General features: G+C 36.2%; 8 protein-coding genes across 10 annotated transcripts; 4 read left to right on the top strand and 4 right to left on the bottom strand.

Moving 5' to 3' along the window:
* The first annotated feature begins 9196 nt into the window (after window positions 1-9196).
* On the top strand, window positions 9197-10303 carry LOC133862638 (uncharacterized). Its single transcript, XM_062298488.1, has 3 exons — window positions 9197-9316; window positions 9411-9516; window positions 9966-10303. The coding sequence occupies exons 1-3, from the start codon at window positions 9284-9286 to the stop codon at window positions 10115-10117; spliced, it is 291 nt and encodes a 96-aa protein (XP_062154472.1). The 5' UTR covers window positions 9197-9283; the 3' UTR covers window positions 10118-10303.
* A 3612-nt stretch (window positions 10304-13915) lies between these two features.
* Window positions 13916-17024, bottom strand: LOC133864710 (glutathione S-transferase DHAR2-like). Its single transcript, XM_062301118.1, has 6 exons — window positions 16868-17024; window positions 16681-16771; window positions 16404-16547; window positions 15763-15880; window positions 15521-15661; window positions 13916-14172 (listed from the first exon to the last, which is right to left on the bottom strand). The coding sequence occupies exons 1-6, from the start codon at window positions 17007-17009 to the stop codon at window positions 14086-14088; spliced, it is 723 nt and encodes a 240-aa protein (XP_062157102.1). The 5' UTR covers window positions 17010-17024; the 3' UTR covers window positions 13916-14085.
* Window positions 17025-21565: 4541 nt separating this feature from the next.
* Window positions 21566-26674, top strand: LOC133862906 (uncharacterized). Of its 3 annotated transcripts, none has more exons than XM_062298820.1 (5): window positions 21566-22012; window positions 22797-22899; window positions 23116-25040; window positions 25515-25701; window positions 25821-26674. In XM_062298820.1, the coding sequence occupies exons 3-5, from the start codon at window positions 23118-23120 to the stop codon at window positions 26429-26431; spliced, it is 2721 nt and encodes a 906-aa protein (XP_062154804.1). In that variant the 5' UTR covers window positions 21566-22012; window positions 22797-22899; window positions 23116-23117; the 3' UTR covers window positions 26432-26674. The 3 variants fall into 3 exon arrangements, with proteins under 3 accessions (XP_062154804.1, XP_062154802.1, XP_062154803.1); XM_062298818.1 differs by having other exon boundaries at window positions 23039-25040; XM_062298819.1 differs by lacking the exon at window positions 22797-22899 and having other exon boundaries at window positions 23039-25040.
* Window positions 26675-27932: 1258 nt separating this feature from the next.
* LOC133862908 (dirigent protein 25-like) lies at window positions 27933-28937 on the top strand. The gene has a single exon (XM_062298823.1). The coding sequence runs from the start codon at window positions 27996-27998 to the stop codon at window positions 28815-28817; it is 822 nt and encodes a 273-aa protein (XP_062154807.1). The 5' UTR covers window positions 27933-27995; the 3' UTR covers window positions 28818-28937.
* Window positions 28938-31975: 3038 nt separating this feature from the next.
* On the bottom strand, window positions 31976-33417 carry LOC133862907 (dirigent protein 24-like). Its single transcript, XM_062298822.1, has one exon. The coding sequence runs from the start codon at window positions 33349-33351 to the stop codon at window positions 32149-32151; it is 1203 nt and encodes a 400-aa protein (XP_062154806.1). The 5' UTR covers window positions 33352-33417; the 3' UTR covers window positions 31976-32148.
* Window positions 33418-37017: 3600 nt separating this feature from the next.
* Window positions 37018-37767, bottom strand: LOC133863390 (dirigent protein 25-like). The gene has a single exon (XM_062299332.1). It carries the CDS (start codon window positions 37765-37767, stop codon window positions 37018-37020), a length of 750 nt encoding a protein of 249 aa, XP_062155316.1.
* A 3096-nt stretch (window positions 37768-40863) lies between these two features.
* LOC133862561 (spliceosome-associated protein 130 A) lies at window positions 40864-49210 on the top strand. The gene is made up of 4 exons (XM_062298392.1): window positions 40864-44112; window positions 45965-46456; window positions 47364-47519; window positions 48751-49210. The coding sequence occupies exons 1-3, from the start codon at window positions 41107-41109 to the stop codon at window positions 47499-47501; spliced, it is 3636 nt and encodes a 1211-aa protein (XP_062154376.1). The 5' UTR covers window positions 40864-41106; the 3' UTR covers window positions 47502-47519; window positions 48751-49210.
* Window positions 49211-50160: 950 nt separating this feature from the next.
* Window positions 50161-53988, bottom strand: LOC133864356 (caffeoylshikimate esterase-like). Its single transcript, XM_062300656.1, has 8 exons — window positions 53834-53988; window positions 53707-53748; window positions 53474-53600; window positions 53164-53310; window positions 52915-53045; window positions 51621-51758; window positions 50789-50887; window positions 50161-50662 (listed from the first exon to the last, which is right to left on the bottom strand). Exons 1-8 carry the CDS (start codon window positions 53834-53836, stop codon window positions 50363-50365), a joined length of 987 nt encoding a protein of 328 aa, XP_062156640.1. The 5' UTR covers window positions 53837-53988; the 3' UTR covers window positions 50161-50362.
* Window positions 53989-60054: the final 6066 nt, after the last annotated feature.

Below are 60054 nucleotides of genomic sequence, written 5' to 3'. Positions count from 1 at the left end.
TTTTTCAATTTTCCTCGTATTCTTCACATGTTTGAGAATCATACAAACAAGTATGTAATGCACTCTTAATGCCATCGAAATTAGCATGTGCTACAAACTTTTCAGGGAGTTTTCTCATAATGTACCATAGACAATATCTATGTCGAGTTTCAAGGAACACTATTGCGATTGTATTTTTCATAGCCCTATCTTAATCTGTTATAATTGTTCTTGGGCCTCGGCCGTTCATGCACCCTAATCAAGATTTAAACAACCACACAAATGTGTCTGTATTCTTCCTTGATATTAGTCTTATCCCTAAAAGTATAGACTAACCATGATGATTCACTCCTACAAAATGAGCAAATGACATGTCATGTCTATTGGTCAGGTACGTCGTGTTTAATGTAATAACATCACCGAAGAATTCATATGCTGCCCTACTTCGTGTATCAGCCCAAAAAATATTTCGCAACCTACAATCATCATCCATCTCAATCACATAATAGAAGTTATCATTCTGCTTTTGCATTCTACTAAAATAATTACAAAGTACCTAAGCATCTCCTTTACCAAGCCGGAGCTCTCTTGCCTTGCTAATAAAATTTCGGCAATCTCTCTCTCTATAGGAAAGACTCTCAAACCCCTCATTTTCAACAAATAAAGAATTAAAATTCTTACTCGTATGTATTCATGTTCTATCATTTAGTTCAAGCCTTCTTTTCACAGCATCATTTATATTCTTATTGCATCTAAAAAATCTTGCTTTGCTCGGGCTTAACGAATGATTATGTTGCAACTCAACTTTACACAAACCCCACGTTCTATCATCACATAACCTCGCACAAATCCTAGGACCACACCCTGTTCTATTAGTTACTCAAGTTGGCTTCAACTTCGCAGCGTCACTTGTGTTGGGTCATTCTGGGCCTCCACGAGTACATATAAAGATTGCGTATGTTTTTTTACCAGCAATCTTTCTCGAGGATCTTTTTATCACGCCAAAACCAACTTGCTTAGCATACTTCCTATAATATGAGCAAACTTCTTCTAGTGAACTAAACATCATGAATTCCTCCGGTTCTTCAACTTTTTCATCATCCTTTACCATATGTAGTACCGCATTTTCTTCCTTATCAATCAACTCTTTGTCCAAATTAAACGTCATTGAGTCCTTCAGTTCTTCAATTTTTTCACACACATCTATCCAAAAAATGATACAAAGTGTTTTTTTTAAAGAAATAAGAGAGAGAGAGAGAGAGAGAGAGAGAGCCATCTTGGCGGGTCAAAATAAAATTATAACTCAAAACAAAAGTGAAAAAGTCTAACCATTTTGATGGACATCTTAGTGGACTCAACACCCAAGTTTGCAACATCCAGACTTCTCAACCTAAGGCATAAGATTGCAAAGCCAATAATTCATGAACAAGCTTGCACGACAATTACATAACCCACCATCATCAATACTCCAACAAAATTAGAAACATGCACAACACTACAAATTTAGAAACATGCAGAAAAAAGATTCTAACTCAAGTATCCTAAACATTAAAAAAATCTGAAAAGTAGCTACCGCATAACATATCACAGCTTTACAAAAGATAACAAATATTAGTAATACACCCTAGTCATAATTTCCCAAATTAATAACATTGACCAACAAAAACTTAATATAGTAAACCAAAGTGTTTAGCAATATGCACTCATGCAAACAACTTTAAAAACATTCAAGTTTGGAACATGACGGTTTCTACATTGTTTAGCAAAGATCATTCTCCATATCTTTATTAAGCCTTATGAGGGTGCTCTATGCAACACTCACTAAACTAGCCTATATTCATTCTCATTCATATACATTCTCAAATAAAATCCAACCCCTACTTAAATCAATTACATGGATCTCCAAATTTACAAAACCAAGAAACAGCAGTCGGTGAGGAGAAACCAAAACATGCAAGAATTTTCAGATTTCCTACACCCAATTCCGAAATCCATAAATTGGGTGGGTGTACCCAAAAAAAAAAAAAAACCTTGGTTCCGTCTATGGGTGTACTAAGAGAGAAGCCTAACCTTGGTTCCGTCGGATCTTGTTGAAGAATCAGAGATATGCGACTGAGTTGGGGGGAAAGGACCTCGCTGGTAGAGACCGCACCAATGAAGAAGAACGGCTAGCTAGAGAGAGAGCGCGTTGAGAAATTTCCCCTCCCAAGGCGTTTTAGGATTCAAAATAAAATAAAATAAAGCCATGTTGGCTTGGATGGAAAGGAAATGTAAACTGAATGTAGAAATAACATATCTCCTTTGGAGATGAACAAAGTGCTTAAAGTTCTCTCTCTCTAAAAGCCAGAGCCTCTCTCTCTAAAAAGAAAAGACTCTCTTTACCATTGGCCTTTCTTGCCGAAGCCTCCCTCTCGGTTTTTAGCCTCCCCTCGGTTTTTGTTTCTTCCCCTTAGCCTTGTAGGGCTGAGGGGTTTTGTTTCCTCCCTAGTTTTCCAGTGGAGGTTAGAGTCCCCCAACCATTAGGGTTGTGTGGTGTTTTGTCTCCCCGGTTTAGATCTGGAGGTTGTAGTGTCCCTTTTAGTCCTTTTGGACTATGAGGGTTTAGTTTTGTTATTTTTTTTCTTTGGTTTATGGCAGGAAAACACCCAGTGAGGTGCCAGAGGAGTGGTGCTCCGCTTGTGTCGTCAGTAGCAGCCTTGGCCATTCCTCAACATTTTAAGCATGTCGTGAGGCTAGATCTATGAAATTCCGCTGCTTTCTGCTCGACACGTATCTCTTAGCTTTGGTAGCCGGGGTCTTCTGGTTTAGCTGCCAGTTGCTACGGCCGGAAAGATAGTTCGTGTTCGGCGCATAGCCCTCACGCGCCAGGGTTTCTTATCATTCTGGAAGCGAGTGAGGCCCACGCTCTGTTCCTTTTGCCGTGGTTCGATGGTGCCCAGTGGCTTTGGTGGCTGATTTGTTGATGGGGTGTCTTCTCTGTTTGTAGCTCCGTTTGGGTGGTTTTCTTGTTTTGTTGATGTATTGGTCTGAGTTTTCTGGCTCAGCTTGGGGTACACACCTTAATGGTGTTGTTCTGTGTACACCTTTGGTGGTGATTTGTACCTGTTTCTGGAAGATTAATGAAAATTTCACTTTCGTCTCAAAAAAAAAAAAACATATCTCCTTTGGCTTTTCTCTATCAACACAGCACCTTCTCTTCCTTTTTTCCCCTCAAGTCAACGCAGTCGCTACTTCTTCCCAACAGCATATCACAATTCCAACTTAGAACAAAGAGGTCAAAATTACATTTCTATTTAGTGGTGGCAATGAAAATTAAGAACCCACTCCACAAATTCAAAGAAAAACCAAGTCAAACCCACGCCCAGTTGACAAATTCAATCAAACACCAAATCTGCCACACACACCCAGCTGACATAATGAATTTTAAACCAAAATTTAATACAAACCCAGATCATAATTCAATCAAAACCACGCGCAAACAACGGGAAAGACAAGTGAAAAAAAAAAAACGCTCACTCAATCATCAACTACTGGTTGATAAGAAATTCACAAAATGCAGGGGATTTTCGGTTTTCACCCTCAGATCCCCAAATCAACCGATTATTAGCCATAATAGCCAATGGGTATGCCAAAGGGAGCTATAATTTCATAGGTATCGTAGAGATTTTGGAGTTCAACGTTGACCCATACCCACACACTAATTTCGGTTTTGCAGCAAACGAGAGAAGAGAAAAAGATGACATTGAGAGAGAGAGAGAGAGACAGTGACGGGAGGGAGGAGAGTGAGAAGAAGTACCTCAAATTTCATCTTCCATCCTCTGTGTCTCATTTGAATTTCCTGAGAGATGTTACGGAGAAAAAAAGGCGGTTTCTTCCCCCTTTTTCTTCTTGTCGACAGAGTGGGATCTCTCTTACACCCCACTCGTTTGTTTTTCATTGCGCCTCCTAGCGCGGCCGATGGGGAATGACAAGCCCAGGCGTGAGGTGTCAGGGCTGGGCTTCAATCTTCATGCGCGTAGCGCGTTTTTCTTATATAAACACTAAATTAGATTTTATTTTTTTCTTTTTTTCTTTTTTCTTTTTCTACTGCATGTAAAGATGTAAATAAACCAATCTGTTTGACAATTCACTCGATACTCGCTCGGTTTAACTGATCTGAATTCGAGCTTGATGCTGTAAGAGCTCGCTCGTTATTGTAAAAACTCACTTGATTAGTAAATGATACATATCCGACTTACTCGATAAAATTCGATAGGGACTTGCCAGCTCAACTTGTTTAAAAGACGTTCAGCTTGTTAGTCTAACTCGTTAGCTCGTTCATATCTATTATATATTATTAAAAATGAGTTATATAAATTTAAGCATGTATATTAGTAATTAAGTAATATATGTTATATATGTTACTTAATATTTATATGTGTATTAGTTAACATACTAGCTAGTTAGTTCATAAACTAACATATTATCTAAATTATTAACATAAACTAAGTAAATGCAATTAACTATATGTTACTCGATTTTTTTTGTATATTATATATATATATATATATATATATATATATATATATATATATATATATATATATATATATATATAGAGAGAGAGAGAGAGAGAGAGAGAGAGAGAGAGAGAGAGAGAGAGAGAGAGAGAGAGAGAGAGAGAGTAAATAAACATATAATATACTAGCTAAGTAAATATTGTATTACATATTAATTATAATACTTTGATAGTAGTATTTAGTATGTTAAATTAACATATTAAGTTATTAATAGTTAGTATGGAGGTTGTTCACAAACTAGAGCTTGAAAAATTTAAGAGCCTGCCTCGAGTTCTAATTCAACCGAGCTTGTCGAGTAACCCGGCTCGGCTCAGCTCAGCTCACAAGTCATTCTCAACGAGCTCGAGCTTGAGCTCTAGCTTGCCCAAGTTTTAAACGAGCCAAGCTGAAACACGCATTTTATAGCTTGACTCAAATTCGAGTTCAACTATTTAAACTCGACTCATAAATGAGCCAGTCTTGAAATCTTAAAAATTGACTCGGCTTGGTTCGATTACATCCCTAAGTCTGCATCAAGTTGATATATGTTTATTGTAAAATTTCTGATACTTTGTTAAACATTTATGCACTACTCCATTTGAAAATCCCGTAGAGGTGTAATGTGTTACGTGCCTAATTTCTCAAGCGTGTAATGGATAAATTAGAATAGTTCGAGTAACTTTAAACCTCTCAAAATATTATTAGAGTTGATAATTAACTTCTTTAATTCGTTATTAATCAAGCAACATGTTATATAGACTTATAAGGCCAAATAGAAATATAATTGAAAGATAACTCTTAGACATATGTACGTATGGCATCTCCTAATCTCTTACAGACTTCTAATACTATTCCAACACTTGGGATAAACAATATCCGTTATTTGCTCCTTAACTATAGACTCCAATAGATAGATAATAATTAAAGGAAAATATTATTTACATATCATGGGCACAACAGCCCTTCACATGGGGGTGAGTTCCAATGTGTGGGGCTCACCCTCATTTGAGGGGCTATTGTGTGCTCCTGATATGTAAGTAACAAGCCCCATAACTAAATAATAAGTGAGTGTACTCTTATTCTCATCCTTTACTCGAATATCTGTACAATATCTGTACGTAACATAATGTGAAATTTGGATTGTGGTAAACTGGAGTTAATTGTAATCCTGTTTTATGTGTACGTTAACTTCTTCATTTGCTACTTATATGTATGTACTCCTGTTTTGGTTTATTATTGTGGGTTTAATGTCTGCTGAGATTGTGCTTAATATAATTTAATTAATTTTTAAAATCACCCCATAAGTTAAAAAAACTACAAAATTCAAAATATAAATAATATAAACACACCAAACAGTTTTCTATTTTCTTTTGAAACTGTTTTTATATCAATTGTCCAGCCTCAATGGCACTGTTTTTCTGTTTTTAGATCAATATCCGAGGGAAGCCAGACAATTCATTTTCTCATGCATCGCACATGTCCGTCGTGGCACAAGAGCTTAATTGGGATAAGCAAAAAATTAATATTTAATTTTCAGGCTCAAGTAGCACATATTAGAATCCTTTCAAATTATTTATTTGAATTTAAAAAAATTCGAGTAGATAATCATCGTTAAAGGTTCAACTGTAATAGTCTTCAACTACACATTTATCTGTCAAAATTAAGATATGTATATGTACATCACTATCTTCTTCAATTCCCTTTTATGCCATGTGTTAAAAATCAAATTTATGCCATGCTTAGTAACGTACTCTACTGCATAAGAATATGTTGCCATGAGCCCAAATTAATTCTATTTAGATGCAAAAGAGGTTTTTATTTATTTATTTATTTTTCATTTCATTGTACTAAATTTTTTAAAATATATTTTAAATCTCTTTTATTTTTTCACCCGGAACCGGAAGGGTACCGGAATCACTCAACTGATCATAGAAACACTCGACTCTTGTGGAGAACATAAGACGTGTCACGTCCGTGTAACTAGTGCTTGTGATATATACTCCATAGTGGCTGATAGAAAACAGTCAAAAGACTCAAAACACATCATATATATTACTTGCATAATTCTCTGCGGTCGTAGTAGGGACAAAAAGAGCCGTATAATATTTAAGCAAAATAGGAAAAACTATTATGTAAAAAGAAAATAGGCATAATGTAAAATTATAATGTAATATACAACAATTCCTTCCAGAAGGTAAAGCAATGATTTTCGAGTCGGCAATGAAGCTCTTATAAAACTAGGGAGGAGTACTTGTCATAAAACCACTGGTCTCGGAGGACCGGGGCACTTCGACACCCAAGTTATTAATGGCTATTTTCGAAGGAAAACTTGGTAGAAAAAGTAAATCGAGAAAATTATATGTGTACTTGTTGAGGGGAACCCCTCCTAATATAGATGTATTGCTCTTGCCTGGAATTTGACGTGCCTTGGAAATATTCCCCAATAATATCGAGGAAGGTCATTTGGCTTGGGCAGAGGGTTACGTGACATGACAAGAAATGCGGGTTGAATGTGGGGCGTCTTGTAGTAGTATCATAGTATTGCCTCCGCATACTTTCATTCTTAGTTTAATTTTCAGCTGCCATGCTTTGTATTGTTTGTTAGATTCTCCACTTCTTTTTCTTTTTAGATCAGAAGTGATAAGGATCCTCCTCTGTAACCCTTTTTCCTCAATCAATTAAAAATAAAAAAATAAAAGTATGGGTGTACTCAAGTCCAGGAATTGAGTTGGTTATTGGGCTAGGCCGGAGAATTTCTCTTTAGCCTACTAGTCTTGGTGTTCTTTGGTAAGTAGGATCTGAGGCCCTTCACCTTTGGTAGGTGGGCCTCGAGAGCCCATCAATATATTGGCATACTTGTAGTACCCTAATTTCCTTTGGTGAAGTTGATCCATGAGAATTTAGGTGAGCGAGCCCTAGGGTCCCTTTCCGGCTTTCCGCGAGAACCAATTAATACTTGCTTTCTGTGACTTTTCTTTAAAAAAATAATTTAAGTGTTGAGTCTTAGTTCCTAGTTTGAGACTTTGAGCCCTGAGGGGTCTGTTACTGGGCTCGCTTTGACTGTTGGGGCCCGTCCGCTACGTACTTTTCGCATTAGTTTGGTCCAAGGGATCTGCTGCCTTAAGTTTCCTAAATTCTGAGTACTTTGTTATAGCTGGTGTAAGCAGGATTCCCCTTAGTCGAGACTTGAAGTCCTTTGGTCGGGGGACAAGGCCTGAAGTCCTTTGGCCGGAGGTCGAGGCTCATGTTCTTTGGAGAAGGGTCTTCGAAATCCTTCGGCCAGAGGCTGAGGCAAGCTAGGTAGTAGGTACCCTTCGGAGCAAGATCTTTGAAGTCCTTTGGCCAGAGGCTGAGGCAAGGTGCCCTTCAGAGAAGGGTCTTTGAATTCCTTTAGCCAGAGGCTAAGGCTAGTTAATTCCCTTCCAACAGTGAGTCTGGTTTGAAGGAATTTTTCTAACCCATGCAGTTCGAATGAAAACTCTGTCCCCTCTAATTAAGAGTGCTTTGAGCCTTACTTCAGTCATTAGTAAGACAAATAATATAATTGCTGAACTAAAGTTGGCAAGCTGACATGATCCAAGATAAGATAGAGCTTTCAAAAGTAGCAAGTTGAGATCCTAGAATGGGCACAAAGGTCTGACCCTCTTCGTCCGTAAGTAAAGCTAGACAAGACAGCGAGTTGATAAAATTGGTTCAACGTATGCATTGAGGTGCTCTTTGGAGAAACTGAGAGAAGCCGATCAGCTCCAAATAGCGTATTGGCAGGAGGTGTTAGTGTAACAATCTCGACCAATCGCTGCGTCCCATCAATCCATCATGGTATTGGCTAATTTTGTATACTTGCAAACTGACAAAGCTAAGCATAGGAATTGATCATCGAACTACCAAAATATCCCTTCATTTTCAAATTTCAATGGAAAGATGTTGCAAAGAAGGAAAGCTGCCTCTGAAAAGGAAAGTTGCCTAATTTAATTACTCGATCTCTCCCGTGCATGGTCAATGACTGCCATATGTATATACGTCAATGTTGCTATTTTGCTGGAATTAAATCTCCTCCGATCTCCGCCCAGCCAATTATCTATTGGAAACTAAATAAATCAAAACGTAAGAAAGTTTTAAAGCTTATAAAGTTTCTTTAATAAATAATAATCTTTGGTTTACTAAACTCATCCAATCTCTGCCCAACTAATTATTTGTTGGAAACTAAACAAATCAAAACGTAAGAAGGTTTTAAAGCTCATAAAGTTTCTTTAATAAATAATAACCTTTGGTTTATTAAACTCATGTTTTTTGGTTTCTTAAACTGAAGTATTAATTTAGTGGAGTTATTGGTGTTTATTGTAATAAAGAGGTAGAAGAAAAGATTTGATGTTTGTTTTTTTTGTATGCCTATATATATGGGCTTTGTAAAGTGTTTTGAAATATAAGTAAAGTGAAAGAAGAATTCTTCTACTCTTCTCTAGTTTTTCTACTCTTCTCTTCGTCATATTTTAATAATAAAAGTAAGAAAGATAGAAAGGTAACTAGTTAGTAAACTAGTTTGTCTTTCATTATCATCGATCTATCTCCTAGCTATGTGGGTCTCTGGCCCCGCTTCACCACCCCTTCTACTGTTAGTATGTTATATATAGTTTACATCTCCAATATGGTATGCTGCTTCATATATATAGCACCTATTCTCTCATTCTCAAATCATAATAAACTTTTCCTATATTTCTTTAATTTGGTTACATATCGTCTTGCTGAAGATCAGAGATTATAGAATCATGGGAGACTCTTCTGCTTCATACATACACTTGGTAACTGAGATATATACCTTTTTTGTTAATTCATGACGAACTTTTGTTTTTGTTATTGTTGTTGACGATGGTCGGACTGGACCTACTTGTATAGGTGCACCACCTGATTGAGAAGTGTCTGATCTTCCACATGACTAAAGAAGAGTGCGTTGAAGCACTTTCAAAATATGGAAACGTCGAACCTGTCATCACCTCCACTGGTTTGTTTCTTTTAACTCGATCTCTCGATCTTATTGGTTTCCTGCCCCTCCAGTCCTCACAAGCTCACAACCAACACACGCAGACTCTCTCACACACATGCACACACGCACGCGTAAGAGAAAGAGAGAGAGAGAAGGCTGCAAAAAGAACAAGCTTAGTTGAGTTGTAAATGCTTGTTCTTATTTCAAAATTTGGCAAGCATGAAAACTTGTTTTAGCAGTGAACCAGATAGCTCGCGCTTTGCTCCGGCCTGTTTTTGGTTCGTAAAAACTTGTTTGGATCGAGCACGAACAACTAACGTACGTACGTAGCTCGGTTTGTGCTGGAAAAATGGTAACGTTAATAACTTACACACACGCACACTGACACACACACACAGAGATCATAGGATTAATGTAGTGGGAAAATGATAACGTTACAGACAACACATGCATCAATATATATGCAGTGTGGAATGAACTGGAGAAAGAAAACAAGCAATTCTTTGAGACCTATGCTCAATCTCAAGAGAGCAAAGCAGACGATCGGATTGTCGGAGGAAGGATAAGTCAAACGGTCAAGAAGATGATTCCGGATTCGTCCAAAGATTCCAACGGCTGACATGCATATATGAAAGCGATCTTACCTTTGGGTTATGGTTGTTTGCTAGCTACAGTTTAGTACCTTAAAATTCTACGATCCCGACTCCCTACACAAAATGACAGAACCATGCATATAATGTCAAATTATACGGGAGATCACGGATAAATCGCATCCAGTAGTAACCAATCAGGACAGGCCACGTTACTGCATGTATTATGTATCTATTATATTCGTCGGTGTATATCACCACGTCTTTCTATGTAAATTATTAAATTCTACAAAATAAAATTATATTCCTATAAAATCAGTTTTAGAAAGTGGATATTACCTTCTAACCCTTTTTATTGGGATTATGGATTCCATTATAATTTGATGCAATCTATAATTCGACAGAGACAATGAAAATTTGATATTAGTTTGAGGGATGTAAAGGGGGGGGGGGGGGGGGGGAGGGGGCGGCCAAGGCCACCTTTTCAATGTCTTAAAAAATAAAAATTATAAGGTAAAAAATAAAAATTTAGTTTATTGGCCTCTATTAAAAAAAATTTAATTATTGGTTCCTGCTCATAAGAACTTTTAACTCCGTCCCTATGGATGTACTTGTAATTTTTCAAAAAAAAAAAGTATATATATATATATATATATATTAATGTTGGATGCCTCTTACTATTTGTTTAATTTCTATAAAAAGAAAGAAAAGGGCACACCAAAAGTAAACAGTTTTGGACGAGTCACGAGTGTGCACTGTGCAGCACAATTTTAAAAAAAATAATAATAATTATTATTATTATTTGTTATAATCTTTCAAAGTCCAAGCTTGGGAGGCGTCAGGTGGGGCTGACCCAATTAATTGCAGACCCCACCAAATTATTGTAACAGAAATGGACAACCTTTTATCTTGGGAATCCTCGTGGATTAGGAGGTCCAATTACTTATATTTTCAAATATAAGTTCAAATAATTATAAAAAAATTCTGATCGAATCATGTGGGCATGTCGCCAGAGACGGAGGGAGGGTTGGGGCAGTAGGGCCATGGCCCCCCTCAACTCTTAAGAAGAAGAAAATTTTAAGGTAAAACAAAATAACTATTGGCCCTTACCCTCTATAGAATTTTTTCAGATTCCCTAGATGCCTACCCTCGACCACGAGAGGGAAAATATTTTCCAAGGGGCAAGAGAATCAGGATTCATGGCGTGTGATTTTTTTTTTCACTGTTTCAGGGGTTTTGGTAATTAGGTTAGAGAAGGTTGAAGATGACAAAGGTTGAAGACGATGATGCAGTCTTTTATTTCTTTTCAAAACGCACAGTTTAATCTTTGCCTTTTGTTTACAAAACGAGCGTTTAAATAACGCAAAACGCGTCGTTTAACTAAAAGCCTAAAATGAGTAACACTGCTACACCGTTTGTTGAGAAACCTGAGAGGCCATTTTGACATAAAACACGGTTTGACTTAACGCGGCAATGTCTGTAGAGAAGCCATTTTGACAAAAAGTTAAAAACTATGAAAACCTTAAAACAGTTGCAAGGCTTAAATAAAATAATACTCTGAAAGCCTAACAGCCAAACCTAGCTATATATTTAAAACTCTAATAGTAAATAAGTCAGTAAAATAAGTCTTGTCAAATTGTCATTGAAAATCAGAAACTGTTCACAATTTGCGAATTTTCTTAAATCAATTAGTTAGCTTTTCTTTTTCTTTTTCTTTTTCTCTATTTTTTTTTTTTTTTTTTTTTAAGACATGTAATCACACTTTTACATTGATTAAGCTTTTATATTTAGATTTTTATTCTAAATTAATGTTATATATATATATATATATATATATATATATATATATATATATATATATATATATATATATATATATATATACTTTAACTCCTATTAAAAAAATATATATATTTGGCCCCCTCTTATTAAAATATCTGGCTCCGTCCCTGTGTGGCGATGTCATTTCCCTTTTACCTATGTCAATCATGATGTCTTAAAAGCACTTACAGTAGATCATGTAAAATTTATTTTTAACTAAAATAGATAATGAAAATGTAAAAAAAGTCTTTAATTGGTTTATCTATTCAAAAGTTATAATAAATTTAGCCTCCATTTGTGAACAGTACAATAAACATAACAACTCTACATGGAGTTGTAGCGTTCACAAATCTATAATTATTTTATTATTTTTTTCTTTCTCCTTTTACCTTTTGCCTTTTAACTTATTAATAAAAAAGTAATAAAAAATAATAAAGAAAGAATATAGAGTTAAAGAATAAATAATTAGATGAATGATACCTTTTAAAATTATTTAGCTAAACTAAATAAAGTAAGTTTTAATTAGCTATTTTAGATTGAGAAATAAATAAGCCATTGAAAGTGGTCATGTCAGCATGTTGTAGCAGTGCTTGGTTTGATTTGAAGGGGATTTGGGTTTTGCATCATTCAGCACTTGATTAATGGGCCGGACCTTTTTTTACAAAACTTTAAAATTTCGAATTCCTCTTCCTAAACCCACAACCCCTTCGCGGCCCAAACCCTCTCCCCATAGACGGAATGAAAGCCGCTAGAGGCTTTTATTTCCAGGAATAAGGATGAAAAAGGTAATACTTTACAATAACTGTATATCTCACTTTGTTAACGTGACATTGTTAATTAATATTTAGATTTTATTTTTTTAAAAAGATTGATTCAATGACTAATTAGTAATATCACATCAACAAAACATGATCAAAATGTAGTTTTTAGCATTTCTTGGATGAAAAATATAGAATCTCAATCTCCTATCATTCATTTTTATTTTCAAGTTAGCAGTGGAAAACATACGAAACATCAAAACCATTCTCTGTTTTTTTTTTTTTTTTTGAAAAGTGCTTGTAATCTCATTAAAATGGAGACAAAAGCCTCTCAGCCAATACAGTATTAGAAATATAAGATGGATACGAGTCCAACCAAATTTGGTTTAAATTCTGACCGACTGCAAGCCTAGCAAGTTGGTGAGCCGCATTATTACCACATCTCCTGACTGCACCAACTTTCCACACAGGGAAATCCATAAGAATCTTCTTGGTTTTTGCAATAATACTCCCCAATTTACTGAACGAAAAATGATAGAAATACATCACTTTTACAACAAGTTTACAACAGCTCTCTCACATGGGGTGAGTCCTACACACTGTGGGGGTCACCCCATGTGAGAAGGCTGTTGTAAACTTGTTGTAAAAGTGATGTACGGGAATCAGTTCTCTTACTGAACTCTTCCTCCTCCGATTAAGAGCCGAAAACACCACGCTAGCATCACCCTCCAGGAAGATGGAATGAAGACCCAAAGTACGGCCAAGTTCAGCACCCAGTTTAGCACCGATCACTTCGGCAATCGACGGGTTCAAGATGAACTTCTGAACCGCACACTGAGCCGCAAGGACTGCCCCAAAATTGTTACGAGCAATGACACCCACCCCCAAAACCATTCTCTGCTAACCTCATCTTCTTGCATTTTATTCTTTGGTTAAATAAAAGTCGCCAGGCCATTTATCTTTTCTGTCTGTAATGTCAAATATTGTTTCTAACTTTCTAACTTTCTTTCTTTTTCTTTCTTTTTTTTTATTGGGGCTATTCTCCTTCTCAATTTCCTGCTTTTTGGTTGGTTTTGATATGTAATGCTTTTGATAAGAGTGCAGATGTCACACTCTGTCCAATGTTTCTTTTTTCTTCCAACTTTTTTGGGTTAGGTGGTTTCAACTTTCAACCCTCAACTTTAAACCCCATCATCTAATTCTTTGTAGGACTAACTGACAAATACCACAGCTGAGGGAACATGCACAGACTCCCAAAGGAAAAGGTAAATGCATAGATTGGCCAAGCTGACACACACATAGGAGAATACATTTATTAGACAAGACAACAAGCCGTGTCGATTTTTAGGTCTAACGTTCACAGGTCTCACCCACAGTTCATAACTACAGTTCAAATGCCTCGTAATTTTAGAACCATTTCATGCATTGACCTTCGGCTCCCATCCTGCAATTACGTGATCTTCTGCGGCCTTGGTTTTCTGAAAAGATTCCCGAGAGAAAAGCAGCTGCAAAATAACATCACAAAACAAAACTGACCATTAGTCAACCAAAATAACTCTAAATCTACTTCATTATATCCGAACCAGCAGGACTGCATGCCAGCATGTGGAATGAGACTATTTCCGAAGTCACTGCTTCTACAAGTAGAATAATCTAATATAACCTAAACAAGTTGAGCGACTAGTTCATCTTTCCTTATCAGTTTCGCACAAGTTTTATGATATGTAATTGGGGAAGGAGAGGTATGACCATACGAATTGATGACCTTCGCTTCATAAGACGTTGTTTTCAGCTGATTGAGCTACCCAAATTATATACAAGTAAAACATATATCTTGATCACTCTGTACTTATGTACATTGAGACTTATATTGTAATTCCACAAAGCATTAGTCGGACTTAAAGTGTGTGCATCAAGTATACCGGTGCACATACTGGGATTTGCAAAGGGAAAAAAGTAAACACCATTAGCTTCTCAAGATTTCGGGGGGTTTAACCTTCCAACAAACACTGTCTGTCCAAATTTCGGTATAAATTCAAAACCCAAATACTTGATTTTCTGTGCTCCAACCTCCAATTCAGAAAAAGTGATCCCTCAGATTACTACCATAAACATCTTTGGCCTATCATGAGTTCCCAATTATTGGCTTCAGAGATTTTCACCCTCAGATGCATTTCTACTTAAAAGGAAACCGCGTGAAAAGAAAGAATTGTCTTAAACAGATTCAGAGACACAGTCCTAAGTATCCTTGTCTGATGTCTCACAATCCCCAACTTCTGTTCAATTACTACCGTAAACATCATTGGCATATCATGAGTTCCCTATTATCGAGTATAGTGATTTTGACCCTCAGATGCATTTCTACTTAAAGGAATCTGTGTGAAAAGAAAGAACCATCTTAACCAAATTCAGAGATGCAGTCCAATATATCCTTATCACACAATGCCAAACTTCTGTAGAACAATTTTCAGACAAATTGTCCACCTAATCTTGCTCAGCAGGTACCACACCCGAATGCAATGGCCGATTACACAGCTGTTGCTTATTAGTATGACCACCACACTACCATTTATCTATACTGGTGTAGTAATCCTCGCAAGTCGCAACCAAACAAAACGCCTTATACATCAGGGGTAAAAGGGGTTCCCAAAATTCATCATACAAATAAAAATCCAAAAGAGAACCATTTCCTATTTATCAAAGCATAGATGCCAAACAGCTATATAAGATATTAGCTCCTCCATTTGATTGTTAAACACAAATAAACAAAAAAAAAAAAAAAAAAAAAAAAAAAAAAAAAAAAAAGGAACACAAAACTGCACCCAGTAAGCAACACAAATAACAACTGCATACCTTCTTGTAGTTGTGGAAATGAGTTAAGTTTTCTGGGACAGTCCATTTCTTGAAATGACCAAGGGCCACGTCGAGATGGTACAGTTTTGGTGCCAAACTCAAATCAACAGAAGTTATCTTCTCTCCAGCAATATATGGCCCCTGATTTCATCCTCCAACTTATCAGCGTAATTTTCCAAAGTAAAAACAAAGCAAAACTAACAACTCTTACAAGTGTATTCTTTAAATGTAAACACACATACATGTGCCTTAAGGTGTTCATCCAATGCCTTCAATTCATCAAGCAAAGCCTGTTCCGATCCGTCATTGGGATCCTTGCTCTTCAAGAATTTCACAAAAGCCCCAAAAATCTTTGATCCCCTGCAAGCTCACCATAAAAGGATGGTCAAAATTTATAAATATTTACCACAGGGTTTCTCAAATGAAAATCAAGCAAATAAAACAACCCATGGTGGCAAATCAATCCAAGTCCTTTGGGAGAGACCCATAACAAACGAAAATGAAAAATGAAAAAAACTATTTAATTAACAGACACAAAAACAATTAATTTCACAGGAGCAAAGCAAAAAGGACATCGCAAACATCCTCTAATTTTTTATAAAAATATATGTTATGTAAATAAACCTTGCATTAATCTTACTTATCATGAGCTTAGTTATGATATGTCCGCTAGACGCGACAAACATTCATCAAAATGAAGTACAATAAAAGAACAAGGGACGCTAAAATTTAAATTATACCAGTATAATTATAACATCTACCGCATATAAGCAAATGGAATGCCCTAATCCTTCAATTTTCCTATCCATATATCATATAGGAATCAAAAGAACCATGAAACACAAATCTAGACACACAAACACACAGAGACAGAGGAACATACACAGAGGCGAATTCAGGAGGAGGAGCGAGAGAAGGTTCAGCGTATTTCTCCTCGAGAACCCCAACAAGAACATCAGAGTCAGACACCCACTTGTCACCGAGCTTCACCACCGGCACCTTCCCTTCTGGGTTCACCTCCAAAAACCTATTAAATCATCATCATCACCCAAAACTATCACAAACCCATTTGCCGAAACACTTCAAAACAACACCAAAGGCAGCCAAAAAAAGAAAACTCTTAAAAGGATGTACATTAAGCCTCGGGCCTTGTAAAATACCATTGGGGTTTCTCAGTGAGATTGATGAGGTGCGGCTTGTACGGGATTTTCTTCTCCTCCAAAGTTAGGAGGACCCTTTGGGAAAATGGACCTGAAAACAAAAGGCACAACCAAAATAACACAAAGATTCGATCAAAACCCAGAAACTGTAATGAGAAACAGAAAGAGGGAGTTTATGTCAACATACAGTCTCCAAGAACATCAGGAGCACCAGCTGCAGCCTTGACAGCGACCTCAAGTTCCATTTGTTTGGTATCAGAGTGGGATGTTGAGAAAACAGTAGAATATTGGAGAAACTGAGAGCTATCACCTATGGAATGGCATATCATGCGGGTGGCAGTGGCACATATAAAAGCTTCTTGGGTTGGGGATAGAATAGTATTTTCATCAGTTGAATGAACCCGTCATTTCACGTTTACTAGAAAGTTTTTTGTCCTTTTCCATTTTTTTTTTTTTTGCAGGAATTGGGTAACTTTTTGCATTTGTGATTTTTATTAAGTTTTTTTTTTTTTTTTGGTTATATTTATGAAAAAAAGTTTTCGACAAAATTAGATTACAGATTTTTTTTTTAAAAAAAAAAAATATAATAATATATTACACTGACATGTATGTAAAAATTACATTTATTTTTAATTCTCACATTAATAAAAAAAAATATATAAAAATTTAAAATACATATAATTTAAAAGAATAAATTAAGAAGAAAAACTGTCCTACATTTATTTGCAATTTGAGGGATAACGTTTTTTAAGTTAATGAATACGTTTTTTTTTTAATAAGTAACTAAAAAAATGCAAGATTTGGTAATTGTACTTTATTAAAAATGAAGTAATTAACTTTTAAAAAAAAAATGCAAGATTTCCCCCAACAAAAAAAAAGAAAAAAAGAAAAGAAAAGAGAATTTAAAATTTCACTTGCTCCAAATAAAATAATATAAATTGTAATTTATTGTATGAAATCAATCCACTTCCATGAATCTGGCCATAATATCCCCCCAATTCACGATGCACTGTGATCTACGGTTCTGAGTCCCACGTACGTGCTTGAGAGGTTTTTTAAAAAGATTATCCAAACTGTCAGAAATGACACACTTTATACAGTTTACAGGCATGGATGGTGTATTGTCTCCACTCTCCATCCTCCTATAAGTTTTGTTAAACTTTTTCTTTCTGCTTCTCTCTTTGGTTTTTTTTTTTTTTTTTTTTTTTTTTTTTTATAAAAAATTTAAAAAAAAAAATACTAAAATCTGTTTTTATCTTTATATTGCATTATAATAATTTTTTTAAACAAAAAAATAAATAAATTAAAAATTAAATTGGGTAAGAAGAATTTTATTTAATTTAGTCTATTAAACTAACACGTGTTTAAAACACATGTGAAAACCACATATTTATTTTAGACATATATTAATTCAATAGACTAAATTAAAAAAACTTTATTCCAATATATATGTATGTTGTGCATTTAAAAAAAAAAAAAAGAAGAAGAAGATTAAGGAGGTTTTCTGGTCTTAATCTCACGACAAGTTCCTGTCTTGCAAAAGCAAAACCGAATGAGTTCGACATATATAGTGCCAGTGGTGCTTGCAATAATTGGACTTATTTCATTGTCAACTTCTCCACAAGAATGGGTTCACTTGTTTGCATTTGCTAAAGCTCTACCACATATTCCTCCTCCACAATGTCAGAAAAGGGAAAAGCATGAGAGCGATCGATGGGTCTTGATCACTTTTACTTTTGCTAAAGTTTTCCTCTTTCATTGGACAACGTACGTAGACAAATATTTTGCTGAATCAAGAGAATAGGTTAATAGTTTAAAATAGTTAAATTTTTGGCTATTTATAAGCTATTCACCAGTGTGTTGTTGTGTTTTTGGAGTGTTTTTTATTTATAAAAAGTATTTTCATGTGACATAAAAAATAAAAAAAAATAAAAAATTGTGTTTGTTAATATATTTATTTTGAAAAAAATAAAATTTTAACAAACAAAGCCTTTATATATATCTTTACCATTAATTTTCACATAAAGCCTTTTGGGGTTAGAGTTAGAGCCTAGAGGTGACCTAATGGCCACCGGTCAATGTAGAATTCTTGTTGGAGGGAAGAATGGGAGATGAGAATTAATAACCTGAAAAGGAACCATGTGATTTTAGATTTAAAATGAATTTCACATTTTGAAAACAAAAATCATTTTAAAATGGTTAGAGGATTCTTTTAGTAGAGTCGCTAGATTTTACTAGCCAAAATATTAACTATCTATTTTTTTAAACACTCCCAACAACCTTACAATTTTAGTTATCAACTTTCACTATTTCATTTAAATATTATTTTTCAAAGATTTATTTATTCTTTTTTTAACATTTATATTTTTGAATATTTCTCTTTTTTTTAATTGTTATATTTTTGAATATCTTATCCTAATGGTCATATATATATATATATATTAACGGTCATATTTTTTCAAAAAAGATCACATGCTTTCAGTATAAATAAAGGATATTTCAAAAAATATATATATATAAATAAAGGATAGGATAAAAAATAAAGAAAAGAAAGAGAAATGAATGGTTGCTTTGAGTGTGAAAAATAAATAAACTCATCAAACAAAAATTATCATTTTGCTAAAGTTATTGGGGAAGGTTTTTTTAAAAAAAATTAATTAATTATATTTTTAAAACTGTTACCAAACCAACCATCTCACTCATTTCAATCGTAATGACGATGTCCCCTCCGTTGGCGTTGCTATCACATTTAATTTCAACACATCATAAACTTGACTTCATAAAATAAAAATAAAAAATAAAAAAAATAAAATCATAAACGTGGCTTTTGGCCCAATGGCCACTTCAGAACTTGGGAAAACTTTAATGGGCCTTGAGTCAGGCCTAATTGAGAAATTACAAAACTCTTAAGGCTTAAAACTTAAACATTCAGGCCCAATAAAAACACGTTTACTTTCTGGGTCAGAAAAAAGTAGGCCTTTTAGCCAACAAAGCCTGAATTATATGGGGCGGGAAACAGAAACCCTAGTTTTGAGCCAAAAAAAGGCCGAAAATGGAAAAGAAACGAAACCCACACAAATCTCGCGTGGGAGGCAAAATGCAACTACAGACATATTTTCTTATTCCTAAAATAAAGGAATAATTTGTCAATTACGTATATTTTATTGAAAAAATAATAAACGTGCTACATTTTTTAAGTATATTTTGATAAATCAATAAAAATAGATTAAAATTGAAAAAGAAGGATTAACATTTGAAGTCAACAGGGGAAGTATGGATAAATATTTTAAATGTGGGAATATACTCCTACGTCGGAGTCCTAGTTTTTTATATTTTGAGATAGACATAAATTTCTTACAAATTTGTTTGTAGAAAATTTTCTACAATCCACATGTAAGAGTAATTTTTTTAAAGTATGTAAGAATCACATATTTTTAATAGCATTAATAAAAAAAAAAAAAAGTTAGAAGTACAAAATAACATGTGCTTCTCACATCCCAATTGACACATTAATTTTAGATATAGTTTGTAGGAAAATTATGTCATTTTGAGATATGATACATTTAGGAGTGACCACGTGGCCGCGGGGGGGGGGGGTTTGGCCCCGGCCCGCACCCTGTGGGTTGGGAAAATTGGACCTGTGGCCATAGGGGTAAAGAGTGTATCTGCATGGTTGCGGTTTGTGTGGGGTGGGGTTGTGTGAGGGCGGGTGTGCAAATATCCTTGGTTCGGGCCAAAATTCTCAATCTTCTTAGATTTGAGATATGTGTGTTTCAAATGAAAGGAAATTAAGCAACAAATCGAAAGAAAGATAAAGATTTGAGAGAAACGAAAATACGTACATCATCGCGCGCGCGCGCGCGGGGGGGGGGGTTTGTGTTAGGGTTTTTTTAGTGTGTGTTATTGCGGTGCAGTGCGGGGCAAGGCGAGCCCCTAGTATTTTTCAAGACCCAAACCCGCAATCCGCACAGCATCGCATGGGTTAGACAAAATCCAACCTGTAACCGATAAAAAGTAAAAACCCCTTAAAACCAGGAAAATTCTGGGTGGGGCGAGTGGGTACATTTTTGCTCACCCTTAGATACGTTTATAACTTCCATGCAACTCTTGTACAACTTCAATAACTTTTTTCAAAATCAATCATTAGATATGTAAGACCCACATGCAGAAAAGTAAATCAAATTGTTAGTTTTGTCTTTTTTTTTTTTTTTAAAAAAAAATTGTTAGAATTATATAGAAGTTGCAAACGTATCATATTTCTATCTCATATATTTTGGATATATAGAATTGTATAGAAGTTGTAGATGCATGATATGTCAAACTTAAAGCTGTCTTATCTATTCCAAAGAGAATTCTATTACTTAAAACACTTCTTCTTCTTTTTTTAATATTTTTTTACTTATATTGTTAATTTTAAATTAAAAAAAAAATCAACAAATAAAATTTCCATAGAGAATATGCAAATAATCTTACCTAAACTACTATTGAAGGAATAATTTTCTCTTAAATCATGGTTCTTTATAATTTATAGGATATTCTAATAAGTATAACTGTTTAAAACATAACCATTACTTTCAAATTGAAATGATTGAGAATTTAGTATTATCATTTTTAAAATATTGTAAACATTTAAATAATAAACGTTGGATTGATAAAAATGGTAGTTTTTTTTATGTCATAAAATTTAATTTAATTTTAAAATAATAATTAAAATGTAAAGAATTATGCATACAAGATAGATCTGTGTTTGTGGACAGATCAAACTCTCGTAAGAAAGCCACATCTTTGTGGCGCGAACTACGCTAACAGGACAATAAAAATTCGCGCGTAGAAGTAGAAACGACAAATTATTAAAAAAAGAAGAAACGAACCCCACCAATCCAACACGTACACACACAAACAAATCTCCCATATTTTCTCTCTGTTTTCCGATCGTTTCAGTCGTTTTCTCAGGCAATTTCTTTCTCATACACGTCTCTACTTCTTTCAATTCCGTTTCTCTAACCAAATATACATCCATACCCATTTCCCAGAATCGCTTCCCCGACCAAACTTGCGTGTCCAGAGAGCAGAACGATTTTCCGCCGATTTTGACGTTTTATTTGATAACATTTCTGGTTGACCAACTCGGCCTGTATGTCGGCGCCTCTTTTTCTTGGTTGATTTATAATCAAGACCGGGAAGTGATTTGGAACTCTCTTGGTAGATTTGTGATAGTTGCAAATGAAGTGAGTTCGATGAGAATTCTTGCATGCGATAAAAGGATTTGAATGATGGGTACGCATTGAAAGCCAGAATCATTGTAATGATGAAGAGAATTGAGAGAAAAAAGGTCAGCTTTGCTCTTTTTTTCGTAATTGAGTTCTGGGTCTTGGTCCTTTTTTTTCCTTGGTAATTTCTGGGTTTTGTTTCGTTTTGATTTTTGCGTGTGATTTTGTCAAAGTGGGTTTTATTTCTTGTGGGAATTTAGTAAGGTTGTTCTGTTGTAGTGGCATCAATATGATTTTGTTTAGTTTTTGTTTCAATTGACCGTAGGGTGGTTGTAATTATTATGGAACTGTTTTGAAGGATTACTGTATGGGATTGTCCCTTTTTATAACCCATGACGGTAGTCGGTAGGTACCGATTACTCATGAACTTTACACTTGTTTGGTTGTTTCATTGTTGTTCTAATAACTGCCTACTAAAAAAAGTTGTCTCAATCATTTGGTCTCAGTGTGTTGATTGCATGGAACTTTACCATTTTGTATTCGTGGAGTGTCTAGAAATTTTTTTCTCGATCTCACAGGACGCTCACATGGGCCTCTCAAAACGAGGTTAACTTCTGCTTTAATTTTCATATGTTCGAGTTATTTATCATAAATTTTTCCTCTTCTTTTCTTTCTTTCTTTCTTTTTTTCAAAGCTGATAGATATGATTTAGGATATGATGTTCCCGATTCTAGGGGGATTTTCCTTTTTATATGCTCTTTTTGACCGTGTTTAGGCTTAAAATATAGTTTTTGTTGTTGTTTGTCGAAGGCCATTAGCTATTTCCTGTTCTCTGGAAGCTTTTTCTTTTATTATTATTGATTTTTTTTAATGAGTTCTATGTGCATATTTATTTAAATCTTATAGAATCAAATTTCCCGGAAGCAGGGAGGTTTTAAGACTCACAATTGCTCCAAATTTTGCATCTGATTTTTGTTGTTGCTGTGGCATTACTACAAAGGAAGAAATGGTAAGTAGCCTTTTCTTGTTTTTGTTCTTATGGGGATTTAAAATCTTGATTAGTTGTTTGCTTTAATTTTTTCATAATCAGATGGCAGTAATTACTATATGTTCCCTTCTTCATATAGCATTCTCTCTGTTTGACGCAGATTTCTACTTTCATTTTCTAAAAGACACTTGAGTTTTAGCGAGTGTTTAGTCAAACTAGTGACAGATTTGTCAACAGAAATGGAATCTAGGGAGCAAATGCCAAGCGTTATTGCAAGATTGATGGGTATTGATGAACTCCCGCCTCAGCAGCCTGTCCAAAAAAAACAAAGAGTGCTTTCCGATTATTATTTACAGAGAGTTGCATCTATAGGTGTCCGGGAGAAGCGTTCATCCCATGAGCGTCCTTCATTTAGGATGAGCATTGAAGAGCAAAAGGAATTAAGTTACATATTTAGAGTATTGGATAAATTAAATAGATATAAGCACCATAACCTGTCAGTTGAAGATGGGAGGCTAAGCTCAAGCTCATCAGATGAAAAAATGGCGTTCATAAGGCAGAATTTTTTAGATTCAAAATGCATTTCAGGGGATGGGAGGCTAAGCTCAAGCTCATCAGAAGAAAAAATGGCATTCATAAAGCAGAATATTTTAGATTCAAAATGCATTCCAGGGGATAGGAAGCTTCAAAACCAGAAGGAACTTCAAGATGCAATGGACATTACAGATTGGAAAGCTTCAAAACCAAAATATTTCCAAGAACCAGATTCTTCGTTTACCAAGCACTCTCAAGATTGGAAAGGTGTCCCTCCTGACCCACAATCTGGGCATGTTACTGTCTCAATGTCATCATGTACTTCTTACAGTAGCAATATTGACAGAAGTAGGAATCTAGGGAGGACAACTGTACCAGGAAATTTTAAATTGCTGCAGAAACCTGAGAATGGCCTTTTTGGAAATTCCTATAGAGAACTTGGCCTTGATAATATATGCGAGTTTTCAAGATCTCGATTGGAGTCAAACAGTGATCATGCCCCCACAAAAATTGTTATTTTGAAACCAAACCATGGCAAGGCTGAGAATGATGCAAGACGTTTCTCTTCACCTAGTTCTTATGAAGGCTCTTTTTTGGGTGATAGGAAGTCAAAAGATGTTCCTGCTCCTCAAAATAGGAAATTACACATTGAAGTCAAAGAGAGGAAGAATTTGGCCTATGACATTGAACCTACTAGGCAATGGCCTGGAGTGTCAAGTGAAAGTTCAGGAGAAGTTACCAAACGAACAAGGCATGGCACAATTGGGATTCCAAAAAAGTTACCAAGGTCAGGATTGAGGGTTGATGGCACCTTTGTTGAAGAGTCTGAGATGATGATGCCTTCAAATTTCTATTATTCAAAGAATCAATGCAAGTCCTTTTCCTTTTCGCATGGGTCATATGTCACCAGGGAAGCAAAAAAGCAAATCTCCGAACAAGGGAAGATGAATAACAAGTTTGAAAAGGATGGTTTGAAGAACGGCTCTGTCAGAAACTTACCAAGGTCCAGATGTCTTCCTGCATCTTCCTCTGCCACTGGGAGTACTAGAATCAGGACCAGATATGAAGGTCTTCAAAGTGACTGGTATTTGAGCCTGGAACAGTCTGTTAATTGGGCACAGCACAGGTCAAGAAACCAAAATTTGAACCAGAAATATGGTTTAGAAAGTAGAAACTTATTCAGCTATAAGAAATCACATTCTTTTACCTGCTTGGATTTGGAAAGTGATCATACTGTAGAAGAGATGTGTGTGGTTCTAGATGAGGTGAAGAACAAACTTGAGAAGGGTCTGTCTAATCAGGATTTCTTGGATCCTCAGTCATCGAGTTCCAGTGTTTCTTACTCTGATTTCGAAACTGATCACATTGTACAAGATACAAGGGTGGTGGAAGCTAAGCTGAAGAACAAGCTTGAGAACAACATGTCTGAACAGAATGCCCTTCTTCCTAATCCATCAGTTTTTAGTGTTACCTCGGTGAGCATGGCAACTGATGTGGTGACTGATGCAGAGAGTAACGTTGTGGGCAGGCCTTCTGGAAATTCCAAGGAAGAGCAGTTTGAACTAGCTCCCTGCATCTTAGAGACAAATTCTGATTCTAGTCATGCCTCAGATACTTTGATTCAGCAGGTTTGATGCTTCTTTCTTATGAGATATTCAATTAATTAATTTATATTCACTAAGCTCTTATTAATTTAACCAATTTCTATCGTACCTGCAAAATTCAACATTTTTACCATCTTTTTAAGAAGTACCATTTAATTTTTTCTAAAACAATATGGAATCATAGTTTCAAGTGACTCAAAATCATCAGTTTATTTTATGCTCAAAATAAAAATTAACGTTTGTCTGCAGTGTCTAGAATCAAACACCATGGATCTTCTCCTCCTTCTCAACATTTGGTCTTTTATAAATCCCAATTGTTAGTTTATAGCCACTGCATGTGTGTGTTTTTGTATGAATGATTCTCGTATATATTCAATATTTCCAATTCTCATGCCAATTCTGAATTTTTATCTTGAAAGTTTGTTGTGTTCACTTATCTTTAGACTTATTTTACCAATATTTTGCTTCAATTCTACTGAATTTTGTTATGAATTGCAGGAAACATCAGTTGGATTCCGTGAAGAAGGTTCTGTTTTCTCACAGTGCTCTCGCACATGGCAAGAATCCAAATTGACCTTGGAAGAGGCTTATCATCCTAGTCCAGTTTCAGTTCTGGAACCACCTTTCAAAGAAGAGTCTTCATCCAGTTCTGAGTTCTTAGAGAGTGTCAGCAGTGACTTCTGTGGTGAGTTCATTAGAACTGTGACTCATAATATTAACCCACATTCTTTAGTTCAAGTTCTTTCTATATATATATTTTTCCCCTCTTTGGCTGGGTTCATGGATGCAACTTTCTGATATCAGATTTCTCGGAAACACACTCAGAAGGACATGAAATTGTCGTGTCAAGTGATGAAGATTCTGGGGAAGGATCTGTAGACGACCCTGAAGAAAACAAAGATTTAATGGGATTGTTTAGAGTTGAAGAAGGTAGGGATTTCTCCTACCTCATTGATGTCTTAACCGAGGCAGGTTTTCATGGCGGGATCCTGGATATGAACTTCAGTACCTGGCACTCTCCAGAATGCCCAATAAGCCTTTCAAGTTTTGAGACCCTAGAAAAAAAGTGTGGTGAGCAGGCTTCCTGGAAGAGATCGGAAAGGCGGCTTCTTTTTGACCGAATAAATTCCGGGCTGATGGAGATACTCCAGCCATGCATGGGTATGCCCAAATGGGCAAAGCCTGCATCAAAAAGATTCAACTCCAGGCTGAGTCAGGACATGATTGAGGAAGAGTTGTGGATGTTTCTGGTCAGCCAAGAACAGGAAGTGAGCAAGGACCCAACAGTGAAAGTGCTGGAAAAGGAGCTGGGATCTTTAGATTTAGGAGATGATATCGATTTTATAGGTAGAGAAATAGAGAGATTATTGATTGATGAGCTTGCGGCAGAGGTTTTTGGCATGGACAATTTTTGAACACTAGTGTTATGTTTTTGGCGGATATCTATATAGTATGAGAACCATTCTGAAAGAGAGATTTCTGTATATAGCAATCGTTTTGATCCGAGTGAAAATAGTGTGGAGAGATATAGGCATAAATTCAGTTTTGTTCATACATGAGGGTATTGATATATTATCAAGGGTTCTCGTATTTCTGAGGGATAATTGTATCATGATCTTTGTGTAAAATTCTTTTTCAATTTACTATTTATTTAGTTATTGAAGTTTCAAAAAATCTGCCTTTTGATTTGCAAGTATTATGAACAATGATTGATACGAGGATGCAAGTAAAACCAAGGGATAACAGGATTAGCAACCTTATTAGTCAGCAAACTCTCTCAAAGGGATGTTTTGAGGTAGGAGCCAAAACAAGAAACTAGAGGATTTTCCCAACTTCATATAGGAATGGTTTTGAAGAATTCTGATAGCCATAATAAAAGATGTACATGAATCCAGTTAACATGTTTAATATTTTGGATAGTAATTAACCACTTACTAATTGATTCTCTACCAGGTGCATAATTTAGCTAAGGTTATCGTTAAACATATCATAGATCAAGTTTAGATAGGAGAAATTCCATATTGTACTTGTGATGTTTTGTTAGAGCAATTTGCGCTATTTCATTAATTGAATAATAAAAGTATTACAACTTCATAAAAAAAAACAAAAAACAAAAAAAAACTAGTGTTATCCGAATGGTGTGATCAATAAACTTATGCACTTTATACTTACAACTTTTTTACAGCATGCTAACACATCAACATGTGACTGAAATCACTTCATCTGCTATTTTTTTTTTTTTTTTTTTTTTAACAGCCTCTGATCACATAAGTTGTGAGTTGTAGGTGCTAAATTACCATTTATCCCAAAAGTTTAAATCAATAGGAAAATGTAAATTTATTCATTTAATCATTACTTTAATACTCTCCCTCACGTGTGGGTTCAAACTCTCTATTAATAGGTAATGCCCAACACGTGAAATATTTTGATTAAAATGAGAGGTAAATGAAGGAGATATGATTCGAACTCAGAACCTCTGCCCTGATACCATATTAAATCACTATTTATTCCAAAAGCTTAAGTCAATAAAAAGAGGTTAAATTTAATCATTTAATCAATACTTTAACTATAGGTCTAATATTTTTTTTCTTCTTCTAAATGAGCTTATTTCAGGTTGCAAGTCAAATAAATGTATTCTTTAGGTTACCTAAACCCTTGTCCTAGCCAAATAATTATTTTTTCATCCACTCATAAGTTGGGTCAATTTCATGCAAAGTTAGGACCTAGGATCCAACATAAAATATGCAGCAACTCCATCTCATCAACTCCTATTTCAACTAGCTGGGTGTATTTCAAATTGACATAAACAATTGTATTCAAACCCAAAACATGCACCAAATCCATCTCATCAACTCCTATATCGAAGCTCAAGCTATATATACGCACACTTGCCTTTAGAATTCTACACATCATCAATACACCAAAGCTTGTCTTCTCAAAGTACTCTGTTTTATCTCATTTCTCAGCAAATACATTCCAATGGAAACCCACAAGGCCATCGCCAACCTTTTGTTCCTCACCCTCACCATTTTGTCTGCCACATCAGCAAGAATTCTCGACGAGCAACCAGCAGTGCCCGTGGTTCCACCAGAAGCAACCAATGGAGTTGACACACCTGTCACCAATGCTGACCCTTCCCATACCTTAACCTTTTTCCTGCATGACATACTCGGAGGGTCAAACCCGACGGCTGAAGCCGTGACAGGGATAGTCAACAACCCAGCCATCAACGGTCAACTCCCATTTGCCAAGCCCAATGGGGCAGTCCTTCCAGTCAGCAACGGTAATAACGGTCTTACCGACAACAACAACAACAACAACATTCCATTCCTCACCGGCCTCAGTGGCGCCACAGCGGCTGTGATGCAAAACAACGGAGGATTTGGAAACGTCCCGGTCGTCAATGGCGGTCAACTCCCGTCAGGTAACACCCTCCAGAAGCTCATGTTTGGCACCATGACCGTGTTCGACGATGAGCTGACCGAGGGGCACGAGCTCCGGTCAGGATTGGTGGGAAAGGCGCAAGGGTTCTATGTGGGGAGCTCGGAAGACGGTACCGGTCAGACCATGGCGTTTACCGTTATGTTTGAGAGAGGGCGTTACGCCGATAGCCTTAGTTTCTTCGGGATCCATAGGACTGCCGTGTCAGAGTCCCAGCTAGCCATCATGGGTGGGACTGGGAAGTATGTTAACGCGAAAGGATTTGCCACGGTTAAGACCTACGCGGAGACCAATAATCAGCAGCATGAGACTGACGGCTTGGAGACGTTGCTGGAGTTCACTGTTTATGTAACTTACTGATGCGTTTGTGTTTGAGACATCAATATTTGTGGGTTTTTAACTCTATTGTGATCCTAAGGAGGATGACATTTGAGGATTTAAGCTCGATCTTTAAATAGCAATGTTTTTATTATTTGTCAATCTGGAGTAACCAATTATGTATGTGTTGTAACACTGTAAGCTCTTTTTTTTTTTTTTTTTTTTTAAGTTAATTAACATTGTAAGCTTTGATGTCAATCTATTGGAACTTGTGGTTAATTAACTCATGTGAGTGAAAAAATAATTAAGTTTCACATTGGAAAGGAAACATATCATAAAAATGGTTGGTTAATTTATAACATAATTGCGTCTAAACTGAACCTCTGTCTCTCCTTGGTTGTTCGTGGATTCCATTATCAAGAAGTGTATTCACGGCTTTTTGTACCAATTTCTTGTGACACATTAATTACTAATTTTTTTGGGGTAGATCTACTTGTTGTTAATAGATCTATAAGAGTTTTGTTCCGATAAATCACTCTTTTATAAAGTTCATTAGTATCTGAGCTTATTAGTTTACCCCATCTATAATGATCAGTCTCAACTCGAGAGGAAGAACTGGTAATAGACATAAAACCATGCATCAATTCTAGTTCTATATTTGTTCGAATAAAATGCTTAACTAATGAGACTATAATATAATATATTAGGAGACCAATGTTATCAAAGCCAAAAGTTAAATACGGTAAATGTTGAACACAATATGATGGTAGAGTAGACTGAAGAAGCACTTGGCTTGCCTGCATAGTTGTGAGTGTTGGGCTCTAGGTGATGATCACTTGGTAAAAAAAAAAAAAAAAAAACTTCCCCTTAAGGGAAGTACTGTAGATGTGGTGAATATGGAATCACACGTGAGGTGGGATTGTCGAATATACACACGTGAGTAAAAATATCAGTCGTTAAGATAACATACTTGGGCTCAATTAAATTAGCTTAAGCTTTAATTTTGGATTAAATGGTGTTCTAATATATTATATTAATCTCATTAAAAGAATAAATCTCCCCAAAACTGCTTCCATTGACGGGCTACTTATAACCATAGTCATCTGCATATATATAAAAGAGCCCAACTTCAACATAAATATACGGATATCTTTCAATCCCAAAAACTACCATGTATCTTTTTTCCTCCTAACAAAAGCAAATTAATACCTCCCAATTCCAAAAGAACTAGCACGCTATTCGATCTCCATACAAAAGGACAATCTTGAGTCAATTTCACAATTTTACTCTTCAATTTCCCCCCCCCCCCACCCCCCCCCCCCCCCCCCCCCCCCCCCCCCCAATTTGCAAAAGGTGGCTCTGCCCCTGACTCCAGCATTATAAATTTCACCTAGCCTGCATGTTCTAGGTAAAAAATAATCAATCTTGAAGCTAGTGTGCCTATAGCATTAGTCACTAACATTATCTACAGAGGTCCATAAATTATTAAAGTCATGACCAAAATGACAAAAAAAAAAAAAGAACTTATAATGCATTTTAGGGGTGCATTTTGTGTTTGATTTTAAAAAGCTGTTATGATAAAATAAACGAAAAAATTGTTTTTATGTTTTTAAGAATATTTTTGTATTTGAAATGTTTGTTAACGTTTTTAAAAAGTTAAGACAAAATGCAGAAAACATATAATGCTCCGTTTGCTTCGGCGTAAAATGATTTCTGAAAAATGATTTCGACATTTTTCGGTGTTTGGTAGGGGCGAAAATAATAGTCAATCGGAAAATGATTTCTGTTTAACCAAAAATGTCATTTTCCGAAGAAGCCAGATGCATTCGACCCCTATTAAACGACACAGTCGACCATTATCGAAATCCGACAGCATCCGGGCAATGTCATCGGAATCTAGCCATTTTCGCCGGAATTCGATCAGCCTAGATTCCGGCAACCGTATTCCGGCTATCTGGCCAGAATTTGTCCGGAACGGCCAGATTCCGGCAGGCTGGCCAGACAGATCATGCCAGAACCACCGGTCGGCCGGATCTGACCTGAAAATTTCGACCAGAACGGCCCGATTCCGGCGGTTCTAGCAGATTCCGGCCAGTATGCTGGAATTCGGCCAACCTAGATTCCGACGAAACTGTTCAAATTTCGGCCTTTATCTTGGATTCTGACTATAGTAGTCGGAATGGCGGAATTCGGTAAAAGTGGCCGAAATCCTATCAGTCAGTTTAAATGTTTTGAATAAAAATTGATTTTTATAGGTTAATATGATTGAATAAAAATATTAAAAATATTTGTAATTTTCTGTACGCCCCAAACACCGAAAAATGCTTTCGGCGAAAAATATTTTCCAGAAAAACGACTTCCCTGAAATCATTTTACGACAGAAACCATTTTACGTCGAAACAAACGAAGCATAAGTTTCAACAAACGAACCCCCCCCCCCCCCTTTTTTTTACGTCGAAACAAACGGAACCCCCCCCCCCCCCCCTCCCCCCTTTTTTTCGATATGTAGTTAATTAATGTGGGACATGGAATTAGTTGGATTAAGTTGAGCTTTACTGAACTATATAAGATAATTGGTCTTTGCAACTAACAATGATACATCAATTAATTAATTAAATCAATTTAAATTTTGAGAAACTTAAGCCATTATTGATTGAGACATGCACGTTAGATTTACGTACATCTTTGGTACATTTTTTTATGTATATATTTTTTTAAATCAATCTCTCATTCATATATATATATATATATATATATATATATATATATGAAAGATTCACAAAAGATATAAATTGATTAAGAGATCAAGACCATAACCTCCGGGCATTAATTAACTTGATGGCTAGAATTATGTCTGGACCTGCACCACAGACGAAGGGACGCTCTTTTAAATATAAAATTTAATAATTTAATTAATATTATAACATATTCAAAACTCACGTGTACGTAGACTAGCAACAACTTATGACCTGTCGTGCTGTAGGATTTTATCTTTATGTCCTGTAATAATCTAGCTTAAATTATTTTCAATCCTTCCCTCTCCCTATTTTTGTTTTTATTTGATGAAGCAGATTTTCGCACTGCTGATTGCTGAATCGGAGATGATGGGTACTTGCAAAATAAGGAAAAAAATACCGAAATAACGCCGACCCTGGCCTCCCGGAATCGGGGAACCTCCGATGGTTAACGTTAATAAAGGATTATGAGAATAAAACTCAATAAAGAGTGTTTTTTTTTCATTCAAATTTCACATACTAGAAAGATACATCAAAGAGACACTGAAATAGGCACTGAAATAGGCACACCCACTACAATCACCAGGTAAATCATAATCACCCAACCCAAAAGCACAAACACTGCACAGTTGAGTGTACTACTCAGAAAGGTAAACACTGAACTGCAGGATTGTGTCCACGCCGTCCGTAGTGTGCTGATCCTCCAAATGAAGCGTCTCCACCGTAGCATACCCTTTAGCGTTCTCGTACTTCCCGGTTCCGCCAACCACCGCAATCTGAGACTCCAGCGACGCTGTCCGATGCACCCCAAAGAAGCTGATCGTATCCTCCACCACCTCATGCTGACCAGCACCGTGCAGCAACACAGTCACCGCCATTGTCTGGCTCGTCCCATCCAACGAGCTCGCCAAGTAAAACCCTTGCGCTTTGCCAACCACAGCGGAACCCAGCACGTGACCCTCCGTCAATTCGTCGTCGATCACCGTCAGTGACCCAAACATTAGCTTCTGGAGCGTGGCACCCGATGGCAACTGACCGGCGGTTACGAAAGGCAGGTTGTTTCCGCCATTGACGATGCCGTTGTTGCCGCTGTTCTGGATGACGGTGGAGGCTTGGGGGCCAACGCCGTTGAGTCCCGCGAGGTAGGGCAGGTTGTTGTTGTTGAGGATACCGTTGAGGTTTGCGTTGCTCAGTGGGACCCCACCGCTGACTGGGAAGATGTCGTTGTTGGGTGTGGTAAAAGGGAGGCCGTTGATTTGGGTATTGGCTATGATCCCAGTGACCACCCTGGCTGATGGGTGTATGCCACCTAGGATGTCATGCATGAAGAAGGTCAACCCAGAGGCTTGTGGGCCGCCAGGTTTTGCCAACGTAGCACCGGCGGTGGTAGCCACCGGGGCAACTGGGCCAGTTGGTGCTGGGATGGTGGGACCAACTACAGGAGTCACAGGGGTTGGCACAGTATCAGGTTCTTCTGGCTCGGGTTGTGGCGAATCGACAATTGGCTCAACGGGCTCAGGTTGTGGCGAGTCAACATCTGGCTCGACATCTGGACTAGCTACCGGTGCCACATCAACGTCAACTTCAACGTCATTAGCCACAGTGGAGGCAGGGATTTGGCCACTTGGCAATATTGCGGTGGTGGGACCAACCTGTGGAGTTACATCTGGGACAGGTGTTGCTGTGGGATTGGTAGATTGGGGTGGGTACGGGAGGATTGGGGGTTGTGGGTCCACTTCGTCAAGGATCCTGGCAGAGTTGGCGCACCCAATGGTGATTGCTAGGAGCACGAGGCAGAAGAAGCCTTTGAGTGTGTTGGCGGTGATAGCAAGTTTGGCCATTTTTGAGGTGTGAAGAGGTTAAAAAGCTAAGAGAATGTTTGAGTGCACTTGTGTTGCTGAGGGGAGTATTCTCTATGGCTATATATATATATATATATATATATATATATAGTCTAAGGAGAGCCATATGAGGAGATCGATTGGAACACCTAGGAGTGGAGCTGATATAACGGAGTTGTTGCATCCTTTCTCTTCTAGGGTGTGTTTGGTTGAAACACCTAACTCTTGTTTTATAGAATATCTTATAGAACATCAAAAGGAGGCAATGGGGCTCAAGTGGAGCAGATCAGTGTTTAAATGAAACACTTGTAATAATTGGTTGGATTCCTTTCTAACTTCAAAATTTTGAGAATAGGTGTCACATGAGTCAAAGACAAGTTAACCAAAATAAACTTTTTTTTAAGAAGGTAAAACAACATTTTTTTTTTTTTTTACCTAATGATAAGGTGCGTGGTTACTATTTGTTTTGATTCATATCGGTTAAACTGATAGATAGAAAATAGTAAACTATCACAATTTGACTTTGATTATTTGCATTTTGTGGCACTTACAATGAGCATGTCATTCATTTCTGATTTTTTTTTTTTTTTTTTTTTGAACAAATAGCATGTGCTATTTCAAGTCTAAAATGCCCGAAGGCTACATCGTGAGCAATGAGGGACATACCCCCCCACACACTCTTAAGTCAGAAGGATCTAACTTAAAAACAATTACATATGTAGAATCCCAAATTTTACTAAAATTACAATCAACCCCTAACAAAGAAAATTCTAGTAAAACCTGAGCCACACATAGGCAATTGTACCTAGAAACAAGAGAATATACAAACACATCTAGCAAAAATTTCAACCCAACACGTCGGAGGATAACACTGTCTTCGTCGGAGACCGGCGCGTGTGCGACACGCGCCTCCCCCGAAACCGCCAACCAACAGATCAGTCCCCCAGAGCCCCGCCACCGCCTTTGCCCAGCGAAAAAACGCCGGAACGAGACCTCCACGCGCCCGACGAAGAGAAAACTTCACTGGCGCGTGACGATCACGCGCCGGCCACCATTTCTGATTATTAGGATCTAGTCTAATGTATATTTAGACTACATTATCAGGATCTGTACATTTTACTTTCGAATTTGTAAAACCGATTCAATGTAGCTCCAGCTTGTCTAAAGATGCAGAAGCCCATTTGCTTGTCACTAAATATGTGATACAATTCCTTCCCATATAGATGGTATCCATTTACTTTACCTCTTCTTCTTTTTTTTTCTTTTTTTTTTTTTTAAGGAAAGATCGAGTTTTGGTGCCTTTACTTGTTAATCAAATATTTAGATTGTTAAATTTTAGGAATAATTACATTTAGACCGGCCCATCTAAAAAATTATGGGCATTCGGGTCAGTACTGGCCCAAGGAGGAGATAACAGAATTCCTGAAAAGTCCTATCCCGGAAGATAGACGCTAAGCAGCCAAATCAGCAGCACTCTCAGAAAGCCCTATCCCGGGAGTCAGATACCAAGCATCTTTTTCCGAGAATACTCGACAAGAGGTAAATATAGATTGGGTCCCGGGAATGCAGACAGTCCGGGACCGAAAGTCAACTCAGCCAGCTAAGGTCTGGGACAAGCATCTCTCGAAAACTCAGGCATCAGTAATTTCAGGAAATTCGGATTAGGACTCTACTCCAAGTAAAATTGAAGTAGGAGTCATAATATGGGTTTAGTAGGAATCATAATCCAAGTTTAAGTCTAAGTCGATAAGTAATCCTATTCCAGGTAGTATCAGAATAGAACTCCTAGTCTAAATCTCTAGGATCAGACATATGTCTAATAAAGGATCAAAGTCCAAGTGGAACTCAGACAACACTCCTAGATCAAGAAGGAGTAGGAAACCTAATTTGGGTTTTATTCAACTTCTTTACTTATAAATAGGCCCATACTCCATGTATAAACTGAAACTGAACTTTTATGCATTGATCATACTTTTATCTCAAAAGCTAATTATGCATCGGTTCTTTTAGTTGTTTAATTTGCAGTGATCGTAGGAGCATGAAGAACATCAAAGAACATGCCATTTACACTATACCGAAAACTGTACCAACATTAAATATTGAAAAACTCCTACATATTCATCCAGAAAAGGGCTAAAAAAGAAACTCCATTTAAGCTCAAAGTTAACAAAATTACTTTGATGAGGCGTGTGAGATTAGATAATATTTGAAATATTTTAATTGAATATAGGGATAAATTGTATAGTCAAAGTTCGAACTTAAAATCAAAGCTCTAATATTATATTAAATCACTACTAATTCTAAAAAGTTTAAACCAACTAAAAAATTAATTTAATTATTTAATTATTATTTTAACAAATACGAATTTTTCTTCTTTTCTCTCATTGGCCCAATTAATCACTCAATATATAAGAGCAAACAAATTACTTGAAAAAAGAAAAAAAAAAAAGAAAAAGAAAAAGAAAACCGTGAGTATAAAGTGAAATAAATTAGAGATATCCGTTAGGTTGAAGCTGCAGCTTTAGTTGTTTGCAGGTACCAAGTTATGTCGTAATTCAGAAAATTATGCAACAACCCTTTGTCCAAATTAAAAACCTCTTTAGAACAAAAACGATTGCCAGCTCGTTAATGTCATTTATCAATTTTAAAAAATGGTAGCGGGTAAAAGCTTTTTCTCCATTAGCTTGATCTGCAAAAAGTCCTGCCTTGAGAGAATTATAACATATTCAACTTTTTCTCTAATTAATTAATTATAATATATTGAACTTGTTCGCATGATATATGTATAATATTGGCGTCTTACGCCTAGTTTGTTTTTTTAAGTAAAATATTCTATGAAAAAAGTTTTTTTTTTTTTTTTTTTTTGAAATTTAAATTTAATTTATTATTATTATTATTATTGAGTGTTTGGCACGGCGTAAAATATTGATCAACCTAAACATGTTTTTAGTTAACAAAAAAAAATAGTCTTCATGAGGCATAAAATGGTCTGCGTACGTTTTTCATCTGCGTAAATTATTTTTTGCCACTCTCCCACACCCTTAGGTAGGCTACTAAGAGAGAGCCTTTATGAGGGCTTATCTGCTTGAGCAGGTCTTGATTGAGCAGGTCTTGATTGCCCGAACACCTGTTAATTTGGGCCCCACAATGACTCTTCCATAATTGTTTGTTCAAATTGCAAATAATATGTATGCCCAGACAATTGCTTTGAATATTTGGATCTCAATCCCAATCCAAAGGTGTTCTATTCACATACACTTTTTTCCTCTACAGTTTCTAGCTATTTGGTGATTTTCCATACGAGCTAAGCCTGAAAAATGTTTATTTTTGGGAACCATTTTTAGGAATACAAATAATTAAACAGCGAAAAATAGCTGCTTTTTACAAAAATAATGCTTTCAGCTAAAAAACTTTTTTGATAAAATATGTTTTACGCCGAAATAAACGGGATCTTAGAGTCCATGTATCATAAAGACAACCATATATGTAATTCTTCTGATAAGCTTATTTAAAATGCCATGACAACACAATTGGGGCAAATTTCAGATTCTACTCAAAATAAAAAAACCCCAATTTCCACTCAAAACATTCTCTTAATGGTAAGTCTAATTGTAGCAGAAAGCAGAAGCTTAAAATTGATATATAGCTTGGCTACCAAACGTACTACTAACTGAGATATACATGGAACAGAAGGAGCTTATTGGTTCCTTTTCCTTCCTCATCAGTATGAGAACCCACATGATCATCCACTGCCTTAACTTTTGCATACCCATTTGCGCCTTGATACTTCCCAATGCCACCAATAACTGCAATATGAGACTCGGGAACATCGGTCTGGTGCACCCCAAAAAACCTCAACCCATCCTTAAAGCCATCACTACCAGCAAAATATGCTGTCATGGCCATCATATGGCTGCTCCCATCTTCTGAGCTTGCAACATATATCCCCTGTGCTTTTCCAAGCATGGGTGACATGTTGTTTTTACTCGAACCTTTAAATAATTCTTGGTCTATTACTGTTACTGTCCCAAACTCCAACTCTTGAATAGTAGCTCTAGCCGGGAAAGATAGACCGATGGCGGAGAGATCAAGTGTTTGAGTGGACAATCCGGCAGCGGTGCCGGGAACTGTTGGATTGGACCCAAGTAGGGGGATTCCTCCATTAGGAGGGAAGAGGCCTAGTGGCTTTGGGAAGGGGAGCTGACCGGTGACTTTAGCGGTTGCGGGCTTTGATGAGGGTTGAGTCACATTGATCAGCACGTCTCTCATTAGAAACGTTATTCTGTGATAATGGTTACGAGGGGTTGGGGTGGGATTGCCAATGGTTCTAGCGGAGGATGCCTGCTGGTGGATGATGAACATGAATAAGAGTGCGCAGGCTATGGTTAGCATGGAGATGGAGGGAAGCTTGGCCATATTCTTGACGAAGGAATGCTTTTGATTTTGTTGTGTACGTTTCATTTTATAAAAGAGTTGGCTTGGGTTTGGTCTAGTTGGGGTGGTTAGTTATGGATCTAGTAAGACTAGTATATACTTAAAATAAATCCACATATAAATATCTAAGTTATATGATCAGTATAATTGGGGATTTAAGTATCAGAGCAGATCAAAGTTATTACCTAATTAAACTGTTATATATATATATATATATTCATGCTCTTCATCTCAAAAAAAAAAAAAATTCATGCTTAAAGTATTTTCTCTATCTAAAAAGATCATCCGTTATCTTCACTTAAGTTTTTTCGTTGCAAATTTCTTCATCAAAAGTTACGAATTTCATGAATCAAGGTAAGGTCATTGGGTGTGTTTGGTAATTAAAACTTTTTTAGGTGATTTTTTTTTTAAAAAAATAATAATAAGAAGTTATTAATGTGATATAAAGTAGAAAGAAGTTTTGAATTTTTTGTAATGAAAAGTTAAAAAATTATGTTTGTACTGTTTGTTTGTTTGTTTTTTTTTTTTTTTAATAATAATAAAGAGTTATTGATGTGATATAAAAAATAAAAAAGTTATAATATTTTAAAGAGAAAAATAAGGGGTGGGGTGGGGTGGGGTGGAGAGGAGCTAGTTAGTTTAAGTATAGGGGTAAACTTGTCATTTCACATTCTTTGGGACAAATTTGCCCATCCATTTCAACAAACTAACTCCTCTCTGGTTCATTTGAACCGGAGAAGATCCAAATGTCGTGGGCCGGGGGCTTTGCCAAACTCTATCTTCTATCCATTTATTGTTATTGATTCTTACATAAACAAGTTGATCACATTTTATAATCAATTATCATATTCAAATAGAAAAAAAAATTATCATATTCATAATATTTATATAAATATTAATGTTTCATTTTCCCGATTAATTTTTTTTTTTTTTTAGAGTTTGTACCTAAAAGAAGAATCACAACTAAGAATAACAAATTAAGGCTGGGCAACCCAATAAGAAGCGTCAGAACATCCAGAAAAAAAAAGAAGAAGAAAAGAATGCATCAAATGAATGACATAGCCCTATTGATTCTTGGTATGAACACCAAAAAACGTGAGCCAATAAAGGCAGTAAAACAAGGTGTGAAAATGGGCATGATCGTCACAAGACCCTTCTATCCTACTTTAACCCTTAGTGCAAGGAACTCAGATAAGGGTATGACACTTGTAATCCCCTTCGACTCTACCTAATTAAACACCTAAAGGGTAACAACTGCAACAAACATGTAGAAACAAAGAGAAAGACATAAAACTAAAAACAACAAAAAGCCGAGAAAAACCAAAAGCAACACACCAAGACCACCATAGGAGATCGTTAACATAGGCGGACAGCAGCATACGAGAGGTTCAGTGATCGCCACATTGCATATAGCGTAGCATAAGGTGATGGGTTGAAGGCGTCACAACAGGCAGATATACAAGTAATACGACTATAGCCTGCCCCAAGCTACCCCCCCTTGTTAGCCCTCATGATGGACTTCAAAGACTGACAACAGCACGCTCATGTGCGTGGATGTTCGATAGAGAAGCAGCTGGTGTTGACGGAGGTAAAATGTGATATGGAGCATGGTAGAGTGAAACGTGTCATGCTGGATCTAGAGGAAGGAAGTAGATATAGCTTTGAAAAAATTCGACTTGGAAACCTTGACAACTCCAACAGAAGACACGGTGGATGAGGTGGAAGGCCAATAATGACAATGGTGAGGATAGGGCCTCAAAAGAGGCGGAGGGAGCTAAAAAAATCTCCAACAAAACAGGGTCCTCAAAAGAAGCGGGAGAAGAGAGGGGCTGGAGAAGGATAAAGGGAAGGGTGCTTCCCTCCTCCGTGTACCTCTTATAGATTGATCTACCAATCCACGTATTGCCAAGGCTACTATTATTTGTTATTCACATAAGATAAATGTCATATATATCCATTGCAAAATATCATTCCAACATCACTCTTGACTAGATGAAAAAAAAAAAAACTAATCCATAGTAAATATCCATGGTGAAATATATTGATATCCATGGTTAAATATTTAGTTATTTAACCATGACATCATTAAAAACATCCCAAAACCCAAGGAAAGCATGGACTTGAAAAAAAAGTCCCTAATCAATTACAACCATTAATTAATAAAAAGAAAAAACCTACTATCTTATTCTTAAAATTTTCATTAGAAGATAAATTAGTTACAAATTAGTATAACAAAGTAATATGTGTTCATAATGCTATTAGAAAAAAATGCGAGAAACACATACTATTAAGAAAGAATATACTTCTCACATGCTTTAGAAACATATATAATTTTCTTAGACTGATTTTTAGTTAGTTTCTGTCAATTTTATTATTATTATTTTTTTCTATTCAAATAACGGAAAAAAGGGGGTGTCCATTTTATTATTATTACACCTAGCATTTATTTTAGGACATAAATTTTCTCAAAAGTCCAAACTAACATAAATTTCTTCCAAATTAGATTGGAAGAAATTCCGTTAACCCATGCTCAAAAGTTACTATTTGTCTTAAAACATGTGTGATTTTTTTTTTTTTATTAAAATATACTAACCGAGGAAGCTACCATTAACTCATTAACTTCTAATATAAGAACTTATTTAGCAGGGGCGGAGCTACTAAGAGTCTTGGGAAGACTGGCCTCCCAAGGCCTAAGGTTCCCCCGGCCCCCAAAAGAAAAAAATAAGAAAAATTTAAAACTTTATTCCTAATTTTATTTTTTTATTTTTTATAAGTTTTACTTACCCCAATTGTTTTTTTTTTCCAATTTTTGCCCTCCAAATTTTAAATTCTGGCTCCACCCCTCTTCTCTAGTGTCTTTCTCCCATATGTCTCTTCTAGACATTTTGATCGAAAGAATTTCCTTTAACTCAGTTTGAAAGAAATTTTTGTCTACATATTATTAAGTATTTCATTTAAAGTAAAATGGAAAACACATCATTGGTTAAAGGATATATGTCACGATTAGAAAAATTTATTCCAACCTGTTTGGAACCACCATCTCGGTCAAATTCAGCCGTCCGATTCAAACAAAAGCTTAAAGCGGTAACCGTTTCTCATCCCCAGAAATCCCCCTAGGGTTTTTCACATCACAATTCACACGCACTTGCACAGTTGCACACTCCTCTCATTTCTCTTTTCTAACCGTACTCTGCACCAGACCCCCCCCATTCCAAAACCCTAAAATCCCTCTCCACCAAATGAATAGCATCTAAAACCCTAACCCTAATTCTCCGTTTTCCCTCCCACTTCGAAACCCTAGCCGACCCAAGTTCTCGAGCCATGTACCTCTACAGCCTCACTCTCCAGCGAGCCACTGGCATAGTTTGCGCCATCAACGGCAACTTCTCCGGCGGGAAGGTCCAAGAGATCGTCGTCGCACGTGGCAAGATTCTGGAGCTTCTCCGACCCGACGATAACGGTAAGATCCGAACCCTTCTCTCCGTTGAAATCTTCGGTGCCATTAGGTCTTTAGCTCAGTTTAGGCTCACCGGGGCTCAGAAAGACTATATCGTGGTTGGGTCCGACTCGGGTCGGATTGTAATCCTCGAGTACAATAAGGAAAAGAATGTGTTCGATAAAATTCACCAAGAAACTTTCGGGAAATCGGGGTGTCGTAGGATAGTTCCGGGCCAGTACTTGGCCATCGATCCCAAGGGTAGGGCGGTGATGATTGGGGCTTGTGAGAAGCAGAAGCTTGTTTATGTGTTGAATAGGGATACGGCGGCAAGGCTGACTATTTCTTCGCCGTTGGAGGCGCACAAGTCGCACACGATAGTGTATTCCATCTGCGGGGTGGACTGCGGGTTTGATAACCCAATTTTTGCCGCCATTGAGTTGGATTACTCGGAGGCGGACCAGGATTCGACTGGGCAGGCAGCGAGTGACGCCCAGAAGAATTTGACCTTTTATGAGCTTGATTTAGGTCTTAACCATGTGTCTAGAAAGTGGTCCGAGCCAGTTGATAATGGTGCGAATTTACTTGTTACTGTTCCTGGAGGAGGGGATGGGCCGAGTGGTGTGTTGGTTTGTGCGGAAAATTTTGTGATATATAAGAATCAGGGACACCCGGACGTTAGGGCTGTGATTCCTAGGCGTTTAGATTTGCCTGCTGAGCGTGGGGTCCTTATAGTTTCAGCAGCAGTGCATAAGCAGAAAACGATGTTCTTCTTTCTGTTGCAAACGGAGTATGGGGATATTTTTAAGGTTACTTTGGACTATGACAATGACCATGTTACGGAATTGAAGATCAAGTATTTTGATACCTTTCCAGTTACTGCTTCCATGTGTGTATTGAAGTCAGGGCACTTGTTTGCTGCTTCTGAATTTGGAAATCATTCTTTCTATCAGTTCCGGGGGATAGGTGATGACGCTGATGTTGAGTCTTCGTCAGCTACATTGATGGAAACTGAAGAAGGTTTCCAGCCGGTGTTTTTCCAGCCCAGACGACTTAAGAACCTTCTTAGAATTGACCAAGTTGAGAGCTTGATGCCAATAATGGACATGAAAGTTGTAAATCTCTTTGAAGAAGAGACACCTCAGATATTTACACTTTGTGGGCGGGGTCCTCGTTCATCCCTAAGAATCTTAAGACCTGGTTTGGCCATTAGTGAGATGGCTGTGTCGGAGCTTCCTGGCGTACCAAGTGCAGTTTGGACTGTGAAAAAGAATGTCACTGATGAGTTTGATGCGTACATAGTTGTGTCATTCTCAAACGCGACTCTCGTTCTTTCCATTGGTGAGACAGTTGAAGAAGTTAGTGATAGTGGGTTTCTTGATACTACCCCTTCACTTGCTGTTTCTTTGATAGGTGATGACTCTCTCATGCAAGTTCATCCCAATGGCATTAGGCATATTAGGGAGGATGGCCGTATCAATGAGTGGAGGACTCCTGGAAAGAGGACAATTTCTAAGGTTGGCTCTAACAGACTACAAGTGGTCATTGCACTTAGTGGGGGTGAACTTGTTTATTTTGAGGTGGATATCACTGGTCAACTGATTGAGGTGGATAAGCATGAAATGTCAGGTGATGTGGCTTGTTTGGACATTGCCCCTGTACCTGAAGGGAGGCAGAGGTCTCGTTTCCTTGCGGTTGGTTCATATGACAACACGATTCGTATCTTATCATTGGACCCTGACGATGGTATGCAGATTCTGAGTGTGCAAAGTGTTTCTTCAGCTCCAGAATCTCTCCTTTTCCTTGAAGTCCAGGCATCAGTAGGTGGGGAGGATGGTGCTGACCATCCTGCCAGCCTTTTTCTTAATTCTGGTTTACAGAATGGGGTTCTATTCAGAACAGTTGTAGATATGGTGACTGGTCAGCTTTCTGATTCCCGGTCTCGATTCTTGGGACTGAGAGCCCCAAAACTCTTTTCTATCATTGTAAGAGGGAAGCGTGCAATGCTTTGCTTGTCAAGTCGACCTTGGCTCGGTTATATTCACCAAGGACATTTTCTTTTAACTCCCCTATCATATGAGACTCTTGAATATGCAGCATCATTTGCCTCTGACCAATGCGAGGAAGGTGTTGTTGCTGTTGCTGGTGATGCTTTGAGGGTGTTTACTATTGAGAGGCTGGGAGAAACATTTAATGAAACTGTGATTCCCCTAAGGTACACACCAAGAAAGTTTGTGCTTCAACCCAAGCGAAAATTGCTGGTAATTATTGAGAGTGATCAAGGAGCATTGACAGCTGAAGAGCGTGAAGCTGCAAAAAAGGAGAGCTTTGAGGCTGCTGGAACGGCTGAAAATGGTAATGGTGAGCAGATGGAGAATGGTGGTGATGAGGACAAAGATGATCCCCTCTCGGATGAGCACTATGGCTATCCCAAGGCAGAGTCGGACAAGTGGGTTTCTTGCATCAGAGTTCTTGACCCAAAGACAGCAAGTACAACTTGTCTGCTGGAGCTTCAGGACAATGAAGCTGCATTCAGCATATGCACTGTGAATTTCCATGATAAGGAGTATGGAACTCTCTTAGCCGTTGGTACAGCGAAGGGACTACAGTTTTGGCCCAAAAGAAGTTTAGCTGCTGGTTTTATTCATATTTATAGGTTTATAGAGGATGGAAAATCACTTGAATTATTGCACAAGACACAAGTGGAAGGTGTCCCTACTGCATTGTGCCAGTTCCAGGGAAGATTACTTGTGGGTATGGGATCTGTGCTCAGATTATATGATTTGGGCAAGAGGAGATTGCTTAGAAAATGTGAGAACAAGCTGTTCCCCAACACTATTGTCTCCATTCACACTTATCGTGATCGGATATATGTTGGTGACATTCAAGAGGTATGATCTCTTTTTCTTATTTTATTTTATTTTTGAGTTTGATGAATTTGAGTTTACTCTATTGCCATATGTATAGATGGACACTTACATATAGGCATACATACATCCATATTGAATTTTATATTGTCACTAGTTCAAATCTCTCATTTCCCCTCCCCCTGTGGACAAAAAAAATACTTAAATTAAAAATAGGGCCTGTTTGGTAAAATGTTCAAAAACCCTTTTCCATTCTCAAACTCTGAAAACACTTCTCAAATACTAGTTAACCAAACGGATTTTCAAATGGCCCCCACCATTAACACACTTTTCAAGACACAAACTACAAAAATCTTCTCTAAAACTACAAAACATTTTTTAAAAAATAATTAATATTATTTGTTTTTTTTCAGGGAGGAAGTTGTCCATGTACAAATTTTTTCTGGTGTAGGGGTGCTGATTACATGAATAACACAAAAACAGAAAAATATTTTAAAAACATTTGGGGTGGTTCTGCCGCTGCCTGATGGCGGCTGCCGCCAGACATATCGGTGGCCGCTGGATGCATATGCGTGGCCTTCAGATCACCACCATAATGGCAGCAGTTTTTTTTTTTTAATTGTTTTTTTTATTTTATTTTATTTTAGTATTTTGTAAAATTAATTTTTCATTTTTTTTTTCAAAACCCAAAACACTTCTCAAAATTTTACCAAACAACTTTCTTTTGTGGACCCCACATACAACACTGTTTTGAAAGTGGCCCCCACCAAATCAATTTTCAATTCTTACCCTATCAAAATTCTTTTCAAACTAAAAACCCAAAACACTTCTCAAAACATTACCAAACAGGCCCATAATTTGTCATTTTGTCTTCCTCTTGTCCTTAGCCTAGAAATTTGTTACTTCTCGCTAGTGTGGTCACCTTTTGTGATGGTTCAGGCTAAATTATCTGAATTGATATCCCATATTGTGTGTCCATGGGATCACCTTAGTCAGTCATGCATTTCTTACTGTTTGTGTTCCATTATGTTGCCGCTCTCTTCAGAACATCATTGTATTAGTTTTGCACATATTATGAATGTTCTGTTTCTTGGCTGTCCAGCCTTTCTGTTACATGAGGCATAGTAATTTGACAAAAATCCCTTCAAACCATTTCAGCTTATGCATGAGTGTTCTTTTTTTTGAATTTATAGATAGGTGCTCTCTTTTTTCTTTGAATTAGGGGCTTCTTGTATACGTCCTGTGTACTATGGGTTGCGCCCCTTTGCGCCTTTTGAATATACTTTACTTATCAAAAAAAAAAAAATCCCTTCAAACCAGTGAAAATTTAAACCACATGAAGCACTTTAATAAGTAGCAAGTTTTGGAGCATTAAATAACTGTATGTAAGCTAAAATAAAAATAAAATGCCTAGTGTTACATAGGCAGGACATGGGAAAATGGTGATGGGTATAGTTGTCTTGACAACCTTTTGTGAAGCTTAAAGAAGAAACATAAAAAAAATGGTGATCTGGTGATTCTGGTTACACAAAATCTTGGTACATACTATTTCATATTGGATTATACATATCAGTGACATTGATACCAAATAATGCCTATATGTTCCTGATGCATGAATTGAAAAACTTGTGGTTTTACATTATGGTTGGCGCATTGCTGTTAGATATTATACCGTATACCATATTTGCTAAAACCATTGGGTGGTCACCCAAATATTTAGCTGGGTAAGTGGAATCCATGTAATCCATATCCTGGTCTTTTATTTTCCTGTGGCGTATACTGTCTGGAAGTGGCTTGTGCTGAGACCTGTTCTTCCTTAACTTTTTTCTTGTTTCATTATTCCTTAACTGACTATCTTCTGGTGTCCTATCTGCAGTCCTTCCATTACTGCAAGTATAGACGGGATGAGAATCAACTGTACATATTTGCCGATGATTCTGTTCCAAGATGGCTTACTGCATCATACCACATAGATTTTGACACCATGGCAGGCGCAGACAAGTTCGGGAACATCTATTTTGTGCGATTACCGCAGGATGTTTCAGATGAGATAGAAGAAGATCCAACTGGTGGGAAAATAAAATGGGAGCAGGGGAAATTGAATGGAGCTCCAAACAAGGTAGAGGAGATAGTGCAGTTTCATGCTGGTGATGTGGTCACTTGTTTGCAGAAGGCATCTTTAATTCCAGGTGGTGGAGAGTGCCTCATATATGGCACAGTGATGGGGAGCTTGGGGGCATTGCTAGCATTCACGTCCCGTGACGATGTTGACTTCTTTTCTCACTTGGAGATGTATATGAGGCAGGAACATCCACCTTTGTGTGGAAGAGATCATATGGGTTATAGATCTGCTTATTTTCCAGTTAAGGTAATATGCATTTATTATTCTCTCTTGTATTACCTGTTGTCCCACATAATCATTCATACAGGATAATCAAGTTTTAACGTTATTGGGTTCTTCAATGACTCTTTTCACTTAGTAAGAGTGTTAATATTCATGTCTTTCTTTTCATTTGGTTTTTAAAATAAAAGGCTCCATCTTTCTTAAGATTGCTCTTGTTTTTTTGTCTTCTTTTGTCAGAGTTTCTGGAATTTTACCCTTCATTGGTCTTAAACTTTGTTTGCTCCAGTATGGATCATAGGTCTACTGCATCTTATATAGAGCAGTGCTGTTGAACAGTATGAAAGGTTTGATATTCATGTAAGAAAATTAGTCATTTCTAGGGCAAGTTTTCACTTGTAAATTGGTATTGGAAATGGTCAAATTTTAATATCGCATTTAACTCAAGTCTTGAAATCTTTCCCGTACAAGTATAAGTTTCCTTGGGGGATGGTCAGTGGATTTTAAGGATTAGTTCAATTATTATCATCGGTTGAATGTTGCATATGACTGGTTTTTGTTTTAGTTGTCTTGTAAAAGTATGGTTTTTTCCAGGATGTCAATATGCCCTTAAACTGCATGTAGCTAATCAATTGAATCGATCTTTGATCTATAAGACAGTCTCTTTATGTGACTATTGACCATAGTTTTATGTAGCTATTTACAATTACTACTATTGATGCTGACACTACTTGTATAATAATAGAACATAACCTCTTCTCCAAAATGTTAGGGGTCGTTGTGGTGATCATGTTTTAACTTCCTGTGATGAACCAGAGAAATTTTTATTGTTCCAGCTTGCTTGCTTGCTTCCTTAATTTTTCTTTTTCCTGAGCCCTTCCATGATCTTTTTGGTTCCATTAGTTATAGCCTAACTTAAATTGTTATTTTGCAGGATGTGATTGATGGAGATCTATGTGAGCAGTTCCCAACATTGCCTTTGGATTTGCAGAGAAAAATTGCGGATGAATTGGATAGAACTCCTGGAGAGATATTGAAGAAACTCGAAGAAGTTCGAAATAAGATCATTTGAGAAAATTTCAACTTAAAGGTGCCCCTTTTGTGTTCTCATTTTATCTATTTATTTGTATATCTATTATTATTGTTGTTTTTTTGGATATTTTGCTTGACCTAGTAGCATTCTTATTTGCGGGAGCAGGACATTAACATGTACTGTTAGATATTTCGAATGTACTGTTAGATATTTCTCGATGTTCATGTGACTGCTTAACATGCATGAAGGAGAATGCTGAAATGTTCGTACTCCTTGAAATTCAGTTGGTCTTGGGATTTCGAGCTAACGGTGGACCCATCAAATGGGTCCTCGTTTTGCCTCAAAACAGTTTCAGCTTTTGGGGACATATTGGATCTATTTGCTGGCTGGCTTCGCCTGTCTTTGTATGCCAGGACTTGATGCAGAATCTTTAAAGTTTAGCACTGCTTTGCTATGATTTGATGTGACATAGATATTTAGGTCTGGTTGATAGCTCGCCAAAAGAGCCTTTGTGGGTCTTGAGGTGTCTTGATTTTGGGTTTTGGGTTTTTTCCTTGTGGGTTTAGTTGGGTTGTTTTGTGGGCTGCTTCTTGGGTGTTCCTTTTGGGTTTTGGGGTTTAGCTCTTTTTGGGCTTGTTGGTTTCCTTTGTGGGTTGGCTATGGGTTTTCTTTTGTATACTTTTTGTTTACTTAGGGGCACCTTACGCTTTTTTAATAAAATTTCTTACTTATAAAAAAAAAAAAATGGTTGAGCCCTAGCGGAGTAGGAACTTGGAAAATCATAGGAGGTTTTTATAGGTTGATCCCAAGTTTTTAGATTTAGTCTGCCCTAGGTACAAACATCAGGTCTGATTTCAATGTGTTAAGGAAGAATGAAAGAAAGAAGAATAAAAGCCTAGGTTTCCATGGTGTTCTCACCAGGAAAGAAGGCAATTAGATCCTGAAAGAAGATTTTGAACTTGCTGTTGATCTTTTCATTCAACTGATAAAAAAATTGGCAGGTTACATGAGCTTATTATATAGGCAGTTGGGACCCACTTTACTAACATAATTAAGACTATTAATGTGGAACTGAGTGATATTTTGATAAGTTTAGGTACTAAACAAACTATAGACTATTAAAGACCAAAAAAGAAAAACCCCCCCATAACAACAGAATTATATTCCAAAATTCAAGGAATTACAGGAAAACTGAGTTCTCTTTACCGTCTTCAATTTTTAATTCTAGTTTTGCTCAGTGTCGGTTAGGGTTTTAAGAATGCAAGATTTTTTTTTTTTGCATGTGCAGGTCATTGTACGAACCCACGTGGGTTGTTGCTTTTTGTGCTAGTACTAAGTAGACGGCGCATGCTGGGCAAAGCAACAAGATCTTGCCTGATTCTGGAACGAGACATGGAGGGACATTTATGTTGTTGGGACGGCTAGGGCATATGGGAAAAGAGGAAATACAATCCCCTCACCTGCCAGACAGCATTTTCTGTTGTTGTAATTAGTCATATGATCTTGATGTGTTCTTTTCATGGAATTATGTTAATTAACCGCTACATGCGCTTGCCGGTGTACGTGTTTAAAGCCCACACTGCGATTAGATTTGTTCTTATCTATCACTAATCTGGGTAGTAAAAACTCACATAAGCCTGCTGGATCATGGAATGTAATATTACTGCATGACTTAAGCACAAAATTTGAACAGTGAGAAACTTCTGCAGTTAGAAATGAACAAGAAATTCGGATGTTGCTGTTTTAAACTTGGGATTTCTATAGTTGTGAATTCTAGTTCATTGTTGTAAGAAAAATGCTAGTTGTATGAACAATTTTACGTACGGCAGCTCATGCGCTGATGTGGGACTGTCATAGCTAAAAAGAATTAAAATAAATTGCACAAGTCAAGCCCTCTCTCCCTTGTGGTGTCGAGCAATTCCGTTTAATTTTTTTCTTTTGGCTTGAGTCTCTGTTTGAAGCAGGCAATTTAAGTTGCAGCCTTGCAACCGCTAACCGGGCGGGGTGGGGCCGGAACCATGAATTTTAGTGTGAGGATTAAAAAAGAAAATGGAGGGCGATATTAATTTTTGAGGGTCTATCTCATAATATATATAAGAAATTTTTTAAAATTTTTGGGGAGCTAGCTTATGGCTTGGGAGGCTGGGTCGGTGGGTCCTAAGCCATAAGCTGGTTCCGCCCCTGCCGGTAGTGATCTTTTACTTCCATATTAATACTTAATAATCTTTCTCTATGCAAAAGATTTGACAACGGCAAAAGGGATGCAAATAATATCTTGTAATCTCTCTCTTGAATCTGTGATAGTTGTAGTAAACGATTAAAGTATAAATACGGTTTTATTGCTAACAATTACTTTCTTTCAATTTTTCTTTCTGTCAAGAAAGTAAAAACATTAACAAACAACTTTTAACACAAAACACTTAGAAAAAGTAAAACTATTTCCACTTTTATATCATATTAAAACAAATTTTCAATCAAGAGACAAAACTATACGTTATCAAACACCTCCAATAAAAATCATACACGAATTTCTTTTCTCTTCCTTTATTTTCTGTTTTCTTTCTGCGGTAGTTAAGGGCATGTTTGGATAACATTTTTTTTTTTATTATTATTTTTTAAATACATGTTTGAGTTGTTTTGTTAAATTTGAATTTTACTCCAGTTTTATTTAATTTTTTTTTCAATTTTGTCTAAACCATCCAAACATAATTTTAAAAATATATTTCCTTAGTATTCACAATTTTGAATATAGTAAAAAACAGTAAAATATAATACAAAAAAAAAATGGTATACCCAAACGTGCCCTAAGACTTCAGTTATAAAACCATAATAATCACATCACCAATGCTTTTTCACTACAAATTTTTCTTCTCTGGCCTATATTCATTCACCATCCAGCCCTAGCGATTTTTTGGCATTTGTTTAGCCTTTGAGAAATCGAAGTCGTCATTTTCATGCTTATGCTCCCCCTCCAACCTTGAATTTCCTAAGCTCGATCTCTCCTCCAACCAATTGATGATGTCTTGAAAAACAATGTCTGAGTTTTCTGGTGTCTCTCCATAGAGTAGACCGTGCCACATGTCTGGATATAACTTGAAGGTCTTGTCTGCGCTGGAGGCCACATCATAAAGCAGTTTACTCACTGATTTGTCTGTCACTCTGTCATCCTCACCGTGAAGAGTTATAAACGGTAACGATACCTGAAAAATGGAAGAAAAAAAATTGAATTAATAAGGCATTTTATAATAAAAGTCGTAATATTTCAAACATTTAAAAATAATAATAAATTAAAATAAAATAAAATAAAGAAGAAATGACCAACAAACCTCTTGAAGTCTCTTCTCAAGCTCCGTGCTGACACTCAATAGCTCAAAGGCAGTTTTCAAGCGAAGCCGCCCTTTATAGCAATATGGGTTGGCTCTAATCTGTTAATGTCATCATAATTGTAAAATAAAATTAAAAAAAAAAAAAAATTAACTTGATTATTCCATTAATTATGGACTGCACGTCACTTCATATCAAAACTATTTGTATTTCATAACACTGACGTGACAACTCCTGACCAATTTTAGAGCAGTCTTTATTAAAAAAAAAAAAATAAAGGGTTAGTTAGGACTATCATGTCAACATTGTAAGATAAAAATATAGTTTATAGCATTACTAAAAAATTGTAGTAAAATATAGAGAAACGTTATATACCACACTTTTCTCCATCTTTACTAATGTAACACTGTCAACCTCCTTTGGATCAACCCTTATTAAAAAAAAAAAAAAAAAATCGATGACTATTGACAATGCCACATCAGCAAAGTGTGATAAAAATAGAATAAAAATGTGGCATACAACATTATTACTCTTAAACATGTAGAACACTAAACATTTTTCTTCTCATAAAGAGTAATGTTAGAAATTATATTTTTATCCTGTAATTATTATGCAATGCAAACGTGACAGTCCTGAGCAACCTTTGAATTTTTTGTTTTACCAATAACTAATTCAAATATTAGCTGAACCTAACACATTAGCATTGTTTTAAAATTAAAAATTAAAAAAAAATTTCTAGCCTTAATTACTTTTCTTGGTAATAAATAGCAGTGCTTCCTATTTTATCTCTTTTTAAGGAAAGTGAAGCAAGGGGTGAGATAGATAAATATGTACCTGTCGTCTCGTCTCGGGTACTTTAAAGGCGACATCAATGATATCTTGGGTTGGGGTTATTCTCCATGTTGGAATTACTCTGGAAAGCTTTGTCAAAATTCGTATCACCAATTCAGGGGGCCTCAGGTCATCTGCGATCTGCAAATAATATAAAAATGGAAAAACAAATTCAAATGGGATTAAAAAATATTTATCCAATTATCAACACTGAATCTGGAGGGTAATCTTGACAGGCTTCCCAATTGCCCATTAATTAATATTCTGATAAATTAGATTTGGTCAATAAGGTTATATATATTGATTTTGTAGCTGTTAACTTAAAAGCCACTTATACCATATTTATATTATTTCTATTAAAATTCTCCAGATCTTTTAGGATAATTCTAGTGTGTATTTTTTTAAAAAAATTAAATAATTTATATTATTTCATGTTTATTGTTTATATTAATTCATTAAAACTTCAATGATTAAAACTTAAAAAACCTATCATATAAGTACTCTAAAGAATTCGATCTGATCCATAAAAATATTTTCAAAAAGAGTATAATTACCCTTTTGCTTAGTGCTGACGAAAAGTCGTGTTAATTAAATATTTGTCGCTTAGCACGATATATAAAGCAATACATTATCTTATTTACTTTTGAGTCTTTGACCAAGAAAAATAATTTTGAGAAAAAGGGCCCAAAGGGCCCACCTCAAAGTCAATAGATTCTAGACCCTAAACACCTAACTATATGAACGGACGAAAAAAAAAAAAAAAAAAGGAGAAATGCTATTTTTTTTCTCTTTTTCTGTTTATTTTTCGTCCAACTCTATTTAATTTTTTCTTTAAAAAAAAAAAAATCTACTAATAAATTTTTTATAAAAGAGAGTTTAATAAGAATTAAAAAGAATAAGTCTCTAAAAAGAATGATGACTCACAGTGTAAAATGAAGAAGAAAGAAACATAGCCTGGTCTAGATCCACCGTCCAGAAAAATATTTGGGTATCTAATTTTTTATTATAATTTTTTACAAAGCTACGTTGAATTTTACATGAGGTAATCATAATTAAATTTTAGAATAATGCTACTTTTTGTATTTATTTATCACAATTATTTTTTATTAATTTTTTTTTATGTCAACTACTTAAAATATATATATATATATATAGTTTTATTCTGTTGCTTATCTCTTATCTATTTCAAAAATAAGAGTAAGAGAATAACACCAACTACATCTATGATAGATAAAAGTTAAAAGACCATAATTTTTTTTTTAAAAAAAAAATAATAAGTAAAAATAAAAGAGCATACCTTACACATGGGTGCAACCAATACAGCACCATCCCAGTAGTCTGGCCTCTTCCTGTGTAATAGCAGAGCGATCGCCCCACCCATGGACTCTCCAAACAAATATCTCATCTTTGTTTTGTTCTCTTTCTTTTCTGAATATCAGCCACAAAAACAAAAAGAAACAAACAAATAAACACTACATATCATAATTAATAATGTTTTTTTTTTTTTTTTGGTTAATGTTCACAGAGACAGAGAATAAAATCTGACCACATATGCTTGTAAAATGATTCGAGCAGTCATCAACGACATCGTCGAAGTTGTTGACGAAGGCTTGCAATCCTGCTGATTTTCCATGGCCTTGGTAGTCTATACCGTAAACTGCAAATCCCGCGTTCGCAAGCCGGGTTGCGGTACCTAATCCAATTGCAAACCTTATATTAAATTAAGATCATCACGAATTCATCGATTTTTCTTTTTTTTTTCTTTAGGTTTAAAATTTATATGAAATAAATAAAGTTAATGAACAATTAATACTCACTGTTCATATCTATATAAAAAAATAAATAAAAAAACTCACTGTTCATGGTGATGCTGCACTCCATGGCATAACCGTGGCATAGGAAAATCAAGGCTTTCGGTTCTTGATTTGCTGGAAGCCATCTACATGTGAAGAGCTTCAATCCAAGAGAATTCAATATATGCTCCTGCAAAGATCATTTGAAAATTAAGATAATTATCCAAAAAAAAAAAACAAAAAATCAATCGCGAGAGAGAGAGAGAACACGAAAAATAAAAAACCGGCCGGCTAACCTCTTCATATCTGATATGATCTCCTGTTTCACGCACCTGAGCCTGAAAACGGCCAAAAAAGGAAAGAAAATCAATATCAAAACCGTTGGTGTGCATGGGAGAAAGTGTACGAGAAAGAGCGACAAACCATGAAGGAACGTCCGACAAAACGGAGGACTTCCGAAACTTGAGAGATGGGAAGCAAAGAAGCTTTTGAATCACCGAGAGAAAACCAAAGAGAAAATATGGGAAGGTGGATTAAAAGCAAAATCTGAATATAACCGGGGGAGGAAGCCTATTTATAAGCTAATTTGGAGAGACCCACAAATCCTTGGTGTCCACTAGTTGCTGTAAATCTTATCTTAACTAATCCGCGTGGACCGCATGCTTCTTAAACCCCCTATTTTATCCCTTAAAATGTGCTGCGCGCCGGATCGATAATTAACTTACACTTGACCAATTGCATCGTTATCGATCTCCTTAATGATTCCAAATTCCCGGATCCTTATATTATTTAATTTTTTTGAGATGATACTATTAATTTCTAGGCGAGCGGGGAGGGTTCGACCGTTAAGTTAGTAATTTTGTTCGAAAAAGGATTTGTACCATATGATCGATCTCCAAAATTTAATTATTAAATGAATAGAGAGAAGATGGAAGAAACCCCAAAGTCTTCAAAATTTGATTTTCTTTTTTCCTGGGTAGCTAGCTAAGGTCAGGTTCAATTAAAATTGAATTTAATGAGATTTGAACATAGGTGCCATAACAAGATATAAGAAATATGTATCTCAATCCTAACGGTTCAACCGAATCGGGAGTGAAATTGTACTATTGATTTGGCATGCAATGATGATGGCAGCTCTTTCAGAACATGCAATTGCAAGTTGGCCTAATTGACTGTTTGATATTTTGATTTATGCTAGCTAGCTAGCTATTAACGCTATTTTCTATTTGCTTTTGGTAGGTGATTTTCGAGGCTAACGTGGGTTTTAATTAATTAACCCATATGCCCCGCTGTCTGTGATTGATCGAGTTAGCCAATCGAATTCGTGTCTCAAACAAATTAGAGTTAAACAGGTAATTAAGAGGGGAAAAAGTCAATCAGGAACATCATTTGTCATCAAAAATAATAATTATCTTTACTTAGACATTAGTCACATTACCCATTAGTAAAGTCAAATTTAGTAGGTGATAAAAATCGTCCTAGAGTTATAGTTTTTTTTTTTTAATTGTCTATTACCCACTTGGCCACTTGACTATATATAATATGGTGTTGGTTTGAAAAACTTAATTATTTTTTTTCTTGCTTTAAAAATCTTAATACGTTTCGGACTCATTACGTACAAGTGAATAATTAATATTCATCCTACAATCAGTTTTACCAATAATTTTTCACTGATATGTTTTCTCTGCTGAATCTCTCTTTTGATAGTAGAAACTAGAAAGGATAGAATATATATAGTTCTAAAAGGGCTGTGTATTTTGTTGGCCTGTTTTTATTTGTGTTGCATTTGCTTTGTCATCATATGATGCATGCATGCATCCGGATTTGTAAATTGATATATATATATATATATATATATAGAGAGAGAGAGAGAGAGAGAGAGAGAGAGAGAGAGAGAGAGAGAGAATTTAATATCATATAATATGTTAGAAATTAGAATATTGTTAATGTAGAGTACTGGATTGTATGGTCCCTGTGACTAAAATGGTATGTTAGTGATCTACTTGTCTTCTATGCAACTCTCACCATCATGGATGCTCTACGACTTCGTTTTCATGATTAAGACTTTTAGTTTGGGGCCTATTTAGACAAATAATTGTAAGAAATTACTTATCTCAAATTCAATCAAGTGATTGTGAACCTGATATGATGTCTTATCAGCTACATATATTAATTGTTTAAAACTGTTATATCTGTAATTCGTTAACTTAGTCAATACGAAATATTAATATCATCCAAAACTTTAAGAGGCAGTTGACATGGAACCCATTAATAATACTATATTTTTATTATTAATATATGATTTGAGATTTAACGAGATTATTAATATATGATGTGAGATTTAACCTTGTTAATTCTCACTAATTACTCTTGAAACTAATTTTTACAGAGAGAAAAGTCAAACACTATGTGTTCTTCATGTGCTTTGTTTTGGGGATATATACTCGGCGCGCGCCGACTTCCTGGACGGCAGCTTTGACCAGGTATTCACATCATGCTTTTCAGATTACACGGACGTTAAATTTCCTTTCTTAGGCAGACTTCCTTTCATTCCTCTCCCTTGTTTCTAGATAATGTTGAATTTTAACATTATATTGCACGAATAAGAAAATATTATTTGTATATTTTAAAATTGTATGTTTTTTTTTAAAACATACTCCCTTGGTCACGATTTAAATATGTAAAAATCTGCATTTTTAAATTGTAATTTCAAACGATTCATGTTTTATAATTTGGTTTAAAATTGTACTTTTTGTTAACAAATCGCAATATCAAAAACACCTTTAGTAGACTATTATATGATTATCGTACAATTTGATGGTGTGCCAGTGAAAATTAGTCAGTGAATCAACACTTGTCAAAAAAAAAAAAAAAAAAATCAAAAGTTGATTTTCACAGTCACGTTATCCCAATTATATGACAATCGTATAAAATTTACTAATTAACATTACTCTTTATATATACAATGTTTGTATATAGCTCTTATATATATTTTAACAAATAGCATATATGTGCTATTATATATTACTGAAGAAAGCTCTAGGGCAAGGACAAAAACAAGAGGTTCAAGACCTCTACACCCTAAACCAGATAAATTTAACTTGAACAGCAACCTAAACAATACATAATCATTACATGGACAACAATAAGCCACTATTTAGATTTAAGCACAATCAACAAAAAAAGATGACAGATCTAACATCTAAGCCAACAAATAGTCAAGTAAATTTTAAGCATCATAGAGGCAGACTGTGAAAAGACAATAAAAAAACATAAGACACCCTAAAATAGAAGCCAAAAACTGGGACTGGTGTCGGGTGGCCCTGTCGCCGGCGATTGCACGTACCGCCATCGAAGACCTCCTCTATATCAGAAAACCGCTAGAAGACTTCGGATCCACCAAAAACCCCCCAACCGAGCCCTGGAAGACAAGCCGTGACCCACACGCGCCGGTCCAGGGAGTGATCTTCCTGGCTCGTGTAGGCCACGTGCCGAGCGTGAAGAACCAGCAAGGCCGTGGCTGGAGGCTACTGGACTGGAAGAAGTCGATGACCATAGTCTTCTGTCGGGAAACATCAACCACTACTAAATCTAACCCGGACGAACAAAAAACTTCAAAGCCCTAATGGCTGAAGGACACAAAAACTCCACTAACTCTAATTATGGAAGAGCAAAAACCTCCCCCACTCTAAAAGAGCTAGGGGGGAAACACCACCGAGGGAGGGAGGCGTGTAACCTCCCCACCTGGACACCTAGCCGCTTCTTTTGCTCTCTAGGGCCGACTCCCTTAATTATTTATAACATGATTTTAAGTTGAGATTAATAGCCAATGACAAAGATAAGAGATATGTATATGTTAACTAATAACAAAAACATCTGATCATGATAAATGGCTCGCTTAAATTTATTGATTGTATATGCTCTTAAGAGCATTTACATTCCACCCTCTTAATTTTAGTCGAATTCTAGTTAGAAAAATCACTTTTTCCATTTTAACTACCCACTCACTTTTTATATTTTAGCTATTCATGGTTAAGAAAACGGTAGAATAATAAAACAATAAAAAAATACATTTAAAAATAATATTTTAAAAAATAGATAATTGAATAGATTAATAATCTGTTGGAGTTGATATTGAAAAAGTAGTAGCTAAAAAAAAAAAATTATATTTTGAATAGGTAAAATAACTAGTGGTGCTAGAGATGCTCTCACGTCTCACTCTCCAAATCTTTATCTACTTCATTTTAATATTATTCTTTACTCTTATTTTATTCTTTCTTTTTTCAAAATCACTTCAAATCCATTTGAGAGGAAGAGAGAACAGGGATTAAAAACCTAGTTTTTTTTTTTTTCAAACAATACTCAAAAAATTTACTAAACAAAAAGTCTATCCAATTTGGATTGAGAGCTGGATGTAGCATTTTTTTGGTAATTTTTTACTACATAACTAGCCAAATTAGCTAACCGGATGTGAATTAATGTTCTAGTTCCTATGACATGATTTGTAACTTAGCACCTTTTCTTTTTTTTTTTTTTTAAAAATAATAATCTTAGAAAGGAATTTGCCTTACACGATACCATTTTTTTTTTTAATGCAGCCTAGCTGTTCTTTTTATTTTATGTAGCTTCACTTTTTTCTTTTTTAAATTTTTCTTTTTATTGACTTGTGTTTACAGCTAGCTCCACGAAATAAAACTTAAACTTATTGAACCTATGAAGTTGAAAAATATATATATATATATATATATATATATATATATATATATATATATATATATATATATAACTTTATTGCTTAAATATTATTAGTGCCCCGCCATATATATAACTCAAGAGTTTAATATTTGTCTAACGCAGGCGTTTTCTTCAGTTTTTATCTTGTATATATCCTTGTGCTTGGACTATAAACAAAACAAAAGAGTTATGAATGTATCATGCAAGCCAACGTATATCAGCTGCTAGCTAGCATTTGGATCCTTCGTTTGAATTGGAGAGGAGCGAGTTATTGAGCTGTCGTGAAAGGTTTAGTGAATTCTCTGCTTGGTTGAATCCAAGTGCAGAGATTAGGTTCTCATTTATAGATGGATATTTTACAAGTGAGCTCAAGAGCTAAGTACAAATAAACATTAAACAAAGAATCCTAAAATCAAGCAGCTGATTACAACAGAAAACAAGGAAACAGAAAACAAAGCAATGCTGAGTTTGAGGTGAGTCCGCAGGAAACATGCAGCCAGGAAAACAGGAGAGAGCCTGCTGTGTGTGCTTGACAGTACTAGAGTCTGCTATAGGGTGTTGTTGATTCAGAGGTACTGCAACTAGGATTGGTCTCCTCTAGTTGGATGGAAACTGAATTTCTAGTTTAGGAAGTTCAAGGAAGAAAATCCTGGATCATGTTGAAGAGAGGAGAATTCTTTAGCTGAGTAACGGCTACTAGCCGTTACTCTTTTTCTGGGTTCTGATTTTCCTCAACACCCCCCCGCAAACTGAGGGGAGGGATGACCTTCAGTTTGGCTCGAAGGAAACAAAATCGGTCAGCAGAATGACCTTTAGTAAAAATATCAGCAAGCTGGTCTATAGTGGACACATAATGCAATTGAATGTCACGATTTGCCACTTTCTCCCGAATGAAGTGGACATCCACTTCAATATGCTTGGTCCTAGCATGAAAAACAGGATTTGAAGCCAGAGCAAGCGCACTTGAATTGTCACACCAGATGACAGGAGGTGAAGGAAGAGAAATCTGCAATTCCTTGAGAAGCATGCGCAGCCAGAAGAGTTCTGCAGTTGTAAGAGAAAGAGACCTGTATTCTGCTTCTGTACTTGATCTGGACACAATGTGTTGCTTCTTGGCAGACCAAGAGATTAGATTAGGGCCTAGAAAGACTCCATAGCCAGTAGTTGAACGTCGGTCATCTGGATTCCCTGCCCAATCTGCATCACAAAATGCAGTGAGAGTGATGGGGCCTTTGCAGAAATAAAGTCCTGAGTTGAGGGTGCCTTTGAGATATCTTAACACTCTTTTAGCAGCTGTGAGATGAGTGGTTGTAGGAGCATGCATATGTTGACACAATTGGTTGACAGAGTAGGCTATATCTGGTCTTGTGAGTGTAACATATTGAAGGGCACCCACAATATGTCTATAGGCAGCTGGATCAGAGAGAGGCTCACAATCATACTTGGACATCTTGGACCCGGCAACACAAGGTGCTCTATAAGGCTTGGATTCTGCCATGTGGGTGCGATTTAAGAGATCAAGAACATATTTTGACTGCCTGAGATGAAGTCCCCCTGAATCTTTAGTTGCTTGGATACCTAGGAAATACCCAAGTGGCCCAAGATCCTTCATGGCAAAGTCATGTTTCAATTTGTCAATAAGCCGATTCATAGTACCTTCATGATTGCCTATGAGAATAATATCATCGACATACACTAAGAGATAGATGTGAACAAAGGCAAGGTGATAAACAAAGAGAGAGTGATCAACTTGTGATCCACAGAAGCCAAGATTTTGCAAGGCATGAGATAGTCGAGTAAACCAGGCTCTTGGAGCCTGTTTTAGTCCATAAATGGACTTGTGTAACTTGCAAACATAATCTGGAAAAACTGGATCAATAAACCCTTGAGGCTGTTCCATATACACTTCC

This window comes from Alnus glutinosa, chromosome 3, assembly GCF_958979055.1.
Source record: "Alnus glutinosa chromosome 3, dhAlnGlut1.1, whole genome shotgun sequence".
Taxonomy (NCBI): Eukaryota; Viridiplantae; Streptophyta; class Magnoliopsida; order Fagales; family Betulaceae; genus Alnus; species Alnus glutinosa.
Note: the sequence above shows the minus strand (reverse complement) of the source record. Positions and strands in the feature narration are given on the sequence as shown.

Bases quoted from the DNA above. Each gene is read 5' to 3' on its own strand.
- LOC133862638 (XM_062298488.1), top strand. From the start codon at position 9,284: ATGGGAGACTCTTCTGCTTCATACATACACTTG. The intron at 9,317-9,410 runs GTAACTGAGATA...CTACTTGTATAG, and splicing joins CTGCTTCATACATACACTTG to GTGCACCACCTGATTGAGAA. The intron at 9,517-9,965 runs GTTTGTTTCTTT...ATATATATGCAG, and splicing joins ACCTGTCATCACCTCCACTG to TGTGGAATGAACTGGAGAAA.
- LOC133864710 (XM_062301118.1), bottom strand. From the start codon at position 17,009: ATGATATGCCATTCCATAGGTGATAGCTCTCAGTTTCTCCAATATTCT. The intron at 15,881-16,403 runs GTATGTTCCTCT...GTGAGCTTGCAG, and splicing joins CCTCCTGAATTCGCCTCTGT to GGGATCAAAGATTTTTGGGG. The intron at 14,173-15,520 runs GTATGCAGTTGT...GTTATTTTGCAG, and splicing joins ATTTCCACAACTACAAGAAG to CTGCTTTTCTCTCGGGAATC.
- LOC133862906 (XM_062298819.1), top strand. From the start codon at position 23,118: ATGGAATCTAGGGAGCAAATGCCAAGCGTTATTGCAAGATTGATGGGT. The intron at 25,041-25,514 runs GTTTGATGCTTC...TATGAATTGCAG, and splicing joins CAGATACTTTGATTCAGCAG to GAAACATCAGTTGGATTCCG. The intron at 25,702-25,820 runs GTGAGTTCATTA...TTCTGATATCAG, and splicing joins TGTCAGCAGTGACTTCTGTG to ATTTCTCGGAAACACACTCA.
- LOC133862908 (XM_062298823.1), top strand. From the start codon at position 27,996: ATGGAAACCCACAAGGCCATCGCCAACCTTTTGTTCCTCACCCTCACC.
- LOC133862907 (XM_062298822.1), bottom strand. From the start codon at position 33,351: ATGGCCAAACTTGCTATCACCGCCAACACACTCAAAGGCTTCTTCTGC.
- LOC133863390 (XM_062299332.1), bottom strand. From the start codon at position 37,767: ATGGCCAAGCTTCCCTCCATCTCCATGCTAACCATAGCCTGCGCACTC.
- LOC133862561 (XM_062298392.1), top strand. From the start codon at position 41,107: ATGTACCTCTACAGCCTCACTCTCCAGCGAGCCACTGGCATAGTTTGC. The intron at 44,113-45,964 runs GTATGATCTCTT...TCCTATCTGCAG, and splicing joins ATGTTGGTGACATTCAAGAG to TCCTTCCATTACTGCAAGTA. The intron at 46,457-47,363 runs GTAATATGCATT...GTTATTTTGCAG, and splicing joins CTGCTTATTTTCCAGTTAAG to GATGTGATTGATGGAGATCT.
- LOC133864356 (XM_062300656.1), bottom strand. The intron at 53,311-53,473 runs GTGAGTTTTTTT...CAATTGGATTAG, and splicing joins GTGCAGCATCACCATGAACA to GTACCGCAACCCGGCTTGCG. The intron at 51,759-52,914 runs GTATGCTCTTTT...TATTATTTGCAG, and splicing joins TGGTTGCACCCATGTGTAAG to ATCGCAGATGACCTGAGGCC.